This window comes from Camellia sinensis, unplaced genomic scaffold, assembly GCF_055761805.1.
Source record: "Camellia sinensis isolate YWXY unplaced genomic scaffold, ASM5576180v1 Unanchor6, whole genome shotgun sequence".
NCBI classification, from domain to species: Eukaryota; Viridiplantae; Streptophyta; class Magnoliopsida; order Ericales; family Theaceae; genus Camellia; species Camellia sinensis.
The window spans coordinates 11,768,301-11,840,389 of NW_028129474.1; the positions used below are offsets into that span (position 1 = coordinate 11,768,301).

The following is a 72,089-nucleotide window of genomic DNA, read 5'->3' on the forward strand; positions in this document are numbered from 1 at the left end:
TTCTTCTTCTTCTTCTTCTTCTTCTTCTCTCTCTCTCTCTCTCTCTCTCTCTCTCTCTATATATATATATATATATATACAAATTAGAGACATTGTTATCTGCTTGATCAGATCACTATCAATACAACCTATCCTTTTACTACAGATCTGTTCAATAACAAATCTATCCAGATCTGAGCCATTACAAATATGTTCAATGCTATTACGGATTTGTTTCTCATCATCAACAAATCAACAACTAAAAAAAAAATCATCATCAACAACAGATCAACAACAACTAAAAAAATCATCATTAATAGATTATAAAAAAATAAAAAAGAACTTTTATTTTTTCTTTTGCAGTGATCTGGGATCCAATCTTCGAAGGCGGCAATGAAGGCGGCAAATTGAAGTCGGATCTTAGCTAGGGCTTCAAATCAGAGTCAGATCCAAACTAAGACTAGAGTGAGAGAGAGAGAGAGAGAGAGAGAGAGCCTAAGAACCGTATTTAGAAGGTTCAAAGCCGATACGATCTCGCTCTGTTCTTTAGTTACAATCAAGATTCTCACATTTTTTATATATTTATCTACAATCTGTTCAAAAATACATATATGTTAGGGATTGAATGCAAGAATCACAAAACAAAATGATTTCATCGTCATCTAGGTATTTGAAATACCCTTCTGTTGCTAAGCCACCAAGAATTCTCATATCGGAGCTTCACTGTACTTGACGGCGGCGATTGACGCTTCAATATTCATACTTCAGATTTGTGCTTTTGGTTATAAATCGAGAGAAGAGAGAGAGCTGAGGAGAGAGAAAAAGAGAGATTCTGATGAGAGAAAGTGAGATTTGAGATACACCGTGTCTGTCTTGGTGCTCATCCGATGACGACGGAGTGGTACATTGTGAATGATGACGTGTCTACCGCCGTGCTCATCTAAAACCACCAACGACGATGCCATCGCTACGACAAACAGTGAAAGGGAGAAAGAGAGTAAATGGGAGAGAGAGAGAAAAAAAAAAAAAAAAAGTCTCTCGACGCCGCCCTGTCTCCTCTAACCGTGAAGTCTCTGCCGGAGCTAGAGAAGAGAGAAATGGAGACGATAAGATGCTGCGACGAAGGACGGCGGTGCTGCGACGAATTGCGAAGTTTGAGAGAGAGAGAGAGAGAGAGATATCTGAGAGGCTAATCACAGAGAGATTGAGGTTATTAGAAAATGAATTGGAAATAAACGGGTGCCTCTATTTACACACCACATTTGGTCTTAAGGCACACCACTACTTAGTTCACACATTTAATAATTTGAAAAAACATAATTTTTCTCAGCATACACCACATCATTTCATTTTTGCCCTTAGTCCCACATCACTTAATACACACCATAAATTCAAAAAAAAAAACTAACTATTAGATACTTACTGTGACAACCCTCACCACTGATTAGTGCTAATCTATGAGTAAGCATGTTAACTGACTGATTGACTGAAATTCTGAACTGATTGATTTAGTGTATTAGTTTAAATGCATTTCTATCTGTTGACTGTTAAATGATCTGTTCATGTTTTATGTTTTAGAAGGCCTTATCGGCGGCCGAATCTAAAATTGATTAATGCTTTGTGTTAATTAGAATTAATATGATTTTATGGTTTTTTTAATTGAAATGTGATTTGGTATGATTAAATTGGATTAAATAAGCTAAATTATATTAGTTGGACTTATTTACTCTTTTGCCACCTAGTGAGCCACTTCACCAAATGTTGTTTGAAGCTTAGTCTTGCTTCATTCTTCACTTCCTCTAATAGACCAACGTGAGAGAGAGCTTGAGAGTTGGAGACATTGAATTCATCTAGAATTCTTGCTTGAAATTAGAAGACTTGAAGAGAGATTGCATGTTTGAGCTTCCATATTTGAAATTGAAGACCTAAGGTTCATCCTTTGGTTTATGAATTTAAGTTGTGACTTGCATGGTCCATGCTAATTTTGAAGTCTAAAGCCAAGATATGGCTTAAATTGTTGAATTGAAGCTTGAATCATGCATGCATGTGCATATCTTGAAATTTAGAGCTATTTTCATGGAAATTATTGCATGCATGTCCATATTATTGTTATAATCCATGAATTCACCATGTTTTTGGAAGTATTAGCTCATTTGATCTTGATTTTGAAGCTTTAAGTTCATATAAGCTCATGCATGTTACATTTGAGTCTTGTTCTTGAAGTTTATTTGAAAATGGTGTTTAATTGAACTACCTTTAGGCTTTGATTTCTCAAATTGATCTTTGAAACATGTATACTATGAGTTTACAAGTGTTTTCCAGAAAATTAGCCCAAAAGGATCGATTTTGGTACATTTAAAGTTGATTTTGAGCTTGAAGGTTCAATCTAGAATTTCCAGAATTTGGACTCACGCTCGAGCGAGGAACTCCACGCTCGAGCGTACAACCTGAGGTCATGCAGCCCGCCCGAGCGGGGAAAGTGACGCTCGAGCGGGAAATGCGTGTATCCAGTACTTTGCATGTATTTACAGTCCGCTCGAGCAAGGGAATGCACGCTCGAGCGAGGACTTGTGTCTTATGCTCGAGCGGGGATCGAGCGTCCGTCGAGCGTGAATTGCATGCATCCAATACTTTTGCATGATTTTACAGTCCGCTCGAGCGAGGGAAACCACGCTCGAGCGGAGCCCTTTTGTCTGCATGTCCGCTCGAGCGGGGAAACCTACGCTCGAGCGGGACCCCTGTTTCAACAAAATTTTGAAAAGTGTTTAAAAGTGCATCTTTACATCCTCATTCCGTCCTAGGCATTCCTAGGCCTAGTTTAAGGCATCTTAATGAGGATATTGATATAGAACCACACCGAGGCAAATTAGGGATTAAGTTATTACTTCCCAACTGTGTAGCTTAGTGTGTGTTCGTTCTGTAACTGCGTAGGGTTGGCATCCGAAGACGCTCTAGCTTATCTGTAGCCCAGAACTCTGTGAGTAACAATGTTGTAAAGATATGTTCAATCATGAATATTTTCTGAATGAACAACTGTACTGCTTTCTAAAATGATATTTCTTACTGAATGAATGTTTGTCCTATTTGTGAACTGTGTTCGTGGCATCCATAGCAATTCACTATTACTGTACTGTACTGCTACTGTCACAGAGATCTCTGTCGATTCCCATATTTGGAACCACTACTGTTTACTGATATGATGGCCATCAACTGGCTGTTCGGTCTGTTAAGACCTACTGTACTGTTTTGCTATTAGATGTACCATATATGACTATTATAGTTTCTGAATGACTGTTATGGCATGAAATATGAGCCACAAACTGAATGACTGATATACTGATAAATGACTGTTTTCAATACTGAAAGGACATTCATTCTTAACCTCTTTACTCATATGTTATTCACTGAGCTTTAGCTCACTGTTTATATATATGTAGGTGTCCAGGCACCGGATCGGAGCTAGGGGCGTGGGGTTTAAACTCCCTTTTTGTCAAGCCAACCAATGTGCCTCACTGCGAAGTTCCAAGTGCTGCCAAGCTAAGGCTGCTTCAGGGTGTTTTAGATCCCCCCTTTTTTTTGTCTCTGTTTTGTGTAGATTGCATAGACTGTTACTGTACTGTTATGGTAGGGATTTGGTCCCTAACCTGAATACCTGTATATGATGTATGTATGTATATACTGTTATGGTTTGAATGTGTATATGTTTAAAAAGTCTTTTTTGCATACAGACTGTCACAGCTCATTGGACATCTTTTATTACCGTTTTGGCTTCCGCCAGCCCCTGTACTCTGTATTACTGTTTTACTGTTAAGTAGGCCTTCGGTAATCTCAGATTACTGGCCGGTTACGGTGCTAAACCCATAGAGGCGGGTTTGGGTCGTGACACTCACCACTGGCAGCAGCAGCCATCGCCGATAACCACCATCAACGCCAACCATTTCACCGCTCTTCTCCCTCACTACCGCTAACCTTCAACCACCGCTGCAACTTTCTTCTCCAGCCACCGATGACTTCCACCACTGCGAACAACCCTACTTTCCCTTCGCGCACTACTAACAACCTCGCCTCCACCGTCGCCGTCGCCATCGCAATTAACCCTGTCGCCTAGATCTGTCATCCCGATCCATCTCTGCCTCCATCATAAGCTAGGGTTTTGAGACATGGCGATGCAGTGGACGCTAGGGTTTTGAGACGAGGGGAGGGGAGTTGGACGCTAAGGTCATTATTGTAATAAAAAATAACCAATTAATGGTGTGCCTTGAAATCAAATATGGTGTGTAAATAGAGGCACTCGAAATAAATGGGTTGGTTTAGAATAGAGTAAATTACAAACACCCCTGAGGTTTATTTAAATTACGAATTATCCTTTGTAGTTCTAGAAATTACAATATACTCCCTAAGGTTTCTAATTTCATAACAAATAAGTCATTTTATTAATAAATCATTAAGTTAATTAACAGTTTTTAATGATGTTAAAATTTTATTTCAATTAATAATTCAAATAATTTTATTATCGTATAAGAGAACAGTTAAAAATTTTATTTTTCAGTTAATTCTATTAAATAAAAAATTCTGAGAGTGAGGTAATTATAATTCTTCAAATCATAGGGGACAATTCGTATTTTAAGCAAACCTCAGGGGGTGTATTTGTAATTTACCCCTTAGAATATATATATATATATATATATATGTATGAGTATTTTGGTCCTTTTATCTAAGTATGTTTTTATGAACAAAAAAAATATTTGGTAGCTCGAATTTGTGTGGCCCGTATGGTTTGAATGTATCAAAACGACGTTGTTTAGAGACATTCGAGACATTCGAGCCATTCGAGCCATAAAAATTCGAGCTACCAAGCATTGTTGAAAAAAAAAAAAATTAGGTAGCGTTTGGTAACATTTACATTTACAAAAATTTTATAAACTGGTTTTTGTTTATTTTTAGAAAAACATAAACTACAAACGCATTTGGTTTGAACAAAATGTTTGAAAAAATTTTAAAGTATAAACTAAAAAATATGTTTGTTCAGGCCTAAAATATTTATATTTATTTTTTATTATTTATGACAATGAGATCATACACATTATAATTTTAAAAAAAAAAAATAATTGAAAAAAAATTAATTAGGAAAAAATTATTTGAAAAAAAAATTAATTGAAAAAAAAAATTGTTTGTCAAATTTTTAAATTTTTGTTTAAAAACTACGTTTTTTTCTCAAATTTATAAACTGAGACAACCATTTATAAAGCAAAAAATTATCAAACAAGTTTTTATGACAGTTTTTTTAAAATTTTGTAAATATAAACTGAAAACTAAAAACGAAATGGTTACCAAATAGGCCCTTAATGTATAAATCTCTCTTTCTTTCTTTTTTTGTTATAGGAAAATTCTCTCACTCTCTCGCAGGTCTAAGGCAGTGCTGCTTGTAAAGATCACCAAGGTATTGTGTCACACTTAAGTCAGATCTAAGGCAGCGCTGCTTCTAAAGATCATCAAGGTATCGTGTTATACTTAAGTCAGGATTTGCACAACGGGAAGCATTGAACCCACACCAAGTGTTATGGTAACAATAACTCAAGGCTAACCTCCTAACCAATTACACTACGCCCAGGAGATTGGCCTAAGAAATTTCAAACTTGAGACCTGGGGTCTTAATCCCCAGGCTTTTACCAAGTGTGTTATTGCCTTGGATTATGTATAAGTCTTTAGTTAAAGAAAATTTAAATTTAAATTTTTTGTCCCAACGCCCTATATTATTATTATTTTATTTGGATTATAAATATGTTTTTCAAAAACATGTTTTTGAAACCCATTTTATCTTATATGCGGAGTAAACCAAAAAGTAACCTAATGAAACTAGATATCTTGACAGGACTACTTATCCCCATCGAAAAATGTACGGGGAGGAAATATTCTTATTTCTCCGTATTTCTTTGTGCCCAAGCTCCACTTCACTTCGAACATCGTCGATTAACCTGAGAACAAAGTAATGGTGAGCTACCCGACGAGTGTGCTGCTGGAAAATCTCTCCAACGATCGAGTTAGCACACTTGGAGACAAAAAGAGAGGAAAACAAAAAGTAGGTAGCTCAAAGTGTAAGAGATTTCAGACTTGTGTATGGGGGCGCTGCGCCATTTATATAGTTTCCGCGCGCACCACCCTACTCGTCCTTTCCTGGACACATAGATATACTGCCCTCTTGTCTTCCTCCACATGTAGGCACAAATACTGCCAAACACTAATGGCAAAACTGCCTAATGGTATTAACGCGTATAGACGGTGGAATCTCCATCTCACCCTCCAATTGGGCCACGTAGCAACTTCCGCCAAGCTATCTTTAACTTGGATTTGTGTCCATCTTTAGAACCATGCCCTCTGGCTGGTCCTGGAAGACACAACTGTGGATTGCTTTAACCGAGCTTGTCGACCTGGGTCGGTCTTCTGCTCGGCTTCGCCAAGTCCACGAGTGAACCCATCTAATTTTTAATTCTTGGTTAGACTAGGCTAGCACTTCGATCAGGCAAGCAACTTTAATCTGACCGCATTGACATCACGATCTAGTACGAGGTCTCGCCTCACCCGGGCTAGAATATCGGCCCAAGGCCAAAACTTCCTCAGCCAAAGCCCAAACTTGCTTGGGCCACCAAGCCGGCGTAAATTCCCCTCTCAATTGCCCCTTAATTCCGTTCACGCTAGCGTGACTAGGATTACCTCCGAAATCAATGGAACAGGATCAACATCATTAAAACCATCACCACCTCTGCGTACATCAATCTCAGACAACCTCTTCGTTCATGAATAACTGAACCACTTTTCCCAAAACCTCCTAACAACAAATCTCTTCGCCTCTCCGGTAAGCCCACAAACATAGTCCGTGTCAGAATCGAAATAGCCTTGGTTGGAGCACAATGCCAAACATCAACATTATTATTAGTATATTTTTTAGATAACACAACAATAGATGGGGTTCATCTGCGAATCTTCTGGCATCTCACTCGTAGAATACTTCAAATGCCCCTTTCATTTTACAATACGTAATCCCTCTTTTAATGTTCAAATCTTCAATTTGATACTTCACCATCCATGGCACTTGTTTGTCGTTAATGGAACAATAACCATTCCTATAATAAACTAATTTGAGAAAATAAATTAGGCAAAGCAAGTTTAATATAATTGAAATCACTTGCTGAAACACCCTGTAAATCAAAGTATAAAACATGCAGTGGATAAAATGTTTAGATCATACCTTTAGATGATAGAACCTCGTGGATAAATCACGTGCTTCCAGAGTCTGATAAACCAACCCAGCAGTGAAGTGATATTACAGATTGAATATCACCTACACAAATCACAGTGCAAATGACTTGATCGTTGTTTTTGGGAGAGAGTCAGTATATGGGTAAAAACAGATCATACGTTGTTTCTCTCTTAATCACCCATAACCCATATTCCAGATATATAATATGTTATTATTAGCTATCCATATCAGTTAATGGAGATAATATCTGTATCCTGAGTGGTTATCCTAAATAGGTTTGAATTCAATTTCAAAACCTATTTGGATAAGGTTCAAATTCAAATTCAATTGGTCATGCCACATGGGCGCCCATTACTAACATCTCCCACTCGCACATGAGTTGGCATGACACTGCCACATCTCTATCTCAATCTCCCCAAAAATGAACAATCTCATACTAGCCAATGTACCGTGCGACCGCTGAGAACACCTGCATGTGGGAACTCTATACTAGAAACTCAATATGAGTCAGCATAGAGACATCAACGCAAAAAGAACAGAAATAGTGTCTCATGTACCCAGACCCATCTAGCTACATCAGTCCAAAAACATCTCTAATCCCTCAAAGAGCATGTTTGACTCTCCTAGGTCCTGCATTATATTCACACCCAATCAGCATCCTATAAAGAGCGATGTGAGTTGTCGACAGTAAATATAGAGCAGAGATGTAGAACTAGATGATCTTCCCTTCACCCTCATATCATTCAATTTGAAATTGACCGCTTTCCCAGTAATGTCCCTTAAAGCCGAATCATACATGACCGCAGGCAACATACCAAAGTAGCTGAATATCAACTCCTCATCTTATGACATAGTCAAAGGTCCCAAAAGGCACAAAGTGAAGTCATTTAGGGAAAAATGACTTTTAGGACTCACACGGTGAAGAAGCAGGGATCCATTCTTTCACCTAGCTAACGGGTCGATAAGCACATGCAGTATGAATGCATGTTATAGTGGAGTTACTCTTCCAAAGAGTGATGTTAAACTCACACACCATACAGATCTTAGTCTAGTCGCTCTTAAGCGCACGAGTCGCTTCCTAGCGTCTAACTCGAATTCTCTATTTGCTCGCCTCTCAGGCATCAAATGAGATCTCGCATCTGGCTATCCATAACAGACATATCATGGAAAAGTGGGTACTCTCATATCCATGGTCGGTCTCTAACAAGACCTCATCTTGGCTCCAACCAAGGCGACATAGCTAGTGGATAATTTTAGCTTCTAGTCTCATCCTTACTCGCTACCTAGCGCTAAGGGCGATTGCTCGTGTGAGTGAGCCAATCTTGCCTGCTAACATCAATTTAATTATTTTGTGTATGCTAATTCATAGACCATTACTAAAAGTAGTAAACATAAATGTGTAATAGAAACAAGTATGAATACTAATGGCATAAATATCCCCAAAAAATGAGTTCAACTGAATACACATAAAAAATATCACCACCTACGTAGTCCTAAAGCCCTAACATGAGTAAGATAAACATCTCTAGCAATGGGCTTAGTCAAAGGGTCCGCAACCATGCGACTCGTAGGGATGTGCTCCAGGATCACTTCTTTCTGCGCCAAAATGTGTCTGATAAAGTTGAACCTCACATCAATGTGTTTGGTTCTGCCATGGTATTTAGGATCCTTAGCGTAAGCGAGTGCAGCCATGCTGTCACAATGGATAGTCACAGGGTCTGAAGTGTGTGTGACAACATCCAAATGCTGAAGGAATCTCCTCAACCACACGGCTTCCTGAACGGCAGATGAACAAGCCACAAACTCAGCCTCCATAGTCGATAAGGCGATACAGGATTGCTTCTTACTACTCCAAGAAATAGCACCATCTCTAAGCATGAAAGCATATCCTGAAGTAGACTTACGCTCATCTAGGTCTCCTCCCCAGTCAGCATCACAATAACCAACTAGATGTAGATCTGAACTCTGGTAGCAAAGTGTGTAATCTGCAGTCCCTCTAAGATATCGTAATATCCTCTTAACTGCTTTCCAATGAGCTGGTCCTGGGTTGGATTGGTAACGACTCACCAATCCGACTACATAACAAATGTCAGGACGTGTACACATCATAGCATACATCAAGCTTCCAACAGCATTTGCATAGGGAACACGGGCCATCTTTTCATTTTCTTCTTGAGTCTTAGGACCCATATCAAGGCTTAGGCTCTCGCCTTTTGCAACAGGAGTGTCAATTGGTTTGCAGCTCTGCATCTGGAACCGCTCTAGAATAGTCTTAATGTAAGTCTCTTGAGACAAACCAAGAAGTCTCCTAGAGCGATCCCTAAGGATCTTAACACCGAGCACATAGCTCGCCTCACCCATGTCCTTCATTTCAAATGTAAAGAACAACCACATTTTAGTGGCGACAATCATCTCCTTGTCATTTCCAGCCAATAATATGTCATCTACATATAATGACAATATCAGAAAAATGTCCTTGGACCGCTTAACGTACACACAGTGATCTTCATCAATCATCATAAACCCATTAGAAACAATGGCTCGATGAAATCTCAGATTCCACTGTCTGGATGATTGCTTTAAGCCATAAATAGATCGTTGAAGCTTGCAAACTTTGCGCTCCTGACCTACTGCCACAAAGCCTTCTGGTTGATCCATATAGATCTCTTCATCCAATTCTCCATTGAGACATGCAGTTTTAACGTCCATCTGATATAGCTCTAAGTCCAACTGAGCTACTATGGCCAGGATTAGGCGAATAGAGGCAAACCTTACAACTGGTGAAAAAGTTTCCTCATAGTCCACACCCTCTCATTGGGTGTAACCTTTCACCACTAGGTGAGCCTTATACCTTTCTATGGAACCCTCCACCTTGCGCTTGATTTTGAGAACCCATTTGTTCCCAATAGTCTTGCGCCCTAGCGGCAAATCAACCAAGTCCCAGACATGATTTTTCTTCATAGACTCTATTTCTTCATCCATTGCAGTACTCCATTCTTTACTAGCAGGGGATGAGAGAGCCTCTTTGAGATTCTTAGGCTCCATCTCATCACTCGGAGCAATCATGAATGCTTCCCCTTCAATCTCAAAACGACGACGGGGTATAGCTCCACGTTTGCTTCTACGTAGTTGAGAATCCTAAGAATCCTCATCCATTGGATCTAATCCATGGGTAGGTAGATCGCTCCCACTGTCCCTAGGAGCTTGAGGAATTATTTCCTCATTCTCTACTAAGCTACTAGGTGCGCCTTCAAGTAGATCCTCCATCTCGTAGAATTCTACTTCTCTAGTTACCTCACCTCTGCTAGGGAAATCCTCCTCTAGGAAATCCACATCTCGCGACTCAATTTCAGTCACACTTCCATCCGGATGCTCCCCAACAAACACATAGCCCTTAGAATGCTCACTATAGTGAATGAAGATACACTTCTTTCCTCTAGGGCCCAACTTCCCAAACTTATGAGAAGCGTTGTGTATGTAAGCTGCCGAACCCCAAGGCCGCAAATTGCCCAAATCAGGCTTTTTGCCAGTCCACATCTCATATGGGGTGGAAGGAACTGATTTGGAGGGCACACGGTTAAGGACGTAGGCAGCAGTCAACAAAGCATCTCCCCAATAAGAAATTGGAAGATTAGCTTGCGCCATCATTGATCTAACCATGTCAAGCAATGTGCGATTCCTTCTCTCCGCTACACCATTTTGTTGCGGAGTCCTAGGAATTGTCAATTGCCTGATAACTCCTTTTTCCTCACAGAGCACTTTAAATTGCTCAGATAGATACTCACGTCCTCGGTCAGTCCTTAGAGCCTTAATGCTCTTTTCTAATTGATTCTCAACCTCATTAACATACCGTCTAAAGCAATCCAATGCTTCTGACTTGTGAGAAATCGGATAGATATGACCAAAACGCGTGCAATCATCTATAAATGTATGAAATAAGGGGCTCCATGCCTTGCCCTCACATTCATTGGTCCACATATATCAAAATGAATAAGTTGCAATGGGATAGATGCCCTTATGGCTTTCCCAAATGGTTTCCTTGTTGTCTTTCCAGCAAGACAGTGCTCACAAGTAGGCAAAGTGACTCTAGCGAGTGGGCCTAAAAGACCTTCTCTAGCGAATCTAGTCATCCTGTCTTGCCCTATGTGACCTAATCTAGCATGCCATCTCATAGAATCATTATCACAAAAAGATGCAATATTAGAAATAGAGCCATTGGCATTTTTATTAAGACTAGAATCATCCACATCCAAAACTAAAAAACCATCTGAAAGATAACCAAACCATAAAAAATTGTTCCCAAATAAATGCTAACACCATTATTCTCAAAACAAAAGCTAAAACCAAGGCTCATCATGCTAATAACTGAAACTAAGTTTCGCCGAATATCCGGAGCATAAAGAACATCATGAAGATACAAGGTGCGCCCTCGTCGCATTTCCAACTTGAATGTGCCAATGCCAAGCACCTCCACACTGGACTCGTTCCCCATGTAAACTTTTCTGCTCCCAGCAGGTACTCGGCGATACTCAACGAACCCTACTCTGTCCCTCGCGATGTGGTCTGTTGCTCCGGAGTCTACAACCCAAAAATGAGGAGAATGAGCAATTAATGCTTGATTAGACACAAAGCATTGAATGCGAGAAATTAAGTAAGGGAGTACCTTCTTCTGCTCAGGGCAATCCCGAGCGAAGTGTCCTTCTTTGTTACAGTTAAAGCATGTCAATTTAGCCTTTGCCTTCTTACCACCTCTCTTGCCCCTACGCTTGAAATTTCTAGCGCCATTGGGCTTAAGCGCAGCCGCTGCTTGCTTCTTAGGGGCACCTTTTGCTTTTCCACGTTTGAACTGAGAAGTCCTACGTGAGCTTGACTCAACCACCATAGCAGAACCATCAGACTTTGCCGCCTCAAGGCGCTCAACCTCTAGCTCCAAATGACACGATATGTCTTCGAATGTTTTCACACTCTTATTATGTATCATATTCTGCTTCATCTGATCCCAAGAATTTAGCAGAGAGCGTATCACAGCCTGTACTTGCTGCTCTTGAGTCAAATTATGCTCGGCAGCCGCAAGCTCACGTATCATGGCTGACATGACTCTCAAATGCTATTTCATCGAGTGATGCGCCCTTTTCTGATATGAGTCAAACTTCATAGTCAGCCCACGTAGCTTTGCCAAAGAGGTAATATCAAACTTTTGCTTGAGAGCTTCCCATATCTCAAATGCAGTCGGGCAATGCTCAAACTCACTAATCAAGTCGTTGTGCATGCTGCTCAACATAGTAAAGCGCGCACACCGATCTTTGTTACGCCAAGTCTGAAAGGCTTCAAGATCACGACGATGTTGAGCTGTATTGCCCTGCTCTGGCTCAACCATCACTTGTTCAAGTGTGGTCAACACTTCTTACTCATTGAGGAGGTATTGGATCTTACGGCGCCATATATCATAATTGTCGCCATCCAATTTCTCTCCCTTAGTTAAGTCTGCCACCACTGTCTTAGCAGCCATTTCTACATACAGAGTAAATAAATGCGCAGGGGATATTAATGATAGCAACACAAAACAAAATATTTTGCAGCAAAAAGAATCTAAATTAAATAATGATAATTTTACACATGTCTCAAGATCGAAAATTTGCTATGCTCGTAATCATCTCTTGCGCCTTTAGTGATAATTATCAAAATTTAATTTCATTCCATGCGCAAAAAACAATCAAACAATCTCCCACTACTTATGGCATATACAAAGCATGATAAATTCCATACAATAGCATCTCAATGTAAATTTACAAACAACTCATGCTATATTTATTTAATGATGGAATTCAAATAAATAAATAATCATGCTTCTTTCATTGCAACATATTAAAAATCCAAAAAATATGTTGTATTCAATATTCAGATTATGCCATAATTAAAGTGTACATCATTTTTGAAATTTTCTGGAATTTTAAATAACTAATAAACACACATAAAATTAGAAATAAAAAATCTAGAAACTGATAAACAGAAACAATATTCAGATTATGCCATAATTAAAATGTACATCATTCTGAAATATTCTGAAATTTTTCTGAAATATTCTGGAATTTTAAATGACTAATAAATACACATAAAATTAGAAATAAAAAAATCCAGAAACTGATAAAATGAGACAATATTACCAGTAAATAATAAAACCTTTCAGAAGTCTACAATAAATATTTCAACCCCAGAAAATTATTTATGCAATACCAGAAGCATTTTAAAGCATAAAACATGAATTATTAACACAGAAAAAATATTTTATATTTTCTGAAAATTTTCAAAATTTTACAGAATGTAGAAAAATTAATTCTGAGTCTAACAGTACAAGCCACACATAAAACAAATATGTAATGAATTAATTATGATCATTTAACGCGATTCAGAATTAAAAACAAAACAAACAGTGCCTAATACATCAGCAGCCAAGCCAGCCGAGCCGGCGGAGGAAAACGGCGCGGCTCAGCACGCGGCTCGGGGCGCGGCTCAGCCTGCGGCTCAGAGCACGGCGCGCATGCGTGGCGCGGAGGGCGCGCGCGTGGACAGCGCCGCTGACGCACGCGTGAGGGCGCGTACAGGCGCGTCGGCAGGGCATCTGGCGCGTAGGAGCGCGTGGAAATGGCTCACGGCGTCAGGTGGCGCGTGCAGACCACATGCCGCCTTCCAGGGTGTTTTCTGGTCCGATTTTTGTACTGCCGGACTCCTTTTTTCAGAAAAAAACATTTATGGTATGAAAAAAGATATTAATGAACATAAAAAAATATATTTATGCTCTTAATCTGATAAAAGTAGATTTTTTTCTCCTTTACAAATATTCATGTATATAATGTATACATATACATATAAAAATATACACATGATTAAAGGAAACACGAAAATATCCATTAACTACGCTCTGATACCAATGTAAATCAAAGTATAAAACATGCAGCGGATAAAATGTTTAGATCATACCTTTAGATGATAGAACTTCGTGGATAAATCACGTGCTTCCAGAGTCTGATAAACCAACCCAGCAGTGAAGTGATATTACAGATTGAATATCAGCCACACAAATCACAGTGCAAATGACTTGATCGTTGTTTTTGGGAGAAAGTCAATATATGGGTAAAAATAGATCATACGTTGTTTCTCTCTTAATCACGCATAACCCATATTCCAGATATATAATATGTTATTATTATCTATCCATATCAGTTAATGGAGATAATATATGTATCCTGAGTGGTTATCCTAAATAGGTTTGAATTCAATTTCAAAACCTATTTGGATAAGGTTCAAATTCAAATGGTCATGCCACATGGGCGCCCATTACTAACACACCCTCTATAACATCAGTTTTTATATCGTCCACCTCCATCGACTTGAACATTACAAATAAAAATACATAAAAATACAAATTTCAACAATTTTAAAGTACATTTGACTCCTGAACGTAATTTTGCATTCTTTTCCACTAACAGTTACAGCCACTAAATATATCGCACCGTTCTGAATACTTCCAACATTTCCCAACAGCGTATCTTTGTAGTCCGTCCAAACATCAACTGGAAAGAACCGATCCCCAACCTCTATTCCATGACGAACATACTCTTTGTCCTTGCCACTGGCGAGCTTGAATCTCATTTTCTTTAACATCCGAAACCTATCAGAGATCAAAAGCTAAGGTGTCTGGACATAAGGGTTAGTAGAGGTAGCAGAATTTGTAGAAGTGCTGGAATGAAAGAATTAGAGTGTTTTATTAAAAATTGAAGGAGTAGGAAGTAGCCAGTATCGGACCTTCATTGCTTATCGGAGGTCAAGGACACCGACAGTAAATAGATATAAATGTTGTTACCGTGGTCGTGCGCCTTTTAGGACGGCATATGTTTGCAGATAGTACGTGCAAAATATTTCTCGATATATTAAAAAGACTAAGAGGGGGGTAAGGACAAAAATTCCCCATTCAATATTAACAATTTAGGTAATTTGTTGTTGCATAAGAGAATAGTTAAAAATTTTATCTTTTATGTTAATTAAAAATTCCAATAAAAAAAATATTTATAATTTTTATGGACAATTACCCCCCCCCCAACCCAAACACACAAAAAAAACAAGGATACAGGACTTGTTTCAAAATATATCCTAAGTTTTTTTTTCATTTTGTCAATTTAAATTCCAATATTTTGATTTACTTTTAATTTATACCATTTGCTTATTTTTGTTAAGTAAAATTGACAAGAAAAAATATTTTAGTTATTAAATTCAATGTAAGTATACATAAAATGTCTAAAAAATTATTTTTCATTGAGTTTAACGATTAAAATATCATTTTTTTCTGTTGATTTTACGTATGAAAATGAGAAAATAATTTAGATTGAAAATAAAGAAAAAATCTAGGATTTAAATTGATTAAATTAAAAACACAAAATTTAATTTGATAAAAGGATAAACCCGAAGATTATTTTTTTTTGTGATTTTCCCTAATTTTGCATGAAAATTATGTATAAATTTTTTTAAATGAAAGATTTATAATGAATCATATTATTATGTATAAAAAATATATATAATTTTTTTATGAAAAATGCTTAAGACTCCGTGGGGGTTACTGGGGGTCGTGCGTGTAGACCCATGATTGGCCCCAAAAAAAAAATTTTTTTTTTTTTTTGTTTCAGCTAGTGGCAGCGCGCCACGTCACTGGAAGTCGACCCCCACTGGGGGTCTAAAGCAAAACCCTTTTTTTATTTGTATAATACTATTATTTTTTAAATTATAGGGATATAATTTATATTTTAAATAAATATTAGGTGTATTTATATTTACTCTTTTTGTTTTTTTTTTAATTGTGCCCTAGGCATTTGCAAGCGTGATCCTTCTCTATTTATAGATAGGAAATATTATACAAAATTATCAAATATTTTATCAAATTTTTTACATAACACATATATAATTTGTGCGAATCCTACGCTAATATAATTCATTTGTGTCCTTATAGATATTTCTCTGCGTATTCCCTCCCTATCTGAATTCCCATACCCGCTGCATCTTTTTTTTAATAATATTTCTCTCTCTTGTTGGTTGCTTGAAGATCGATGGATATAGAAACAGATTTTCTGACTTACCTATCATCATTGCCGGATACATCTGATGATTATATTGATAATGATGATGATGACGACGACGATGATTATAGTCTTTTTAAATTGTTCGGGTATGACGAAGAACTAATGTGTATTCCTCCACCTGCACCACGGTCTGATACACATGATGGTGATGATTATGATGATGACCGTGATATGACCGATGATGAACGCCGGGTCTATTCGGATCAAGTTTCGAAGAGCCACGTAAGTAAAAAATTACGTTTACATCCCTAGCGGTTCATTATTTTTTTCGGTTCTGATTTGTAGTTCAAATTTTTCGTGGTTTGAGTGATTCGAAATCCCAAAACGACGTCTTTTTAGAATGTTTTTTGATTCTCTTACTGGTTACGGAGCATTTTCCTATTTTTTTTCATCAAATTTGAATAAAAATAGTTGATTTTTTTAATTTGATATGATTTGCTCCAACGATGCACCAAAATGAAAGGATCGACCAGTAAGGTAAGAATTTATTTTTTCAACCTATTTGAACCTACCTATTTGAACGGGAACCGGTCGACTGGGTCAATTGACTGGACATCCAGTTGGTTGACCGATTGGCCCATCCCAACGTTATAGCACAGTAAAATACTAAAATCGCGAGCTTGTTTTCAATTTGATAAAAATTTTGTCCTGTTCTCATTTTGATATCAATTTGATAAAACCATTACCGACACAAACATTGATTTTTTTATCAAATTTTAAATCTAATGCTGGATTTGATCCACCGTTAAAAATGGCCTAATATCTCTATGTTCCCTGTTTGCATCAAAAGTACTAGTACTTCTTTTTGCTTGCTTGCTTGCTTATTTATATTTATGTATTCGTTTTTGTGTTTTTTTCTTGTTTGTTATTTTAGGGGTTTGATGTAGCCTGCATACCTGGCGTCAATGAGTTCCATCAAATTCATCCAATGGACATAAACCAAAACTCCAAAAATTACGAATCGTATTCGCAGCTTGCAGTTGACGAATACAACCGTCGCTTCAAGGTTTTTTTTTTTAATATGTTTTTGCTGAAACATTACATTACAGTCATTTAATTGATTATTTTATTTCAAGTTCTCTATATATAATATAATAGCAGTAAGTATTATTCATCAGGACAGGACAACAACATAAATTATGATTGTGATTTTGATTTTGATTTTGATTTTGATTTGTTTGTAGGACGTAAAAAGAGAGTTGGAGTTTGTGAAGGTTTTGATGGCAATGGCTCAGCCTTCCAGGGGATTCAAGTTTTATATGACCTTCAATGCCAAGGATCTTGCCGATGGAGGCAATATTAAGACATATCAAGCTCTGGTACTAATGGGGCTAGATTGTGAGCTGTCAGTATTATCTTTTAGGCTCAAACCTTCTCAGGATGAACAAGAAGGAGGTAAGCCAGATGCATTTTCTTCTTCCCAATTGCTTCCACCCCTTAAACTGTGCTGACTGAGATAACAAATAACTCCTTAGTTAGTTAGTTAGTTTGTTAGTTAGTTAGTAAGTTCATTTGATTAGGAATTATAAAATATGCCGGTGATTGTTGAATCATCGTTTTTCTTTAGCTTGCACAATATTGGCTGCTATTTCATTTACTGTATTTATTTGTTTAGATGTTTGTTTGAAAGCTTAGTATCGAACCTCCATTTGTTTTGGCAAATTTTTTTTCTACATTTTATGACGTTTCATATGACAGAAAATACAAAATTCAACAAAAAAATGTTTTCAATTTTTTAAATGTCGGAAACATTTTTCACACTTGTATCTTGCCAATCCCACTACCATCGTCACTACCCCTACACAACACTAGGCCACCACCACCGCCACCACCGCCACCATCTCCTTAGCACTCAACACCTATGCATTCGGCAGCTCCACCTTAATTGCTCTCTTGAAGTACTCATCAGCTATCTTTCAAAACGAAACAAAATAAAATCAGTGACGAACAGCAACCCAACTTCAACTGATGAAATTAATTTAATCCTTTGTTCATCGTTCCGTCTTCTAAAATAAAATCATTTGTTTGTTTAATCATTTGTTAAACAAACAAAACATTTTTTACAGAAAATATTTTTCAGGAAACATTTTCAGCAAAAACTTCTTTTTTTTTTAGGAAAATATTTTTCTTAAAAACAAATGGAGTGTATTTGATTGTCTATAGATATTTATCTAATTTTGAGTTTTATTTCTTCTTCTTTCAAGAAGGTTTAGGCAGTCGTGATAAAGAATGGTTCTGGAAAGATCAGCTTTGCCACGGTTAGCATGTTTGTTTCATGATATGAAAGCTTGATTTCAATTATTGAACTGATAATAATGTTTGTTATTATATTTTGACTATTACTTTCTATACTGTTGGTTTAATGATGTATGAGAATCAAATCAATTGTTAAAAGTACATGTGAGGATACCTTTTATAAATGTACTTGATGATGCGTGTTGGAGCATGAATGAAATCAACAATCAATGAAACATAGTTTGAAGAACGAAGAAATAAGAACAGAGCTTCAGATCTGAAGAAAATTAAATGAGAGGGAGTGAGGGAGGGAGGGCCTTGGTTATTTTGTTAAGGGAATGCTTAAATTGAGGATCATTCAAGTAAGTGCACAAGTTTCTAGGCCTTTTGGCAGTCATTTCTATTGCATGTTGTCTCAATTGAGGTCATTTACTGCACATCAAAAGCAAGCTACTTAATAACGTTGCCTTGCATTATTAGTCTTAACTTAAGGCACTACACGTGGTGCCTTGCCGCACCTGTATACCTTTATTTGTATGTGTGTCTGAGATGTTTGGACACATTCTAGCAATAACTAATTCCTCCTCTTTTTGTGGGTCAAAACTTGTCTTCTTTGTTTCTGCCTTCGCTAATTTAGGAGGAGCCAAATCCTAGTTTTGAACATTCTGATACTATTGTAAATAAATGGTAGAATTGTTTTTGATTATTAAGTTATACGCCCAGTGGGTGTTAAACTCACAACCTTACCTGTATATCTTCAATGGGAGGAGATGCTATTTGAGATAGGACACTTTGGTTAGGGACAATTGGTTTGCTTCAATAAATAACTAAATAAAAGGATAATGACTGAAAATTTGATTTGTACAATGTTTGTGAGAAAAATAATATGTTTCTTATGATAATTGGAGAGGACCCCAGCTAGCTCTAGATGTAAAAGGCTATTATAAACTTTAGCCCATTGTTGCCAACACATAGCTTCAACTAGAAAATAGATTTTGATCCTCCTCTATGAGTTGCCTTTGCTTTGCTCATATTCATAAGAAGGCCTAATTTGAAACAATGGATTCAATTGGAATTGCATTTTTTTTTTTTTTTTTGGGCATCAACATTGGTACTTTAAATCTGTATTTATTTTGAAAATGGATTTGCTAAAAATGAAGTTATGCAGTCGCTACTGTGGAGATAACATTCAAACTTAAGTTGAAAACCAATTAATGCTTCAGCCATCACATTAGTGGCCACTGCTTCAAATTGAGATTCAAAATGTCCACCATAGCTCCAAATTGTCTTCACTATCCAACACACTTCTTATCATCTCAAGAGAAGTTTGTTGGGATAAACTTGATTTGTTAAAATTGGTTGGTCATCGGTGGGAGAAGGAAAAAGGATAGGGAGGGCTTGGGAAAATAGGGGAGATCAATTTGGGTCTCAGGCCCTGCACATTTGAGTTTCATCGTGCAGTTTGCCGACTTTGATGGAAGAATATCACAGCAAATTCATTAAGGAATTAAGTGAGATCAATTTGGGTCTCAAGCCCTTCACATTTGAGTTTTGTTGTGTAATCTGCTAACTTTGATGGAATAATCTGACAACCCGTGGGTGAGTTTCTTTATTTTATTTTATTTTATTTTATTTTGGGGGGTTTTATTCGTACATTAATAACCATTTTTCTGTTATTTTTCAGGTGGTTGTGTTGGAGTTTGAGAAGGTTGCATGCATATGAATTTTAAGAAGAGTTTAAGAAGGTTGTTGGGAGTAAACAATTTGGGACTGATTTGCTTGCGCGCTTAATCATTATTATGTGGATGTGGATGTGGATGTGGATATCTACTACTGTCTTATGGAATTATGCTATTGGCTTTGCCAATTTTATTTTGTGCATCTTTTTTTATTATCCTCCTTTAGGTAGACAACTGAATTTCATTAAAATGAAATTAATGGCCTTCTGTTTTCTGTAACCAAGTGCTTTTGCCTCCTTAAGTTTGCTTTAATTTATTGTCATAGGGAGTGTATATATTTATTTTGTTAAGGGTGCAAAAGCACCAAAAACAAAAATTAAATTCATCTAAAATAATATATTACTCACTTTCAATGGCGAAGTTAGGAAATTGAATTAGAAGTGGCACTATTAATTATAATTTTTTATTTTAAAAAAATCACGATGAACATTAAGATAATAATAATTTTATGAGCTAAATTTAAGCATAAAAAATTACATATTCATTATTAATAGGAACAAATTAAAATTCTAAAATAGTGTAGAATAGCTCGATGGTGATGTAAGTTTGTAATTCTAACACAAAATTATGGATCAAAATTCTTAATTTTAGAAAATAAAAACATATCGTTTATAGCACAAATTATTATAAAATATATTTAATTTTTATTTGATAGAAAGATATTAAAGAGATGACATTGCTTATAAATGATGTGTTTCGAATGAAAATTATTAAACAGTTTTAGAATACTATATAACATTGCCTACGTGATGCTCAAAGCATGAGAAATCACAAATCACACTAAGCAGTCTGTCAATTGCTTCAAAATAATAAGTTCATTATATCCAATTTATAAGATTTTTCGCTATACTATTGGGTTAAACTATTACATAAATAATACCAGATAGTATTATCAAAGTATCAAATAATTACTTGTTGTGAACAATACAATAAATCCTTAACAAAAAAACAAGTTAAGAAAAAAATATATACATTTTGTATATGACAACAAGACACAAAAAAAAAAAAAAATTCTCAAAACTGAGGGGGGCACGTGACCCCCTTGTCCTTCCTTTCTTCCGCCCCTGCTCACTTTGTATAAAATCCATGAAATCATTTAGTAATATTTAAATGAGTAATGCTAGGAATTTCAGAAGTTTTACCAAATTTTGTTACCAAACACTCACAAAGGCAGGGAGTCTACACGTGTGAGTCTCATACACTTGTAAGTATTTGGTATACAATTTGGTAAAACTTTTAGAATGTCTAATATTTTTTTATTTAAACACACATCACTTGTTCTTGAAATTAAATTCTAAAAAGTATAGTAGATACATCATCTAGATAAGGATTTGGGATGAGCGGAGAATGGCAATTAGTAAGGTGGAGCTATAGAGGCTAAGAATTGCTATGGGCGGTGGAAAGGAAGCCGAAATCAGGCGTTGCGACAAACATGCAACGATTTGTTGTGTGCGATTGTACAAGAAACAGAAGAACAAGGGTGTGGCGTCACTTATTGACCGATTGTCTGAGGAGAACAAAATAAGAAATGAGAAATGGTACGCTTTAATAATTGGATTTTACATATGTTAAGTAAATATATAAATAATTAAAATTAATACATTTCAATGTAAATAGACGAATGGTAACAAAAAAAAGTAGTTTTATTTTAAAATTATAGGATTTAATTTGAAATATTAAAAATTTAGGAATTAATTTTTATAAGGCTCAAATTTTATTTATGCATTTATTTATTTATATTTTTTGAAATTTTCTAATAAAACAAAAAAGAGATAAAAAGTAGGCTATCGAAAGTAAAAGTTGGGCCGAAATACGCAAATGAATATGGATGCCACCAAAGTGGGCTTTAAACCTAAACTAAACGCGTTGATGAAGAACGAAGTCAGTTTTAGGGAGTTTTTCTGGGTTGGGTGGCAGATGGAGAAGAAAGGATTTAGGACGGCGTGATTTTGGTTTGTCGAGTCAGTCGCAGAGAAATATTAATGGAAAGTAGTCGGTGCAAGTTCTGGCTCCCCAAGAAGAACAGATTCTGTGCAAACGTTCCTCTCACCAATACCTTGTATGTATGATAAAGCTCTCTCCTTCTTTCTTTCTTTCTTTCTTTCTTCTTTGGTTCAATCACTGATGATGATGATGATGACGACGACGATGATCCTTGATTTGTAAACTTACGGCTTAGGTTCTGCGGTAACCACACCTCAAGATCTGATTCCCAGTGGATTGCGTGCCCAATCGACCCTTCTCAGTAATCTCTTCTTCACCCCCTTTTTCCTTTTTCTTTTTTTTTTCCTTTCAATTTTCTTATCTTGCTGCTGCTACTACCCATAATGTCCATTCCATATCACTAATTTTTTTTTTTTCTTCTTTCTTTCTTTTTAACTCCAATTATCTGTTTTGCTAGCACTGTTCTTGAAGAAAATCTCCAAGGACATCTTAGAAGATGCCCATTACTGAAACATGTTCAGTCCTTGTCTACCCAACCTTTCTACCAAATGGGCACCAATGCTGGCACAGACGAAGAAGAAGAAGAAGAAGAAGAAAAGGAGGAGATATTATTCAGACCCATGGGGGTCAAAGATTGTACCCCTTTGAATGACCTTTCTTCTTCTTCTTCTGGGCCATTGGGGGGTATCATCACTTCCGAAATGAAGAGGAATGCTGTATATACTATGACTGCTACTCAACTCTCCGAAATAATCAGTAAAATTCAGTCTGTTCATGCATCCATATGTAGAGATATTCAACACTCGTACAAGATACCGAAAGCTTGTTCTGTATGGATTAATCAACAAGTTGATGGGTATGCAAACACACACACCCATTCAAAAATAAATATATTTGTTCGTACTGGGATTGCTTGTTGGTAAAAAGGAATTGTTATACGTGCAGGAAATTACCATTTCAGGAGAAACACGTTATGCAACAGGCATCGATTCTTGGCAACCTTGAAGAAATTGGGGTGTTAAGGAATTCCGGTGGGGACATATTAAGGGATCATTACTTATGTGATGAGTCGTTTGGTGATGACACTACTGTCCCTGCAGTGGTTGAGTTTGGAGCCGGGAGGGGTTACTTGACACAATTGCTCGCAGACTGTTATGGAATCAAGAAAGTCTTTCTGGTTGAGAGAAAGTCATACAAGCTTAAGGTTAGTTGATTTGATTGAACTAAAAGGTTTACTTACTCATTGATTTGCTGAACTCAACTTCACTTGTATACACTTTTAGTAAGTTAAAACATGAGGCTGAGTATTGGAGCACTTGATTGATGCAAGTTTTAAGCTTCACTTAGATTGATCGAAACCTTATTTGCTTTTTGTTGTCATGAAAATTCACTTCAAGGCCGATCGAAGTTTGCGGCAGAAAGAGAGGTTGATATTAGAACGTTTGAGAATTGACAGTAAGGCTCTTCATAATCCTGTTGTTATGGAATTTTTTTTGCTTCTAAATTGATCTTTTTCATGACCATTAATTTTTTATGATCTATTTTCAATAAATTGAATGAGGACAGATGGTTGATCAAGTATAATGAATATTTTTTTCAGTTTTTCTACGGTATCAAATTAATTAAGAATGCACTGTGCATGGATGCTCCTGATAGATAATGTGATATGCAAAATAAATAAGGGCAAACTTGACTTTACACACCTGTGATTTAGGCCATGTGCAGTTTATCCCCTAATATTTGGAAATGACCACATAACCCTCACATGGTTTGTGGACTAAAATGCACTATTAATTCTCCATTAAAGATGACAGAATGTAAGAGTCACATGCCCCTGGAGAGAGTAGATCAATTTTAAAGATGAAAATATCCTCTCTATATCTTCGAATTTACATAAAATGCCATTTTCTCCATTTTTCTATTGGTTCTCTCTCTACACCTTTCTCTTCTTCTTTTCAGCTTCCTCTTCTCTCTTTTAACAGAACTTGCAACAATGGCAATGGCTAATGAACGAGAGAAGGAGACCCAAACAATTGGGAGTAAGAAGAAAGGTAATCAAACCCACCAATCATAAACAAAAATTGAACAAAGAAATCAAACCCACCACCATAAAATTAAATATCTAAACAGACCAAAAATCTCCCATTTTTATGAGAACCAAAGATCTAAATAGACCCAAAAGAAGGGGGGGTGGGAGGGGGGGGAACGGATGGAAAGTTATAATCTTTAGTATACATATACAAATACCAATTCACTGTTTGTATACACACGCACACACACACACGTGTTGCACTCATTTTGGCTCAACAAATCCCATCCTTACCATAAATATATATATATGTATATATATATATGCATATATGTCTTTTCTCCATTATTTTTTCTAAGTGTTTGATTGATTAAAATTATATATATATATATATATACATCTTCATTATATATCTAGTAGTTTGGAAGAAAAAAAGAAAAATAAAATCTTCTCTAATTTAGTGAAAGATTGGTTGGGTGTCAATTAAAGTCGTAGAGTACACGTGACAGCGGGCGATGGTGAGCAAGTGGTGATGGAGATGGCCAGAAGGAGTGGTTGGGTAAGAGAGGTGGATAATATGTGTGTGTGTGTATATGCACCTATCTAGGAATGGCAACGGGGCGGGGCCGGGGATCACCCTCCCCGTCCCCGATCCCCGATGGCAGAATTTCTCCCGTCTCCGGCCTCGATCCCTGACGGGGAATGCACTACCGCCCCCACCCCCGCCCCCACCCCTGCCCCTAACGGGGATCGGGTTTTCCCGACCCCGAAAATCCCCGGCCAAAAAAATATCAACAGAAAACGAGTTATTTGAGCTCAAATACAACATCAACAGCATCAAAAAAAACATCAACAACATCTGAGCTCAAAAATTATAAAAAAAAAAAAAAAAAAAAAAAAAAAAAAAAAAAAAACAGCTCTAGAAAACGATCTTCATCATCAACATCTTCATCTTTATCTCCATCATATTCCAGATCTGAAGAACAAAAGCAAAAAACAAGAGGGGGAGAGAGAGAGAAGGAGATCCGTGAGAGAGAGAGAGAGAGAGAGAAGGAGATCTGAGAGAGAGAGAGAGGGAGATACCGTGAGAGGGAGATGAGGAGGAGCCGGCGGTGAGGGAGCTTCGGTTGTCTGTGTGAGAGTGAGAGAGAGAGAGGTAGGCCCACAACACGCATATATATTTATATATATGAACACAGAGACAGGCCAGCTATATTCACACATAACACATATTTATATATATATATGAACACACACACAGCACAGCACTCACTTATATTTATATATATATAAACAAACACGCATCACTCACTTATATTTATATATATATACATATAAACAAGGTCGGGGGGCTGAACGGGGCGGGGACGGGGCCGGGGTTAGAAAATATATCCCCGGCCCGAATATCATCGAGGATTTATTTTTAAATATCATCCCCGGCCCGTCGGGGGTATTTTTCGGAGAAAAACCGTTCAATTCAGGGTCGGGGGATCGGGTCCCCGTCGAGCCGGGTTCAAATTGCCATCTCTACACCTATCTAGGTTCAATTCAGAAAATGAAGAACATAAGGATATAAATGTCATTTCACATGTTCTGTTAACAAATGTTAGTGTTTACTTTGGTCTACAAACCCAATGGAGGTTATGTGGTCATTTTCAAATGACAAGGGGGTTATCCATCATTCACAAACCACATGGAGGTTACGTGGTCATTTTCAAATGACAAGCTGGTTATCCACACTTGGGCCAAACCATAAGGGGGTAAAGTGAAGTTTGCCCAATAAATAAATCCACTAGCTTTATCATGCTTCTATGGCATGGATACACACTTTATGAGGTGAAAACGTGCATTGCTTCCTGATGCAAGACTGCCTATGACAAAGCACTTGCCTCTTCATTAACGTGCATGGCACACGAGTTTGCACAACTGCACACTGAAATTTTGAACGGTAGATGTTACATTCAAGCAATAAAATTGTGAAATTATGGGGCCACTTTTGTCTTTTGCAGTGGGTTTGTCTGTACCATTTACTTGCTAGTTTCTAAGCTGAGGAGTGCCTCAAGGATGTACCATTTACTCATTCACCAACCTAAACTAGAGCTTGAGCAATGGAATAAAAAGAAGCCTTCATCAGGTTTTTCAGTGAAACTTTAACAAAGGCCAGTAGTTGTTGGATTTTTTTGTTTTTTGTAAGAACTCATGAATAGTAAGGTAGCTAGAGAGCTTTGGAGTATGTTCTTCACTGTTCTGGGGTTCAGCAGATTACACTGTCTTCAATTCTTGAGTAACGAGTTACCTGGGTGTTGGCACCAAGGATGTGCTAGGACGAAAGTGCCGGCTAGTTTAGTTTGTTTTGCCTCTTTGGCTTAAGTGGAGCAATAGGAGGGTATGCTTGATGAGGTGAAATGACTGACTATTTCCTGAAGAAGATTATGTTGAAGTCTTCCAATTATTTATGTTAGGGAAGTTTTCTGATTCTTTGTTTTCTTTTGTAGATCTTATTGGAGATTCAGATTTTCTAGGAGCATATTTTTTGTTAGCCCCTATATACTCTGCATATACATGCGTTGCTATCATTGTTGGCACCCTTGCTGACTACCTTTGCTTATCAGAAAAAACAAAAACAAAAAAGTAAGACGATAAAGGAATAAGCATTTTCAAATTGGTTGATATTTGGGATTTTATTGGACACAAAAAGGGTTTCCTAGTTTGATGTTCTGAATTTGATTGAAAAAAAGATGACAAATGTGCTAAAGTAATGGTTACAAATATGAAATTTAATGAACTTCAAAAGCACACCTAGTTTGATTTTCGGAATTTGATTGAAAAATAGATTGCAAATGTGATAGTAAGTAATGATTACAAATATGAAAAATAATGAACTCTTGTGTGTGTGGACACATACATAGAAAATGACTTTCTGTCCTAGGCTTGCGCTAGTTCTGAAATTCTGAGCCAGTGTAGGTTCGCTTGCCATTTGCATCCTCTTGGATTCTACTGCATCGTTGACCTTTACCCTTGGTTTTGGTTGACAAAGAAGCCAAACTTGAGCGACATTCATATAGGCTTATGTACATTGAATGTTTGGCTTTGACTATTCAATATCAAGACACTAAAAGGATGTTACTAAGAGAATATGCATTATTTAAATGTAATGTTCTATAAATGGTAGTGAGGAGTGATGAGGATTTGAGCAAGCTTTTGGAAGCCATTACTACTAATTGAGGGTTTTGTCTGATGTCCACTACTCTCCTGTCAAGATAAATGGGGAAATGGTACGATAAAATTGCTTGATATTATACCTTTTTATGTGGTAGGATAACATCCACCATAATTTATTGTAGTGTTCATTAGTGCTAGTGAGGAATGATGAGGTTTTGAGCAAGCTTTTGGTTTTGCTTGATATTCAGCACTATCCTTTCAGAAATATGGGAAAATGAGATGATAGTATTGGTTCTTGTTAAATGAGATTGTCCCCACCCCCAACCCATCTCTTCGTTTTCTTCCCTTTTATGCTAAATGTTCGTAGGTTTGATTAAGGAGTTTGTTGTGTCAAAATACTATTAACGTCAATGAATATGGAACTTTGGCATAACATGTAGGATTTTCAATTTTGCATTTACTATGAGTTTCTACTTTCTAGTTAGAAAATTTGATTTCATTTGCTTTTAATGTCATTTTTTTTAATCTAATTAAAAACATGCCATAATTGTGACATTATAGATGAAGTATCTCAATTTTTATCACTTAGAAAATATGAAGAAGAAGAACTCCGAAAATATGAGGAAGAAGGAATATATTTCTGTTATATTCAAAACTTCTTATCTTACAAGACCAAATGACACTCCTTATATAGGAGATATTACAAACATCATCATAACCCATTATATGCCACTTACATATTATATATTACCACTATCTACCACTATCTTATTATATACATGCCACTATCTGCCACCAACACCACTATCATATTCTATACATGCCACTATCTACAACCAACACCACTATCATATTCTATACATACCACTATCTACCACCAACACCACTATCATATTCTATACATGCCACTATCATATTATATGCATGAACACAATTTCCAGCACTCCCCCTCAAGCTGGTTTGAAGATATCTTCCATAGCCAGCTTGCTAGTCAGCTTATCAAATTGCTTCTTGTGTAGTCCCTTCGTTAGCACATCAGCTAATTGTTCACCTGTTGGAAGGTAGGTCATACAGATTATGCCAGCATTGATTTTCTCCTTGATGAAATGTTTATCCACTTCTATATGTTTTGTGCGATCATGTAGAACTGGATTATGAGCTATAGATATAGCTGCTTTGTTGTCACAATAGACCTTCATAGGTGTCGGGTGAGAAAGCTTTAATTCTTCAAGAATTCTTTTAATCCACATTACTTCACAGATTCCATGGGCAACAGCTCTGAACTCTGCTTCTGCACTACTTCTAGCTACCACATTCTGTTTTTTACTCCGCCATGTAACTAGGTTCCCACCTACAAAGGAGCAGTATCCGGATGTTGATCTCCTGTCTGTAACACTTCCTGCCCAGTCTGCATCTGTGTATACTTCAACTTGAAGATGTCCATGTTTCTTGAATAGTAAGCCTCTCCCTGGAGTTCCTTTCAAATATCTTAAGATCTTATAAACGGCCTCAAAGTGCTCTGCCCCTGGTGAGTGCATGAACTGACTTACCATGCTGACTGCAAAGGCAATATCAGGCCGCGTATGAGACAAGTAAATCAATTTCCCTACAAGTCGCTGATATTGTTCTCTCTCTTTGACTTCTTCAGCCTTAGCAGCTTGTAACTTCAAGTTAGGCTCGATCGGAGTCTCCGCCATCTTACAACCAAGCATACCTGTTTCTCCAAGGAGATCAAGAACATATTTTCTCTGATTAACGAATATACCTTCCTTGGATCTTGCAAATTCCATTCCGAGGAAATACTTGAGGGCTCCCAGATCCTTAATGTGAAATTCTTTGGCGAGTTTCTCGTTGAGGGCTGCTAACTCTGCTTCATCATTACCAGTTAAAATGATGTCATCAACATAAACAATCAAAATTGCAATTTTACTGTTTTTTGAATGTTTATAAAATATTGTGTGATCTGCTTGACTCTGCGAGAAGCCACAACTGATAACTGCCTTCCCAAAGCGTTCAAACCACGCTCTTGGTGATTGTTTGAGTCCGTATAATGACTTGTTCAATCTGCATACTCTGTCACTTCCAAGTCTCTGCTCAAATCCCGGCGGTAGGCTCATGTACACCTCCTCTTCAAGATCACCATTGAGAAATGCATTTTTAATGTCAAGTTGATGTAGAGGCCAATCTGAATTTACTGCAAGAGATAACAGTACTCTGATGGAATTTATTTTAGCAACAGGAGCAAACGTCTCCTGATAGTCGATCCCATAAGTTTGAGTGAAGCCTTTAGCTACCAGTCTCGCCTTGTATCTCTCAACGCTTCCATCTGCGTTACATTTTATCGTAAACACCCATTTACACCCAACTGTTTTCTTGTCTTTGGGTAGATCAACTATCTCCCAAGTACCACTTCTCCTTAAAGCATTCATCTCCTCCATGACTGCTAATTTCCAATTCGGATCATCCAATGCTTCCTGTATATTCCTTGGAACAAACAAGTGTGAAATCCTAGATGTGAAAGCTCTATGGTTTTTAGACAGTCTTTGATAGGAGAGGTAATTTGCAATAGGATGTTTAATGCAATTTCGGACACCTTTCCTAATTGCTATAGGTACATCAAGGTCGGAAATAGAAGGAATAGGATTACCTAAAATTTCGATGCCAGAACTCGGGTGGACATTCGGGTCATTAGGATGGACATTCGGGTCATTATTCCTCAGATGAAATCGCTTCCTAGTATAAACCTGAAGCTCAGGATTTAGATCATTTTGTAGTACTTCTCCCCCTAAACAAGAATCTTCTTGACTAGGCACCATAGAACTTGGTTCTCCTAAGTGATCATTATCAGACAGATGTGGTTTTTGTGTAGGATAAATGACATTGGGGAGCGGGATAGAAATATCCCAAAAACGGTCTTCTACTCCACTTGTCTCCCCCTGAAGAGAAGTGTTGGGGAAATAGGATTTTGTTTCCACAAATGACACATCCATACTCACATGAAATTTCTTGTTTTGAGGATCGAAGCACTTATACCCCTTTTTGTTTGAGGAATAACCCAAAAAAACACATTTTATAGCACGGGGGTCAAGTTTTGAACGAAATTGACTGGGAACATGAACATAGGCAGTACATCCAAAAACTTTGGCGGGTAAATCAGAAAACAACCTCGTGTCAGGAAAAAAAGTTTTGAGACAATCAAAAGGTGTTTTGTATGTTAACACCTTTGTAGGCATCCTGTTTATCAAATACGAGGCTGTTAAAATTGCTTCACCCCATAAATATTTAGGAACATGCATGTAAAACATTATAGCACGTGCTACTTCAAGTAGATGTTTATTTTTTCGTTCTGCAATGCCATTTTGTTGAGGGGTATCCCGACATGTAGATTGATGAAAAATCCCCTTTTTTTCCAAAAACTCACCCAACTGCTCATTGAAATATTCTGTTCCATTATCAGAATGTAAAATACCAATTTTGGTTTGAAATTGGTTTTCAATCATATTGTAAAAATTTGTGAATAAATTTTTCACGTCAGATTTTTTATTCATCAAATAAATCCAACATAAGCGGGTATGGTCATCAATAAATGTAACAAACCATCTTTTACCAGAAAGAGTAGTGATTTTAGAAGGGCCCCAAACATCACTATGAATCAAATAAAAAGGTTTTGAAGCCTGGTAAGGTTTTGGCAAATAAGTAGAGCGATGAAATTTTGCAAAAATGCAACTTTCACAATGAAAAGAAGAACAATCAATCCCTTTAAATAATTCTGGAAATAAATGTTTCAGATAAAGAAAACTAGGATGTCCTAGCCTATAGTGCCATAGCATTATTTTTTCTCGAACAGAGATTGAACTGGTACTATTAAAGCTCTGAGCTTTTTTATTACTAACAGGTACTTCATCAAAGTAGTAAAGACCTTCAAGCATCCTAGCACGCCCAATCATCATCCCCGAGTTCTGGTCCTGAAATTCACAATGGGATTCAAAAAATGTAACACGACAATTAGAATCCTTAGATAGTTTACTGACAGACAAAATGTTACAGGCTAAGTTGGGGACGTGAAGAACAGCATTGAGATTAATTTTCTCAGTTAGTTTAATAAATCCTTTTCCTGCAATAGGTGAAAAACTACCATCGGCTATTCTGATTTTGTCATGACCAGAACAAGGGAAATAGGTACTAAATAAATGGGAAAAACTAGTCATGTGATCGGAGGCACCGGAATCTATGATCCACGGAGAGAAGTTTAGGCAAGAGAAGGCTTTAGGATTTCTACCTGTTTGTGCCAACAAAACACTAGGAGTACCGGTTGAGGAGTTGGATTTTATCAGCTTTAAGAGTTGATCAATCTGCTCTTTGTTGAAGGGACCTGAATCGGCTTCATTAGCGGTAGGAAAGCCACGATTCTTCTCTCCTTGTTTGCTGCTTTTCCAGTTGACAGGTTTGCCATGAATCTTCCAACACGTTTCGCGTGTATGGCGAGGCTTGTTGCAAAAATCACACCAGACCCGTGGCTTATCATCAAACCTGCGCTGGTAATTTGCAGCCTTGTTGGCCGCAGCATCGCTAATTAAAGCAGAAATTTCAATTGATTCACCATTACCTTTTTTCTTAAGCATGACGCTCCTTCGGCTCTCTTCCCTTCTGACTTCGGCAAATACTTCGCCAATGGATGGGAGAGGAGGTCTGCCAATAATTCTTCCTCGCACTTCATCGAACTCAATGTTGAGGCCGGCAAGAAACTTGTAAATACGGCTGTCTTCCACAGTTTTCTTGTGGTGGTTGCAGTCGTCAACTGATTTCCATTCGTATGTGTTGAAGATGTCAAGATCCTGCCACAACCTTTTCAACGAATTGAAATATTTGGTGACGGAATCATCTCCTTGACGAATCTCTCCCAACTTCAAAGTTAATTCGAAAACTTGAGATTGATTTCCTAGGTCAGAATACATCTGACTAACATTATCCCACAATTCTTGTGCAGTAGTATAGCACATGTAATTAGAGCTTATATCCTCCTCCATGGAATTGACCAACCATGTCATAACCATGGAGTTTTCAGCGTCCCAATTGTCGAACAGCGGATCATTAACCGCAGGAGCCTTCTTGTCACCAGTGATGTAACCGATCTTTCCTTGCCCACGGATATACATCCGGACAGATTGTGACCAGCGGAGAAAATTATCACCATTTAGGCGGATGGTGGTGATTTGGACAGAGTGAGAGTTGGACGTTTTCACCGGAATGGCAGCGGCAGGGGTTGAAGTGGTTCCGGACGTGACTTCCGACATGGCTATGACGGTTTTAGGGCTGCTGTGTTTTTTGTTGCTCTGATACCAACTTAGAAAATATGAAGAAGAAGAACTCCGAAAATATGAGGAAGAAGGAATATATTTCTGTTATATTCAAAACTTCTTATCTTACAAGACCAAATGACACTCCTTATATAGGAGATATTACAAACATCATCATAACCCATTATATGCCACTTACATATTATATATTACCACTATCTACCACTATCTTATTATATACATGCCACTATCTGCCACCAACACCACTATCATATTCTATACATGCCACTATCTACAACCAACACCACTATCATATTCTATACATACCACTATCTACCACCAACACCACTATCATATTCTATACATACCACTATCTACCACCAACACCACTATCATATTCTATACATGCCACTATCATATTATATGCATGAACACAATTTCCAGCATTATCTTTTCATCTAGCATGTTAAAAAAAATGTGTTGTAGCTTTTGGTGACACCATCACAAAAAATACATTGTAGCTTAAAAAATGTGAGTTGCCCATACTTGTCTTTGAGAGCATAATCCTAATTAAGCATTTGAGAATGCAATGCACACCCAATCAGTGGATTGGAAAGAAGAAAGGAGAATTGAAAATTTCTCATATTCAAGAAAATTACCTTGGGTATAGTTTTTGGTACCATCTCTCAACTTCACAAGTATTCCAAAGTGATTGAAGTTGTTTTCATGTAGGACGAGTTAAGTTATCTAGACACTTCATTCGACAAAAGTATGGAGAAAAGGCCAAACCACTTTGAAATTCAGCTTTCTCCTGTAGTACTATATTTGGAGGTTAAACAAGTCTAAGGGATCTAAGGCCTAGACAAATACCCACACCTAACATGCCTCCCCGTTTGTATACCATATATTAGAATTTAGAATCACTGCTTAAGTTACACATCATAGTTCATTAATGTTCTTGCTTGATGAAAGGATCCTTTACCTTAGTATAATGCGAGGCTGCTGGCAAATTTTCGTACTTTTCATTATTCTCTTACAGTGAATCATTTAACTTTTGCAGTTGAGGATTTGAACTTGAATGCTGTTGAGTCTTTGCAAGGAATACGTTATTTGGGAATTGGTAAACACCTCTGTGGCCCCGCAACAGGTAATCAAAATTTTGGTTCAGTTAACTAGTGCTTAAAACCTTGACTTTTGATGTTCAATGTAATTGTTCTAGTTGATCTAAATTAATCAGCAGTGCACGACGCAACTATATGAATACATCAGTTGTCCAACAAAAGTGCAACTTTGTTGCAGATATGACTCTAAGATGTTGCCTTGCGGAACAACAACGTACTCGAGGTGATGATGCACAGTGCAGTGAAGGCTGTCACCTGGGAGGCCTAGCTATAGCAACATGTTGCCATCACCTTTGCCAGTGGAAGCATTACATAAGTAATCTCTTCATCTAGTTTCCTTGGCCCTAGCAAATACATATAATATTTATTTGGTGCAAGTTGTAAAATATTATTTTTTTCTCTACTTGACTGTTTCACTTGGCCTAATTCTCTGCAGACAAGAAATATTTAACGAATCTGGGGATAAGCAAGGAAGATTTCCATGCTATTACATGGTTTACTAGCTGGGCAGTAGATGCAGATCATAGTTCAGATCTTTCTGGTGGTGTTAATTGTGCATCAGATATACAAATCGTTGGGATGGAAGATTGTGGGAAGGAAGCGTTTGGAGGAGTAGAAGACGTTTTAAGGGATATGAAAGCTGTGGAGAGGGCTGTGCTTGGCTTTAGGTGCAAAGATATCATTGATATGGGGAGGTTGATGTGGTTGAAGGAACATGAGGAGCTAGAAGAATCTAAGCTTGTCAAGTATGTCCCATCTCATATCTCTCCTGAAAACCATTTGCTCGTTGCCAAAGGGAGATGACATGAACCCCACCTGTGCATGATTTGCATGGTGGCTGGAAGATATCTTGTTACTATGGACTTTGCCCTGCCTATTTGTTGAGAGAAGCAGATGATATTGAGATCATATATGGTTTATGGAACTTTTTTATTTATTATTAATATTTCTAGTTTTCTACTGCTGGTCTCTTTATTGCAATTCCTTTTTTAAAAAATATTATATAAATTTAGAAAAAAAAATTATAAATTTTCTTACCAACCTACATTATGTAATAAAAAATAAAATTTACTTCAATAATGTGATAGATCAAAAGATTTAAGTCTGATTTCATAGGCAAGGGCATAGTTAAGGCACTATTTGACATAAATTAAATATGTGTATTTATTTGGCTCACGTTATCTTTCTATATTTTTTTATATATATCTTTTCGTAAAAAGTCAAAAAATATATTTATTTAGATTATTTTAAAAAATAATAATAATAATTAATGACAATTATAATGGATATTAAGATGCAGAGTTCTACCATTTGACCTATGTTCCCCTTTTTTGATTTACTAATTGCACATATTTAGAATAATGATGCATAAATAAGACTTTTGTACATAAATTTTATATTAGATGTGATTTTTTTGCAATTTTATTGTTTCTTAATAAAAATACTTGTTATTGTTCTTATAATTTTATAAATGGGATTTTTATTGATAAGTCCAATTTAGAAGTGTTTTAACCCAAGAAGTTCATGAAGGAATTTTTTAACCCATTTAATCCCATGTATGTATAGTTTTATTTTATAAAGTCCATTTTCTTGATTTACACTATTTTCTTAGACACTTATGCCCTTATATTTAATTTTGATACCCTTATAAATATTTTTTCAACGATTAGCAATTTAATGATGTGAACATTCATATTTTAAAATTCACATTTGTAGGAATGTAAATTGGCCTGTGGGCTGCCCGAAACCCGCCCGCGAGCCAAGGCGGGCCTGGCCCGTTGACAATGTGAATATTCACATTGACATGTTAAAATTCACATTAATAAGAGTGCAAAATTGGCACCCGTCCCGTGGCGGCGTGAAACCCTCCAGCGGCCCAGGGCGGATCCGATCTTGCCCGTTGACAATGTGAATATTCACATTGACATATTAACATTCACATTGATAAGAGTATAAAATTGGGCCACGGCACATGGGCGGCCAAAAGCCCGCCCGCAGCCCGGGGCGGGCCCGACCCGGCCCGTTGACAGTGTCAATATTCACATTGACATGTTAATAGTCACATTGATAGGAGTGTAAAATTAGCCTGCGCCTCGTAGCTGCCCGAAACCCGCCTACGGCCCGTGGGCGGGCCCGGCCCGGCCCGGCCCGGCCCGGCCTGTTGACAATGTGAATGTTCACATTGACATGTTAACATTCACATTGATAAGAGTATAAAACTAGACAACAGCCCAGGGCGGGCCCAACTCGGCCCGACCCGTTGACAATGTGAATATTCACATTGACATGTTAACATTCACATTGATAAGAGTGTAAAATTGGCCCGCGGCCCGTGGGCGGCCCGAAACCCGACCACAGCCCGAGGCGGGCTTGGCCCGACCCGTGACAATGTGAATATTCACATTGACATGTTAACATGCACATTGATAGGAGTGTAAAATTAGCCCGCCCCCGTGGTTGCTTGAAACCCGTCCACGGCCCGTGGGCTGCCCAGGGCAGGCTCGGCCCGGCCTGTTGACAATGTGGATATTCACATTGACATGTTAACATTCACATTGATAAAAGTGTACAATTAGCCTGTGACCCGTGGGCAGCCTGAAGCCCGACCTCGGGCCAGGGCAGGCCCGGCCCATTGGCAATGTGAATATTCACATTGACATGTTAACATTCACATTGACAGGAGTGTAAAATTGACCCGCAGCCCGTGGGCGGCCCGAAGCCCGATCGTAGCCCTAGGTGGGCTTGGCCCGACCCGTGACAATGTGAATATTCACATTGACATGTTAACATTAACATTGAGGGTGTGTTTGATTGGACGGACTGGAAAAGGGGGGATTAGAATCCATCGGACTTGAGTCTTGGGACTGTGAATCCCCCGGACTATTTGGTCGGATTGGATATATATCCTGTGTTTGTTTTTTCATGAGATTAGATGTCTGGATAGGACTATTTTCAGTGAATCCAACGTTTGGTTGGACGGACTGGATAGGATAAATGAACAAAAGACTATTTTACCCTTTTTCAATTGTTTACTAAGTAATAGCAATATTAAACATATCTTTAATATTTTAATTATTTTTAGTAAACATTAAACATACTAATGGTTAAATTTTGTTTAAAGATATTTAAACATACTAATATTGATAAAAAATTGACTGGTACAGATTATTTTTATTTAAACAAATAAAAATTTATTGTTGAAATTAAACATACTAATGGTTAAATGTTTAAATTTTTATTTAAACAATTAACATTGAAATTATTTTGATGTACAGATTATGTTTAAACAATTAACAATTAAATAAATGTTGATGTACAGATTATGTTTAAATAATTAACAAATGTTGATGTAATTAACAATTAACAAATGTAGATGTAATCAAATGTTGACGTATTAAAACATAATTTAATAGATGTTAAATAAATATACATGTTGATGTACAGATGTTGAAATAATTTAATAAACATGTTGATGTACAAATGTTTAAATGTTTAAATAAAACATAATTTAAATAAATGAAATTATTTATTGTTGAAATTAAATATTTAATTGTTTAAATAAAACATCTATTAAAACATCTATTAAATTTAAATTATGAAATTAAATAAAACATAAACAAAATTTTAAAATAAAACATCAATAAAATATCTATAAAAAATTATTTTAAAAAATTAAATAAATAAAACATTAATAAAAAGTTAAATAAAATTATTTTATTTTTAAATTGAGACATTTAAATTTTATTAAATTTTATTAAATATAATACATAATTAAATAATAGAGGGTCAAAATTGTCATTTTCGCATCTAATCCAAACAGTGATTAGTCCCCCCAAAACAATCGCACCCCCCCAGGACAGGATAGTCCCCCATATGGGGGACATGGAGTCCGGCCGGACATAGAGTCCGCCGGATTAAAAAAAATCAAACGACGGATAAGGAGGGAGGCCGGACATGGAGTCCAAATAGTGGATAGTCCCCCCCCCTTATCCCCCCAATCAAACATACCCTAATAGGAGTGTAAAACTTGTCCGCTGCCCGAAGCTCGCCCACGGCCCGGGGTAGGCCCGGACCCAAACCCGGGCCACCCCGGGCCATCCACGGGCTTCGGGCCGCCCATGGGACGCGAGTCAATTTTACACTCTTATCAATGTGAATGTTAACATGTCAATGTAAATATTCACATTGTCAACAGGCCGGGCCGGGCCCGCCTCGGGCCGCCCACGGGCCGTGGGCGTGTTTCGGGCAGCCACAGGGCACAGGCTAATGTTACACTCTTATCAATGTGAATGTTAACATGTCAATGTGAATATTCACGTTGTCAAAGGGCCGGGCCCGCGTCGGCCCGGGGCCGGGCTTCGGGCTGCCCACGGGTCACAGGCTAATTTTACACTCTTATCAATGTTTATGTTAATATGTCAATGTGAATATTCACATTGTCAACGAGTCGGGCCGGGCCCGCCCTGGGCAGCGGGCGGGCTTCGGGCCGCCCACTTGCCACGGGCCAATTTTACACTCCTATCAATGTGAATGTTAATATGTCAATGCGAATATTCACATTGTCAACGGGCCGGATCGGGCTCGCCCCGGGCCGCCCATGGGACGCGAGTCAATTTTACACTCTTATCAATGTGAATGTTAATATGTCAATGTGAATATTCACATTGTCAACAGGCCGGGTCGGGCCCGCCCCGGGCCGCCCACGAGCCGTAGGCTAGTTTCGGGCAGCCACGGGGCGCGGACTAATTTTATACTCTTATTAATGTGAATGTTAACATGTCAATGTGAATATTTGCATTATCAACGGGTCGGGCCGGGCCCGCCCAGGGCAGCCCACGAGCTGCAGGCGGGTTTCGGGTCGGCCACAGGCCGCGGGCTAATTTTACACTCCTATCAATGTGAATGTTAACATGTCAATGTAAATATTCACATTGTTAACAGGCCGGGCCCGCCCCAACCCGGGCCCGGCCCCGGGCTTCGGGCTGCTCACGGGTCATGGGCCAATTTTACACTCTTGTCAATGTTAAAGTTAATGTTAATATGTCAATGTGAATATTCATATTGTAAACGGGCCGGCCCGGGCCCGCCCCAGGCGACGGGCTGGTTTCGGGCCGCCCACGGGCCGCAGGCCAATTTTACACTCCTATCAATGTGAATGTTAACTTGTCAATGTGAATATTCATATTATCAACGGGGCGGGTCGGGCCTATTTTTTTGGTTTGTGGGCCGGCCCAGCCCGACTCGAATTTTTTCGGGCACCCACGAGGATCGACATGAGCCGGGCCCCTACACATTGACGATATAAACATTTATATTGATGGTGTGAACATTCACATTAAGGGTATTTTGGTAATTATGTCACCCATAGGACTTATTGAAATATAAGAAAATAATGTGAACTAAATGGAACATAAGTAGATGAAAAGGGTATTTTGGTCTTCTTATCTCAAATTGGACCTAATGGAATAGTCAAAAAGAATATGGGTTGGATGGAATAAAGCTCTTAGAAAATGGATTTATCAAAAAAACTCCCATTACAAATATTATTGAAACATTATTATTATAAAAAATTGTATAAACTGTGCTTGTAAATTATTTCTGATCATTTAATTAATTAATTTTTTCGTGATAGTCACACAATCCAAACAAGAGGGGGTATAGTGGGTAAAATATTGTGGTCGTGTGACAAACAAATTTGAATCATCTATTTATACATGGTTGAGTTCTTTTTAAGTTCAAATATGAAATTAGAAGACTTTGAATAGCTATATGCAGGGAATTTTATACAATAATGGTTTAAATTATCAAAATGAAATTTATGATAACTTGACAGATCTCTTAAGTTGACTTCAAGTTTACTCATTACACCTGTTTTTAAGGCGTGAAAGAAATTCACGTATGTAACGGCCGTTTCAGTATTGTGTAATGGCCGTAGCGATACCGTAACGGCTCATTACACACTATTTCAATATTCTGAATAGTTTTATTTTCACAAAAATATATATATATATATATGTCTTACAAAAAAAAAAAAAGAATACTTAAGTGATCAAAGCTAAAAGAAAAAACTTTATATGAATTTTTTTGGTTTATAATTTATTTTTTAATTTTTATTTCATTACATTAGCATAGGGCTGGATATAGGGTTATCCGAACCGCACAATCCGCTCAACTCGAACCGATCCGCATACAAATTGGCGGTTTCGCAGATACAATGCGGATGGATACGGTTTGGATTATGGTATGATTGTGAATTGCGGACAGGTTGCGGGTTTAACCCACACCCGCAACAACCCATCCGCACTTCGACCTTTTTTTTATTTTTTAAACCTGGACCGTTATTATTTTATTATTGCATTTTGGATGAATGTAAAAGTTAAGGAAGAATTACTTTTAAGTAAGTTTAGGATTTTGAATGATTTTATTTTAATTGTATTGTTGGGTAGTAGATAGTGAATGAGATTTATGATCTAGTTTATGATTTTGAAAGACGTGCTTGTGTTTGTTCATGATTTGATTTAAAAATTTAAGATTTTGAATGATTTGTTTGTGTTAGAAATTAATTTTGTTATGTTTTTAATTTTATAAGTTTTAATTCATTAATTATTAATATTTGAGCATTTTAGAAAATGGAAAAAAAAAAGGTCCAAAATAAATATTTACAAAATGGAAAGAAAAAAGGCTCCAAAATAAATTTTTAAAGAAAAAAGTCCAATCCGCAAATTGTCCGCACATCCGCAAACCCTATCTGTACAAACCGCAACCCGCACTGCGGGCTATTGTGGGTTGAATTTTTTCCAAACCGTATACATGCGAGCGGGTCCAAACTAGGGGTGCAACTCAGGCAGGTTCGATCGGGTTAGAAGGTTGTCCAAGCCTAGCCCAAGTTGTGCTAAGACTTGCCTAAGACCGCCCAAGCCCGAATTGTAACCCAGGGTTGTCTGCCCAAGCCCGACCCGAGTTGGCCGAGTTGTAGAGGAATTTCAATTTTTTTTTTTTTTTGTAACCACATTATTAAATTATTAAATTTTGATTTTATTTATAATTTTTTTTTAAATAGAAAATCATTAATACCATCAAAACAAATAATTTATATAATGTAAGAGATATGCCACTATAGTAGTCCTTACAATTTATGAGTGAAAATAAAAAGAAAAAAATTAAGATTTTATGTTATTTATATATATAATATATATTCAATATGATTTAATAATATAAATTACTTTAATATCATATAATGACTAAAAATTTATATGTATATTTAATATTTTTATATATCTATATATGTATAATTCAGATTTCGGATTGTTCGGGTTGTTTGACGTTTTTGCCTAAACCCTCCCAAATTTAATTTGGGTTTCTGAATTTTTGCCCAAACCCGTACCGAATTTGAAAATATTTTGTTCAAACCCTAAAAAAATTCGGGATGGGCTCGGATTGCTCGAGTTGAGCCCGCCCAAATTGCACCCCTAGTTCAAATCGATCTGCAAACCGTCCAAAACTGAACCGCGACCACCCCTAATTAGCATTTATAATTTATTTTTTAATTTTTAGTTAGTTCAGATATTAGTCAAAAATAATTTTATAGACATTTAAAATCAATTATTCTTAAGATCATTAACTATTGAAATAAAATATAAAAAGTTAATTTTATAATGATTTAAAAATATAAAATGTATTAAATTATATTTAAAAATTAATAAAAATTAATTAAAATTTATTTTAAATCTTAATAAATATAATTTTGAAAAAAAATTATACGTGTCAATAAAAAAAATTTCAAATTATATAAAAAAAATTTAAATTTACGATTTTAATCATCGCAACCATTACACTATATCTTTTGCACCCTGCAGCAACCATTACACTATGGCTTATTTTGGCAACATAGTTTTTAGTCACTTTTTTTGGTTAGTAACAAAAGCCAAAAGTTGGTTTTTTTGGCTTTTTTTTCATTTGGAAAGTTGGTTTTTAGCCAACGGTGAAATTATAATTTTACCCCTCATAGGTCAAAATATGTTACATAGGTGAAGTTGTAAATATTTTAAATAAATAGGGGTAGTTTAGTCATTTTATTATGATTTGACATCATAAACAAATATTAATCAAAAAAGTCAAAAGTCACTTTTTACCAACTTTTCAAAGCATTTGTCTAAAAAAATTAAAATTTTAATTAAAAACCAAAAAATCACTTTTTACTGTCTTCCAAAAATACGCCTATATCTTTCGCACCCTGCAACTACCACCATGCTACTGCAATCACTTTTTACGACCTTAACCTTAACTGTCTTAAATTTGGATTTGAACTTAAAATGAACCTAACTCTATCCAAATAATGAATAATCCAAATGTGAACGGAATAATGTTTGAAACAAAGAAAATGGATTGGTACGGAATTTTTAAAATTAAAAAGATAACAAAAATATATCGTTGTAAGATTGCCCAAAATGTGTAGGGCCTCGTACAGAGATAATGATGACTGACTGTTTGAAAAATAAAAAGAAAAAGGGCAAATTACATATACACCCCTCGAGGTTTGATTAAATTACAGATACCCCTGAGGTTTCAGAAATTACATCCCGCCCCCTGAGGTTTGTATTTTCATAACAATTTGCCCCCTGAGGTTTATATTTCATAACAAATTACCCCATAATTTCTTATGCAAATATAGCATTCAGGGAGGAATTCGTAATTTCTCAAACCTCAGGGACATCTGTAATTTAGCCAAACCTCGAGGGGTGTATATGTAATTTGCCCAAAAAAAATATTATTTATTATAAATTTTAAATTTTTTAGATATGAGATTCATAAAATTGCGACTTCACATTATATTGAGATATTTAGGTCAAATTTGACATGCTTAAGAAAATTTAAAAAATCAAAAAATCTTGAAAAAAGTCAAAAAATTTATACTATTTACTTCTTTTGGCGATAAATCTGTGAATTAAAAAAAAAAAATCAAAAACAAAAACAAAAACAAAACAATGCTGCATTCAAAATACGCAACCACACATCCCAACAAATTAATTCAAGTGGCACAATTTTAGCCGCACATGTCATATAAAAAAAGAAAAATTGAAAAGTGACAGATTAGGCTCTGCGCTGTACTGTTGTGCATTGTTAACGAGGGCAATTTCATAATTTTATAATTTTATATAATATTTTAATATATATTTTTTAATAAAAAGTCAAAAAATTAATCCAAACATCCATATTTTTTTCTCTACATTTTAGTTCAAAAGACAAAAAGAACATTTATTTAAGACACCCCAAACAACTCCTTAATTATTTATTTATGCTGTATTTAATTAGAAAAATTTTTAAAAAAAAGATAGCCGTAATAAGAATAAAATATAAATATATTTTATATAATTTCATACTTTTTTTTCTTTTTTATTTTTAAATTTCTACACAAATCTCTCATAAATTCAACATAAATAAAAAATTTAATATTTCTAACATTATCTAAATAAAAAATTACACACAAGATAATGATACATGAATAAAGTTGCTCATTCTTGTTGTACAAGTTGGTTGACGTCATGTCATACGCATACGCATGGGAATTCAAATCCAAATCGTCCTCCTCGATTGCTTTTATTAATACATATACACCCCTCCAGGTTTAGTTAAATTACAGATACTCCTGAGGTTTCGGAAATTACATCCCGCTCCCTGAGGTTTGTATTTTCATAACAATTTACCCCCTGAGGTTTATATTTCATAACAAATTACCCCCTAATTTCTTATGCAAATATAGCATTCAGGGGGGAATTCGTAATTTCTCAAACCTCAGGGGTATCTGTAATTTTGTCAAACCTGGAGGGGTGTATATGTAATTTGCCCTTTTATTAATGAAGAGTGATTCATTTCACTAATTTTTTTATCATTAATAATTTTAATGAGTTTTAAAAAAAAAAAAAAACAAATTCAAGCCAAAATATTACATTATTTTAGTAAGGGCTATTGTATCACATTATTAGTGATACTCTAAAAGTCCTAATTTAACAATTTAATGCTCTGAAACATTATTCTTTATTTACCGGGCCGAGTGTCGCCGATTCTTTTTTCATTGCAAGACCAAACCCAACCCCACGAGGAGATCATTACCCGTAATCTCACTCACTCACTGCTCTTACACTTAATGGATCCCCCCAAAGGAACAATCGTCTTCTCCACCGTTGGCAGATCACAGTACGGATTTGATGTTTTCTCCGTCTCTATTCTCGACCACCACCGCCCCCCGGTCCAGCAACAAGAACACCGCCTCACCGATGGAGTCTCTGTTAATTTTAATGGTCAGTTCCTTGACGAAGACCAAACCCTCGTCTACGTCTCTGAGAGAACCGGATCTTCTCGAGTCTATTTAACCACTAAGTCTAAGTCTAAGTCTATGTCGGACCAGCAGCTACCCTCCCCACCTCAAAGCCTATTCCTCGACCGTCCTATTGTATCTGTATCAAACAAACGCCTCTATTTCGTCTCAGCTCACGAACCTCCCGCTGACGACAAACTCTTCAAAAGCTGGTCTGCTCTCTATTCAACCGGTCTCCATGACGAAATTGACAATAAGGAAATCCTCCGCCTCACCCCTTATGGCTCAGTTGACTATAGTCCCGCCATCTCTCCCTCCGGCAAGTTCATCGCCGTCGCATCCTACGGCTCTCGCCCCTGGGCTTGCCACGACTTTCATGACCTCCACACCGATATTGTCGTCTTCAGAGAATCTGACCCCACTAAGCGCACGGTTGTATGCGAACACGGTGGCTGGCCCACTTGGTCCGGCGACTCCACCATTTACTTCCACCGCCAAGCTGATGACGGATGGTGGAGCATTTTCAGACTCGATTTGCCCCTTGATGATTGTGACCTCTCCTCCGCCATGCCATTGCCAACCGCCCCTACCCGAGTCACCCCGCCGGGACTTCACTCCTTCACTCCGGCAGCTATGCATGACGGTAACCGAATCGCCTTAGCCACTCGACGGCGTGATAAGAATTTCCGTCACATTGAGATTTTCGACTTGCACTCACAGAAATTTCACCCGGTAACAGAGTTACTAAACCCTAACCTCCACCATTACAATCCGTTTGTCTCGCCGGATTCTGGGTTTCTTGGTTATCACCGATTCCGAGGTGGTGGTGGTGGTGGTGGCGACTCAATAATTCCATGCCTCAGTTACATAATGTCTCCCGTAAAAAGACTCCGAATGTTGAGGCTCAATGGGAATTTCCCTTCCTTCTCTCCCGACGGTGATTTGATTGCATTCAATCCCGACTTTGATTCGAATTCCGGCTTAAAAATCGTTAAATCAGACGGTTCAAAAAGATGGACATTGTTCCAAGGCCGAACAGCGTTCTGCAACTCCTGGAGCACAACGGAGAAGAATGTGATTTTCACATCACTGGGACCGATCTTCGAATCAGTGAAAGCGACGGTCCAGATAGCACGGATCTCATTCGATCTAGCAAGCCTTGACGATAACCATCACGAAGCTGTCCCTGTCCCAGTCGATATAAAGATTCTCACTAGAGAAGATACAGGTAATAACGCGTTCCCGTCGTGCTCGCCGGACGGAAAGTTTGTGGTGTTCAGGTCAGGCCGTTCCGGGCATAAGAACCTGTACATAGTTGACGCCGTTAATGGGGAATTTGAGGAGGGCGGCATACGTCAATTGACGGAGGGGCCAGGGATTGATACGATGCCCAGCTGGTCACCGGACGGCAAACTGATAGCGTTTTCGTCGAATAAACACAACCCATACAGAGTAGACACGTTCAGCATATACGTCATCCATCCAGACGGCACGGGTCTCCGGAGAATCCACGTGGCGAGCGAGGTGGACAAGGAGAGGATCAACCACGTGTGCTTCAGTGCGGATGGGGACTGGCTTCTGTTCACGGCTAACTTAGGGGGAGTGACGGCGGAGCCGGTGTCGCTGCCCAACCAGTTCCAGCCCTACGGCGACCTGTACGCGGTGAGGTTGGACGGGAGTGGGTTGCGGAGGCTGACGTGTAATGGATACGAGAATGGCACGCCAGCATGGCACCCCAGGGCTGAACCGGATATCGATACCGACATCGATATGGGGCGTCTCACTCTGGGCTTGGGTTGTCAGGTTGGGGATGAGTTGAAGGGTCAATTCGAAGAACCCCTCTGGATCCATTGTGATTTCTAATTTCTCAAATTCCCCACCTACTGCTTTTTGGGTTAAATTATTGGGGATAAATTATATTGGAAAAATAAATCAACCCACTTCTTTTCTTCTTCTTTTTGAAATAAATATATTTCATATTTTGTTAATCCTTATTGATAAGAATTAATTTGAGTTATGTTTTCATGTTTACAAAGGTCAAGTTTGACATATATTAAGCTTCTATTTGGGAAGTGGGTTAGTTTTTTGGTTTTTTGACTTTTTTGACTTTTTTGACTATATGAGTCTGGGCTCAAAAGCTTAGTTTGGGAAGGGCTTTTGGCTTTTTAGTTTTTTTGATTTTTTTGTGAGAGAAGAGTGTAATGATTATGGGATTGGATGAGATGTTTTGTCTGTTGTGGCTCATGAGCCTATTCTGCCTTTTATGACTCATTGAGCCAAAAAAACCCAATGAGCCATTGCCAAACTAACCCTAAATAATATAAAAAGTTAAAAAGTTACTATCCTATTTAAGTCATATCATCTTATTTAAATCACATCACCTCTCTAACACATCACATTAATCTAACCCAAACCCAACCTATATAAGGCAATAAGTCAAAAAATGTATTTTTTTAGAATATCTCAAACCAACCCTAAATAATTACATATCTATCTATATATTATACTAGCATATCACTTGTATTATGTACGTAATAAAATAATATATTATTTAGTACTCGTTTGGTTTCTCTCTTGGGGTTAAAAAATCACAAAATGACAAAAAAAAGTAAAAAAATCACAAAAAGACAAAAAAATTTGTTATTTCAAAGCCAAAAAGTAAAAAAATCCAAACTAGAAAACCAAACAACCAAAAAGTTCCTAGGCTAAAATAGTCAAAAAAAAAATCAAAAAATCAACTAAAAAAATCATTACCAAACGACTTCTTATTATAAATACGATAATTATTTTATCGCATTTAAATGTAATTATCATATTTTTAATAAATAATTTATTATTTTATTATGTGCATAGCACGAGTAATATGTTAGTTTTGGCTATATAAATAGGAATATAAGATTCACTTTATTTAAGTGGAACAATTCACTGTTTTCTTCTTTGCTCGATGCATGATTATAAAATAAAAGTTAAATGGAAGCTAGTCAATTAAGATTTTCTAAATTATTTAAAAGTTAACAATTGTTTTGGCGGGAAGTTTATTTCGAATCAAGAAATCTTAACCGTTTAATATTTAATTAGTTCAATCTTTAATTTATTTCGAATCAAACAAATTTAACCAATATATTTTGATAAAATCGCAAAAATTATAATTGAACTAGCAAATCAGTCAAATCGAAAACGGTTCATCCTATCGGCTAGGTCAAAGGACCAACCAACTTATACAAAAATTAATTAATTAAAATTTTAAAATTTTATTTTAATTTGAAAATTTAAATTGTCTTGAACTGAAACATACACAACATTACAATATTAAGAGGTACTTACATGTAGGTCCTAATAAGTAGACTTATTGTCTAATAGGACCTATGGAAAAAATTTATCACAAAAAATGTCACTAATTATAAGTTTTAATGACAATTTATAAAAATCATGACAAAAAAAGTTATTAATTGTCAATTTTTAGTGACGTATGTAAAAAATTGTCACAAAAAAATTATTTTTAGCGACAATTTTATCAAGACTTATTTTCAATAGAACTTGATGGAAATTAAGTCTAACTATTATGACCTATTGGTAGTTTACCCTTAAATGGGAGCATAAGGGATTTCTAATCCACAAGACTCGTGGGAGTTCTAAGTTTTCAATCTAAATTTTATAATTTTTTGATTTTTAAAGTTAAAAAATATTCTATTGGCTAACTCTTATTCAAGTAAAAGTAAATAAATAAAAATTAATATACATTTATTTATGACTTTCAAATGGAAAGTATATTCATTATGAAAAAAATAAAAAAGTATATTAATCCATTTCAAATTTTTAATTTGAAGGTCACTAAATATGGAAAGCAATCAATAAATTTAAATTTAAAATTGACACAACATAAATTTAAAATTATAATAATCTATCCCATGGTTTATAAGTTTTAAATACAAATTTAAAATTATCATAATTAGCTCAGAATTTTTGTATTTAAGAGCAATAAGAGTGACATTGAGATTATTTATATATCTTACAAAAGGATACTTTTAAGAAGAGATATTATGAGAGTTTCAAAATGGGAATTTTTTTTTTAAGGTCCCTATTATTAAGATTTTATAACATAAAGGACATTTAATATTTTAATAATGTCTAAGGTCTGTCAAATTGATCCAGAGAAAATTCAACTTCACAGAGAAAATCTCACCAAAATTTCTCTGACCTTCCCTAGACTTTCCACTCTCCAGAGAAAATTTGGAAATTTCTCTGGCTTTTCCTTCTTTCCAAAGAAATTTTCTTTCACTGGCCTTCAAAGAAATTTCCCATTCTCTAGAAAAATTTTGGAAATTTCTCTAGCTTTCCCTTCTCTTCAGAGAAATTTTTCTTCTCTGGCCTTTAGAGAAATTTCCAACTCTCTATAGAAATTTGAAATTTCTCTAGCCTTTTCTTCTCTTTAAAGAAATTTCCCTTTTGCTAAACCCAGAGAAATTCACTCAAACTAGAGAAATTCCCCCTTACAATCTTTTTTGGTTGAAAATCATAAATCTTAGACAAATTGTGATCCATGATTCATACATTGGCTGGGGTGTTACAAGATCTGTCAACAGTACATTGGGAAATTTAAAGAAACAAAAGCAGAAATTATAGCTGCAGAAATTATAAAACACAACATGCCCCCTGTCTATATCACTTCTCAAATCAATACATACACACATATATATACACACACAAACATAATATACGTATACACGTATATGTAGTGACAGAGAGAAATTGATCGATTGTCGCGCGAAAAACCTAATACTTGTGACCTGGGATCGCTTTCGTGACGATCAACCTCCCCAAATCTCTGAACTTGCTAACGAAGCCGATGATGACGGATCTGGCTAGGGCTTTCAAGTCCATTGACGCCGACGACTCTGTTCGGGTCATCATACTGTCAGGTCTAGGCCGATCTTTCTGCTCCGGCGTTGACTTGACTTCCGCTGAGGACATCTCTCATCTCTCATAAATACAGGACCAAAATGAATCACTCAGTGGGTGTGGCAATGAGTGAGAATGAGAGTGGAGGTAACGGTTCATGGTTGATCGAATCAGAGAGAGAGAGAGATTGATGAATAGAGGTTAGGTCAGTGAATCAGAGAGAGGAAAGAAGAAATTATTGGTTAAAAAGAGAAAGCGAGAGAGTGAATTTTCTCTAGGATATATAGGTATAGTGTCAAGGGACTTTAGACATTACAAAAAAATATTATGGATATCTTCTATTACAAAAATGGGAGAGGGGCCTTAAACTAATTTTTCCTTTCAAAATCTACTTACTATTATAATTGAAAAATGTTATTAAAGCTTAAAGTTGCAATTCTTTTCTTTCTTTTTTTATTTTGTTTAATTTTTATTAATATGTGTCACAATACGATTAGTTTATAAATTAAATTTATATTCTTAAAATAAAATTTTAAATTTAGATTTTTCCTTAAATTATGTTACCAGAATAAGATCAATATTCGCTTCTTAATTTATGCATCTTTTATTAAATTATAAAATTAAAATTCTTTTTTAAATTATGTTACTACAATTAGAATGTGATCGATATTTACATGTGTCATATGATGTGCCATAATATTATTGGTCTAAATATAATATGTTATTAAATACACGTAGTTAAATTATTAATTACTTTTTATTTATTTTTTGTTATTTTTGGTTATAAAATTTATAAAAAAATAAATAAATTATGTGCTTCTAAACTACAAGGACTTAAACAATAAATTTTTTTAATACAAATATTTTTTTTTTAACAAAATATAAAAATATTAAGAAAATGAATGACTTTTTTAACAATTGCCAAACATATAATGGATTCTATTAATTTTTTTTTAATATCATTTGTCAATTAAATAAATTAAAATAAAAATAAATTTTTTTGACTTAAATAGTTAAGAAGTGACTTTTGCTAAAATCAAATAGAAATAACAAAAGAAAATTTCTATTAAAAGTGACTGTTGATGAAACTTTTTTTTATAATAAAAAAATGGCAATTATATGTGATAATTTATTGATCCAGCAATTAATGCTATAGACCAACACTTTCACCTACAATGATGTGACAAGAGAGTTGGGTCCTATGTCATTGAGTATGGATTTGGGATGGCTGCTGTGCGGGGGTGCACAACAACTACTGTTGTGCAGCCAAATGGGTCCATTTCGATATCCAGTTTGATAATCCGAACCGTTCACATTTTAGAATACATAAAGCAGAACATACCTGCAAAAAATTAAGTTAATCGGATATCGTTTACCCTTTCATCCACTCACATTTCTATTCATTTTAATACTTTAAATCACAATTGTTATTTATTTTTATAGATACAAATATGAGTGGATGAAAGAGTAAACGATATTTGATTAACTTGGTTTTTTGCAAATGTGTTTTACTTGATGTATTCTAAAATGTGAACGATTCAGATTATCGAAATGGACCCCAAAATAGGTCCATTTAGCTGCACAACAATGGTTGTTGTGCACCCCCGCACAACAGCCACCCCAAATCCCATTGAGTATATAGCAAATCAAGAATTGACACACATGATACAGTATCACTGTGGATAAAACTGTGGGTGTTTTTTTGTGGGTCTCAAATATTTTTCTTATTATTCATATAGACTTTTTTAACACTTGTAAAATATGGTGGATTCTGTTAATTTTTTTTTTTTTTAAATCTCAGTTGTCAATTAAACAAACTAAAATAAAAAATAATTTTTTTGGGGCTCAAATTGCTAAAAAGTGAGTTTTCCTAAGGGAGCTTTTTTGATAAATCATTTTTCTAAGAGTTTTATTCCATTCAACCCATATTCTTTTTTACTATTCCATTAGGTCCTATTTTAGGTAAAAAGACCAAAATACCATTTTCATCTACTTATGTTCCATTTAGTCCACATTATTTTCTTATGTTTTAATAAGTCCTATGGGTGACATAATTACCAAAATACCCCTAATGTGAATGTTCACATCGTCAATGTGAATGTTCCTATTTGAGGTAAGAAGACCAAAATACCCTTTCATCTACTTATGTTCCATTTAGTCCATATTATTTTCTTACGTTTCAATAAGTTCTATGGGTGACATAATTACCAAAATACCCCTAATATAAATGTTCACATCCTATGGGTGACATAATTACCAAAATACCCCTAATGTGAATGTTCACATCGTCAATGTGAATGTTCACACCGTCAATGTGAATGTTCCTATTTAAGGTAAGAAGACCAAAATATCATTTTCATCTACTTATGTTCCATTTAGTCCACATTATTTTCTTATGTTTCAATAAGTCCTATGGGTGACATAATTACCAAAATACCCCTAATGTGAATGTTCACATCCTATGGGTGACATAATTACGAAAATACCTCTAATGTGAATGTTCACATCGTTAATGTGAATGTTCACACCGTCAATGTGAATGTTCCTATTTGAGGTAAGAAGACCAAAATACCCTTTTCATCTACTTATGTTCCATTTAGTCCATATTATTTTCTTATGTTTCAATAAGTCCTATGGGTGACGTAATTACCAAAATACCCCTAATGTGAATTTTCACATCCTGTGGGTGACATAATTACCAAAATACCCCTAATGTGAATGTTCACATCATCAATGTGAATGTTCACACCGTCAATGTGAATGTTCCTATTTGAGGTAAGAAGACTAAAATACCATTTTCATCTACTTATGTTCCATTTAGTCTACATTATTTTCTTATGTTTCAATAAGTCCTATAGGTGACATAATTACCAAAATACCCCTAATGTGAATTTTCACATCCTATGGGTGACATAATTACCAAAATACCTCTAATGTAAATGTTCACATCGTCAATGTAAATGTTCACACTGTCAATGTGAATGTTCACACCGTCAATGTGAATGTTCCTATTTGAGGTAAGAAGACCAAAATACCATTTTCATCTACTTATGTTCCATTTAGTCCACATTATTTTCTTATGTTTCAATAAGTCCTATGGGTGACATAATTACCAAAATACCCCTAATATGAATGTTCACATCCTATGGGTGACATAATTACCAAAATACCCCTAATGTGAATATTCACATTGTCAATGTGAATGTTCACACCGTCAATGTGTAGGGGCTCGGCCCAACCCGGGCCGGGGCCAACCCATGTAAAGTCTCGTGGGTGCTTGCCAAAATCCGAGCCGGGCTAGACCGGCCCACGAGCCAAAAAATTAGGCCTAGGCTCTAGCCCTATGTGACGCCCCAAATTTTTTTTGAAACGTCATAAGATTTAAATAACGATAACTTGCTAGATAAAGTTTTAACTACTGATTAGGAACTTTTAAGTTCTTACATAGTCAAACTCCAACAACAAAATAAAACTACAAGTTCACACACAACGTCACAACATAGTTAAATCCTAATACAAGGGATAACATGATTTTATTTTGATAAAATCTTGACTCTAAGTCAACCAAAGTTCGATATTGGCAGCAGCTCCAATTTCAGCCTCAGTCTCTTCTTCGACATAATTTGGCATGAAACGTCAGGGCAACAAAATATATGCCATGAGTTTTGCAACACAGTAAGAAAACGTAACCAACCTACCATTCTTTTTAAGAGAAAAATAATAAGATTCTAAACATGAGATAACAATATAATTGTACACATAAATTACAACCATTAGAATAATTTCAGTAATTTTAATAAATTAAGTGACACTCGAAATCTCACCAAAGAGATTTAACTTACCAACCACTAAGTATGGCAACGGTTAATTTGAAACCCTCCCTTGGTCAAATATTTAAGTGTTACCAACCGTAACTACTAGGGATGCCCACGTCCGGAGTTAAATACCCAAGTAGTGGCATCCGTGGTCTGCCCCAAGGAAACGGTCTGTCAGGGGTAAGTAACCTCCCTGTGTGCCACCTGCACATCCACCCTTATTCCAAAACCGAATACCGAAAAGGGTTCAAATAAGTCCCGTGCCATCTTAGAGTTTCGCAACACAATTTACGTGAGAATTCTCAAAACCAGGGCTCACCCTGAACAACCGGTATTGACCGTCAACCCTTAATTTCGTACACTCTTTAAAACCAATACTCACCCTAAACAACTGGTATTAACCGTCAATTGTTAACTTTATACATACCGTTACTCATTTAGATTAATTCATAGATCAAACCCATAATCTAAAAATTTATCATGAAACTAGACTTCTCAAGTCTCATCTTTTAGTTAGAACTTACCATATTTGGCTTAGTATAGGATTTTGAATAAATTTTCAAATACATAGTAAAATCTGTCTCACAGTTTCAGATTTAGTTAAAAATTTGTATAAATTCGTAGGAAGCTCAAAATTTGTTGCCAAACATTTCTGGATAAACTAGACATCATTATCAACATCTTTGTAGAAGAAATCATCTTGAAATTTTGAGAATAAGATTATCTAAAAATTCGGGTAAATATGCTGGCAGATTCAAAACAGATTATTCTCAACACAGTTTCAGATTTAGTTAAAAATTTGTATAAATTCGTAGAAAGCTCAAAAATTGTTTTCAAAAATTTCTAGATAAACTAGACATCATTATCAACAATTTTTTAGAAGAAATCATTTCGAAATTTTGAGTATAAAATTATCTAAAAATTCAGGCAAACATGCTGGCAGATTCAAAATAGATTATCTTCAACACAATTTCAGATTTTTGTTAAAGATTTGTATAAATTCGTAGGAAGCTCAAAAATTGTTACCAAAATTCCTGGATAAACTAGACATCATTATCAACAACTTTGTAGAAGAAATCATCTTGAAATTTTGAGTATAAAATTATCTAAAAATTCGGGTAACATGCTGGCAGATTCAAAACAGATTATTTTCAACACAGTTTAGACAATGTATCATATGTATACAATCTGAAAATTTCAATTATGTAAAAAAAATGAGAGGATTGAGAGGGTTTTCTTACTTAGTTGTAGGGTTGAAATGGAATAATAAAATGGTAGGAAAAATATGCAACCTCAACCTCCTTCTCTTCTTCCACAAGAATTCCCTCTATTTTGATGTATATGGTTTATGCTTAGCCCAGAAAATATGAACTTTCTGTGCATGCTACTAGGTGCATTATATAGACTCTCTCCGTGGCTAGCTCTCTCTCTCTCTCCCTCTCTCTCACACATTCTTTTCATTAATAAAACCATTCCCTTTCTCCAAGTTCTAAGAATTAGGCTTTCTCTAATTTCTTTGCTCACTTTCTCCAAATTCTATGGCTTTCCCTAAATCCTAAGAAAGATAATGGTTTATGGCTCCCATATCACCATGCAAACAGCCACGAATTTTTTTTTTTTAATTATTTTTTTTATAACAATAATTATTGAACATCCATAACATTTTTATTCTTAATAAGGTCTTTGTTAGTGATAAAATTGGGTTAATTTAAAACTATTTTTTTTGTACTATAATATATTTTAGGTAGATTCTGAATACAATTAATTAATTAATTAATTTATTTTCTTTTAAGAATAATTTAAATATGGGTTTTCACAATCTACCCTCCTAAAAAAAAATTTCGTCCTCGAAATTAATTCGTACCTTTAGACTCGAAAAGTTGAGGGTAATTGATACGTATCATATCTTCTCGCTCCCACGTTGACTCTTCCGTCCCACAATGTCTCCAGAAAACTCGAACCAATGGTATAGTTTTACCTCGTAATTTCTTCTCGCGACGATCTAAAATCTTGACAGGCTTTTCTTCAAATGTCACGTCTTCATCAAGATTAATTTCCTCTCAATTGACGATGTGAGAAGGGTGTGGCTCGTATTTCCGTAGCATAGAGACGTGGAAAACATTATGTACTCCAGCCAGTTGAGGCGGTAGAGCCAAACGGTACGCCACTTCTCCTATTTTGTCCAAAATTTCAAAAGGCCCTATGAAGCGAGGTGACAACTTTCCCTTCTTTCCGAAACGAACAACTCCTTGGCGAGGCTGTATTTTCAGAAACACATGATCTCCAACTTTAAATGCTAAAGGTCTTCTCCTTTGATCTGCATAGCTTTTCTGCCTACTCTGAGCGGTCTCAAGCCTTTGCCTAATTAGTTTCACCTTCTCGGTAGTTTCTTGAACTAACTATGGCCCTAAAAGAGGTGCTTCTCCGACTTCTGTCCAACATATTGGTGATCGACAAGGCCGTCCGTACAAAGCTTCATACGGTGCCATACCAATACTTGCTTGAAAACTGTTATTGCAAGAAAATTCGACTAGTGGTAAATATTTCTCCCAACTACCTTTAAAGTCCATCACACAAGCTCGAAGCATGTCTTCTAAAGTCTGAATTGTTCTTTCTAATTGACCGTCAGTTTGAGGGTGAAAAGCTGTACTAAAACATAACTCTGTACCCAAGGCCTTTTGCAGACTTTGCCAGAACTGTGACGTAAAACGAGAATCACGATCTGACACTATTGAGACTGGTACTCCATGCAATCTAATGATTTCTCGAATAAATAATCGGCTTAAAGATTCGAGTGTGCCTGCTGGTCCTATTGGTAGGAAATGTGCCGTCTTAGTTAATCGATCAACCACTACCCAAATGGCATCATGGCCTTGCGGCGACCGGGGTAATCCTGTTACAAAATCCATTGTTATATGTTCACATTTCCACTTGGGTATTGGTAAAGGTTGGAGTTTCCCTGCCGGCCTTTGATGTTCTGCCTTCACTTGCAGACACATCAAGCACTTAGATACGAATTAAGCAACGTCCTTCTTCATTCCACTCCACCAATACTGTCGCTTAAGATCTTGGTACATCTTGTTTCCTTCCGGATGGACCGCAAAAATTGAATGGTGAAATTCTTTAAGTACTTCGTCTCTTAATTGTTTGATGTTTGGCACAAAAATTCTACCTAAATACCTTAGACTACCATCTTGATGGAGCGTCCAACCCGGTGAAGATTCCCTGGACACTAATCGGGCCTTGATGGAGTCAATCTCCTAATCAAATCTTTGGGCTTCCAACACTTTGGTAAGAAGCTGGGGTGTTGTAACTATTGTAAACAACCTACCCTTCCCATTCTGAGTCTCTGGTTGTAACTTAAACCCATTCACAGTGCTTACCATTTCCTATTCTTTAATTGATATGTTGGCTACAATCTCCTTTGTCTTTCAACTTAGTGCATCTGCTACAACATTAGCCCTTCCGGGATGATAAGACAAGGTAAATTGGTAATCTTCAAGGTACTCCACCCAGCGTCTCTGCCTCATGTTCAAATCTCTTTGTGTGAACAAGTACTTCAAGCTTTTGTGATCGGTAAATATCTCAAATTTTTCGCCATAAAGGTAATGTCGCCAAGTCTTAAGTGCATAGACCACAGCTGCCAACTCCAGATCATGAGTAGGATAATTTTTTTCATGTTTCTTCAATTGTCTTGATCCGTAAGCCACTACGTTCCCGTTTTGCATTAACACACTACCTAACCCTTCTTTAGAGGCATCACAGTAAACAGTGTACCCAACGTCGCATTCGAGTATGATTAATATGGGAGCGCTTGTCAGTCTCTTTTTGAGTTCTTGAAATGACTGCTCACACGCTTCGTTCCATTCAAACTTTACTCCTTTTTGCGTTAGGCGTGTCATCGGCTTGGCTAATTTGGAGAAATCCTGAATGAATCTCCTATAATAACCTGCTAATCCCAATAAATTACGAATCTCAAACGTATTCTTAAGTTGTTTACACCCCATTACTGCTTCTACTTTAGCAGGATCCACTGATATCCCTGATTCAGATACAACATGACCTAAGAACTTTACTTCCTTCAGCCAAAATTCACATTTGCTAGCTTTAGCATACAATTGGTTTTCTCTTAGAATTTGCAAAACGGTTCTCAGATGTTGCTCGTGGTCTTCCTCTGATCGTGAGTATATCAAAATATCGTCAATGAATACTACCACAAATTGGTCCAAATAGGGGGTAAAAATTTTGTTCATTAAACTCATGAATACCCCAGGCGCATTCGTTAAATCAAATGGCATTACCACAAACTCAAAGTGGCCATAACGGGGTTCGAAACGTAGTTTTGGGTATATCTTCTCCTCTGACACGAAGTTGGTGATATCCCGACCTAAGGTCAATTTTGGAAAAACATTTTGAACCTCTTAATTGATCGAACAAGTCATCAATTCTGGGTAAAGGATATCGATTTTTAATGGTGGCTCGATTTAGTTGTCGATAATCGATGCACAATCTTAAGGTTCCATCCTTCTTCTTCGCGAATAATGCTGGCGCTCCCCAAGGAGACGTACTTGGTCTGATGAACTTTTTATTCAACAGTTCTTGCAACTGCTCCTTCAATTCTCGAAGTTCAGCTGGCGCCATACGATGTGGTGCTATTGAAATCAGCGAAGTCCCAAGTTGAAGCTCAATCGTGAAATCTACATCTCGTTTTGGGGGTAATCCCGGTAATTCATCAGGGAAAACGTCAACGTATTTGCACACCACATGGGGTAATCCTGGATCCTCTCGATTTTCGTCTTCCAAAATTAGGCTCGCCAACCATCCGGTTAGTTGATCATGCCATCGCGACTTGCGACACGTTAGAGTTAGAGAATCTTGTCTATCCCCTTTAAATTGAACTTTCGTGTCGTTAAGGGAGGATGCTGTCACTGTCTTACAGTAACAATCAATAATGGCTTGATGAACTGACAACCAGTCCATTCCTAGGATGACGTCAAAATCAGACATATCCATAACTCTTAGATCACAGATCAAATGTGAACTGGAGATTTCTAGCTCGCAAGATTTACATACTAGATTTACTCGGGTTTAACCTCCTAAGGGCGAAGTGACACTCATAGCTATCCCTAGCGTCTCTAGCTTTAGACCCAAACTTGTCACACATGCAGTGGATATAAAAGAATGCGAAGCTCCAGAATCAAACAATACTTTAACCCAAGAATTCATAAGGATTAACATACCTTAAATTACTGATGGGTTATCAACATCTTCTTCTTCTTGGAGAGCATACATTCTCCCTATTGCCTGTTGGTTAGTCTCTCCTGGTTTCTTCCCATTTCCAGCTCCTTGTGGTTGTGTTCTTGGTCGGCCTGCATTCCTAGAGGCTTGTGGCTGCCCCTTGTTGGTTTGAGTATTTTGAGTAGGCTTAGAACCTTGCCCAGGTTAGCATTTGTTGTACTGTTGTGTCCCTCGCTGATCCATAAAATACTCCCCACCTTGAGGACACTCACTTCGACGATGCCCCTGCTGACCACATCTGAAACATTTTTCTTTCCACTCATTTGCAAAGTTTCCCCCTTGCTGGTTTCCTCAATTCTGCGTTTGTTGCTGCTGCACCCCTCCAGCATAAGGTGCTGGTGCTGGTGCATGATGGTTTCTGGTGTTGCGGATTGGACCTCCTCCGCGTGGTTGGTTGTTATTCCTTGATCGTTGATTTCGAGTGCGCTCGGAATCTGCTAACTCTCGTTCCACAATTAAAGCTCGATCCATCATTTGAGCATAGGTAGAGAGTTGCACTGCGATCAATCTTCTTCTAATGTCTGCGTCCAACCCCCATTCAAATCGCCTAACCTTATCCTCTTCATTTGCTACTATGGCTGAAGCATACCGTGAGAGAGCTTCAAAACGGTTCGCATATTGAGCGACTGACATTTTTCCTTGTTTCAGTTGGAGGAACTCTTGAATCATTTATTGCCTTAGCGAGTTAGGAAAATACTTTTCCATGAACAGATCTTCGAACTGTCTCCAAGTTAATGTCTCTACTTGTCGAGTACTCTTGATCATTTCCCACCAATGATCTGCTTCCCCTTCCATTTGAAATGCCGCCATGGTCACTCTATCTTGTTCATTTCGGATGTCGGAAGTATCTAGCAACTTCTTAATTTGTCTTAACCAAGCTTCAGCTTCATGGGGGTTTGGTCCACCAAGGAATTTGTGGGGACGTAACTTTTCAAATTTTGCTATCATTTCCGATTTGTTTCGATCTTGGTTTCAGGGTGGTATATTGCCTACCTTATCAGCAATCGCGCGTATAATTCGAGCGACATCGCCATCAGACACTCCATCACCATTACCGTTGTTATTGTTTCTTATTCGTCCAGCCATTCTGGATGATGGGATTTTTTTTTTTTAGTAATTCGTGATTTGTTCATTTATTTATTATCATTATTATTATTACATTTATGTGCAAGGATAGTTTTTTAAAAAAAAACTTCATTAACTGGATTAGATAAGCTACAATTGGTAGAATACAAATAAAACAAGGAAAAGATTGAATAACATACTATGGGCAAAAGATAGCCCCTACAATCCAAGTTAACTCCTACACTCACAATTCTAAACTAGGCAATTTTTACATATGAGCATACAAAACAATCGGTTAGCTTAGTTTATAGTCCCCTTAAGACCCCTTAAAATAGCCAAGGAAAGTCTCTCCACACCAGGGCTTCCGGCTCCCATGTGGCTTGGAAAAGTCCCATGAATCGCCACAGCACCCTCACGAAGATAGCAGTTTCGCACACACGATGCCCTAGTAGCAGCACCAGCTCCTCCCGGTAGATCCTCCAGTCCCTGAAGTCCACTGACCCATCTCTCCTCACAATTCTGCTTGGGTCGGGCATGATATATTGAAGGCTCCAAAAGTCAAAAAGGTCGCCCACCCTTTCAGTGAAACCATCCGGAAAGGGGCCTAGTTGATATACCCAGGGAGTCTCTTGTCTTAGAATCTGGACAGGTCCGATATAGGTACCCACCCAACTCTCAGTTTTCCAAGCACAACCTTCTAGGGGATAAAGTCTGACATATACAAAAGAGCCAATCTGCAACCCGTTTCGCACATCCCAACCCTCAAACGTGGCTCTTATATCTCCAGTGTTCTCCTCGGTATTGCCTTCCATAGACTCATCTTCAGTGTCTGACTCAATCACAATAACCTCCGGGGGCTTGTATATTGGCACAACTTCTTCAACTTCTTCAGACTCAAGTTCAGGCTCAAGTTCAGGACCAGGTTCAGGGTCAAGCTCAGGCTCAGATTCATAGTCTTCTATAGGCATCTCCACTTCTTCACTTGGGTCAGATTCTATGTCATAGTTTTCCACCAAATTTTTCTCGTTAGAGTTAATGTCTGATGACCCTGGCATCCTACAAATAAAAAGGTTCTAACTTAGTCACCGAGAATTATGGTTGGTAACTTAAGGTTTTCTTAATTGTAAAAATAATAAACTACTACCCATGGCCCAAAGGTTCAAACCTAGGCTCTGATACCAAGCTATGACGCCCCAAATTTTTTTTGAAACGTCATAAGATTTAAATAACGATAACTTGCTAGATAAATTTTTAACTACTGATTAGGAACTTTTAAGTTCTTACATAGTCAAAGTCTAGCAACAAAATAAAACTACAAGTTCACACACAACGTCACAACATAGTTAAATCCTAATACAAGGGATAACAGGATTTTATTTTGATAAAATCTTGACTCTAAGTCAGCCAAGGTTCGATATTGGCAGCAGCTCCAATTTTAGCCTCAGTCTCTTCTTCGACATAATCTGGCATGAAACGCCAGGGCAACAAAATATATGCCATGAGTTTTGCAACACAGTAAGAAAACGTAACCAACCTACCATTTTTTTTAAGAGAAAAATAATAAGATTCTAAACATGAGATAACAATATAATTGTACACATAAATTACAACCATTAGAATAATTTCAGTAATTTTAATAAATTAAGTGACACTCAAAATCTCACAAAAGAGATTTAACTTACCAACCACTAAGCATGGCAACGGTTAATTTGAAACCCTCCCTTGGTCAAATATTTAAGTATTACCAACCGTAACTACTAGGGATGCCCACGTCCGGAGTTAAATACCCAAGTAGTGGCATCCGTGGTCTACCCCAAGGAAATGGTCTACCAGGGGTAAGTAACCTCCCTGTGAGCCACCTGCACATCCACCCTTATTCCAAAACCGAATACCGAAAAGGGTTCAAATAAGTCCCGTGCCATCTTAGAGTTTCGCAACACAATTTACGTGAGAATTCTCAAAACCAGGGCTCACCCTGAACAACCGGTATTGACCGTCAACCCTTAATTTCGTACACTCTTTAAAACCAATACTCACCCTAAACAACTGGTATTAACCGTCAATTATTAACTTTATATATACCGTTATTCATTTAGATTAATTCATAGATCAAACCCATAATCTAAAAATTTATCATGAAACTAGATTTCTCAAGTCTCATCTTTTAGTTAGAAATTACCATACTTGGCTTAGTATAGGATTTTGAATAAATTTTCAAATACATAGTAAAATTTGTCTCATAGTTTCAGATTTAGTTAAAAATTTGTATAAATTCGTAGGAAGCTCAAAATTTGTGCCAAAAATTTCTGGATAAACTAGACATCATTATCAACATCTTTGTAGAAGAAATCATCTCGAAATTTTGAGTATAAGATTATCTAAAAATTCGGGTAAACATGCTGGCAGATTCAAAACAGATTATTCTCAACACAGTTTCAGATTTAGTTAAAAATTTATATAAATTCGTAGAAAGCTCAAAAATTGTTTCCAAAAATTTCTAGATAAACTAGACATCATTATCAACAACTTTGTAGAAGAAATCATCTCGAAATTTTGAGTATAAAATTATCTAAAAATTCAGGCAAACATGCTGGCAGATTCAAAATAGATTATCTTCAACACAATTTCAGATTTTTGTTAAAAATTTGTATAAATTCGTAGGAAGCTCAAAAATTGTTACCAAAATTCCTGGATGAACTAGACATCATTATCAACAACTTTGTAGAAGAAATCATCTTAAAATTTTGAGTATAAAATTATCTAAAAATTCGGGTAACATGCTGGCAGATTCAAAACAGATTATTTTCAACACAGTTTAGACAATGTATCATATGTATACAATCTGAAAATTTCAATTATGTAAAAAAAATGAGAGGATTGAGAGGGTTTTCATACTTAGTTGTAGAGTTGAAATGGAATAATAAAATGGTAGGAAAAATATGCAACCTCAACCTCCTTCTCTTCTTCCACAAGAATTCCCTCTATTTTGATGTATATGGTTTATGCTTAGCCCAGAAAAATATGAACTTTCTGTGCATGCTACTAGATGCATTATGTAGACTCTCTCCGTGGCTAGCTCTCTCTCTCTCCCTCTCTCTCACACATTCTTTTCATTAATAAAACCATTCCCTTTCTCCAAGTTCTAAGAATTAGGCTTTCTCTAATTTTTTTGCTCACTTTCTCCAAATTCTATGGCTTTCTCTAAATCCTAAGAAAGATAATGGTTTATGGTTCCCATATCACCATGTAAACAACCACGAATTTTTTTTTTTATTTTATTATTTTTCTTATAACAATAATTATTGAACATCCATAACATTTTTATTCTTAATAAGGTCTTTGTTAGTGATAGAATTGGGTTAATTTAAAACTATTTTTTTTGTACTATAATATATTTTAGGTAGATTCTGAATACAATTAATTAATTTATTTATTTATTTTCTTTTAAGAATAATTTAAATATGGGTTTTCATACCCTAGCACAAAGGTATTCAGGCTTTGGGTGCCCCCGTGGGTCGAGCCAAGGGGCTTGGGCCTAGACTTGGGCTTGGGTGAGCCTCGCCATTTTTTTAAATTCTTTTTAATTTTTTCTCCCAAAATTTTATTATTTTCAACAAAAAAGACACCGGGCCTCTAGCGGGCCAGGCCTCGAGCCGAGCCTTAAATGGGCCTTATGCGGGCTGAGCTTCAAAGTGATGGCCCAGGTCCTAGCCCAAGTTCTCAGGTTGGGCTCGAGCCCGGGCCCAAACGAGCTTGCCCGAGGCCGCGGGAGGGCTTCGGGTGGCCCACGGGCCGCGGGCCAATTTTACACTCCTATCAATGTGAATATTAACATGTCAATGTGAATATTCACATTGTCAACAGGTCAAACCCGCTCCGGGCCGCGGTCCAATTTTACACTCCTATCAATGTTAATGTTAACATGTTAGTGTGAATATTCCAGGCCGGGCCCACGGGCGGGTTTCGGGCCGCCTACGGGCCGCGGGTCAATTTTACACTTCTATCAACGTAAATGCTAATATGTTAATGTGAATATTCACATTGTCAACGGGCCAGGCCGAACAGCCCACGGACCGCGGGCCAATTTTACACTTCTATCAATGTGAATGTTAACATGTCAATGTGAATATTCACATTGTCAACGGATCGGGCCCGCGCCCGGCCCAGGGGGAGCTTCGGACCGCCCACGGACCACGGGACAATTTTGCATTCTTACAAATGTGAATGTTAAAATATGAATATTTACAGCCTGCCCCGCCCCGAGCAACGGGCGGGCTTCAGGCCGCCCACGGGCCGCAGGCCAATTTTACGTTCCTATCAATGTGAATGTTAACATGTCAATGTGAATATTCACACTGTAAACAGGCCAGGCCCGCGGGCGGGTTTCGGGCCGCCCACGGGCGGTGGACCAATTTTACACTCCTATCAATGCGAATATTAACATGTCAATGTGAATATTAACATGTCAATGTAAATATTCATATTGTAAACAGGGCGGGCCGGGCCCGCGAGCGGGTTTCGGGCCACCTACGGGCCGCGGGTCAATTTTACACTCGTATCAACGTGAATGTTAATATGTTAATGTGAATATTCACATTGTTAACGGGTCGGGCCGCGGGCTGGTTTTGGGCCGCTTGCTAATTTTACACTTCTATCAATGTGAATGTTAATATGTCAATGTGAATATTCACATTGTCAACGGATCGGGCCCGTCCCGGCCCGGGGGCGATCTTCGGACCGCCCACGGGATACGAGCCAATTTTACATTGTTACCAATGTGAATGTTAAAATATGAATATTTACAACATAAAATTACTAACCGTTCAAAAAATATTTGTAAGGGTATCAAAATTAAATATAAGGGCATAAGAGTCTAAAAAAAGAGTGTAAATCAAGAAAAAAGACTTTATTGAATAAAACTATACATACATGAGACTAAATGGGTTAATAAATTTCTTCATGAATTTTTTGGGTTAAAACATTTCTAAATGGGATTTATCAATAAAAATCCCTTTTCCTAAAACAATTAGAAATAAATGTTATTTTTCTAATAAAAGTGATTGTTTGTGAAATATCTTTTTATATTTTTAGAAAATGAGGGTCATAGGTGATAATTTATTGGTCATCTATAATTATTTTCAGATCAAATGAGAATACTATTCTAATTTTCTTCTTACTTTTTTTTTATACAGATACTTTTATTTTGTAGAAATTTAATTTAATTATATTTAAATATTTTATTGTAATTTTTAAATTAAAAATAATTTTTGAAAAATCATATTTAAATTATTTTATACCATTATAAACTATAATTTTTTTAATATCAATTTATTCGGTAATCCCTTTCTAAAAGGCGTATTTGCTTTTTTGCATTAATATTAAATTTTTAATTAATCTTATTTATTATTAAAAAAATAAATTAGCAAATAATTTTATATATTTATATATATAATTTTGTTTCAATTGCTCAGGTCATTTGGTGTCACTGTCCAAGTCCATTCAAATTTATTTGAATTTTTGAATTTTACATAAGTTTTCACTGAATTCAAAAATTATGTTGCACAATTTTTAAAAATTTATAGACTTGACTTGAGTTGCTTGGATTCAATTAGCCCAAATTTACAACTTTAGCAAGAGAGTTGAAAGTTTACATTATTGAAGTTGTGACAAATTAAAAACTGATACATAAATTGTGATAAAATTGTAAAACTTAAATTGTAAGTTTCAATATTTTTTTATTTTGATAATATACATTCAAAAATCTAACTATTTATATTATTTCATATAAACATATTTTATTAATTTTTTCATATCCCGTACATAGTAAGGTTTTCATTAGTGTATATATATCTATTAATAAAATGATTTGAGTTACTTGTGAGAAGCTATACCCTGATCAAATTTAATTTAGATTGATAATTTTGTCATTCATATTGAAGAGATCTTTGATGTCTTAACCAATGGTAATTCGAAATCAGTTATAAAATAAAAACAAAATGAGGAAAGTTAAGAACATTCACTTACACTTATATTTATTTGGAAGTGTAAGTGAATTTGTTCCTAGAATAGTGTTTTTTTGGGGGGGGGGGGAAGTAGTCCCTAGCATAATTGAAATCAAGTTTAAAATTCATTCCAATTTCAAAATTTTTTTTTTTTGGGGGTAATGATCCAATTTGAATACTTGCAAACATAAGTTTTGTATGAATTCACATAGTAAATATTGTGATTGGTTATGGTTCTTTTATTTTAAATAAAAATGTCATTATTAAAAGGTTTAAATTAATTTTTTTTGTTGAAAGATCCGATTCAGTTTGTTAAAAGGTTCATGTTTATTTAAAATTAAATTTTATTAATATCTCAAATTCAAATAATTATTAAAAAGGTGTAATTTATTTAGTGATTTTATAATAATATAAAAATAATAGTTTATATATGTTAAGTTGCCGAGTTCCACATTTTAATGTGTTTAGAAATCACATGTATACTTTTACTGTACAAATCCTCTCAAACTTGGTAGGATTGCAAGCAAGTAATCATTTACAGTATTTAAGTTTGACTTTAAAATTTAAGGAAAAAATATAAATAAATTCTTAAAATTTACTTAAAATATGATTTGTCTTATGGAATTTCTGAAATTACAAATACCCAGTGTTATAATTATTTATTTAACAAAATTAATAAAAAATAATAAAATTTCTAACTACTTTTCTATACAAGAATAAAGTTATTTGAATCGTTAATCAAAATATATTTGTGGAATAATTAAAAATTGTTAATTGATTTGATGGTTTATTAATAAAATAAGTCATTTGTTATGTGATTATAAACTACATAGGATAATCCGTATTTTAAGGCAGAAGATATAATTATAATATACCCAAAATTTAATGATAGCTGACAAACAAATTGTTTAAGTTTGGGTAAGAACTTAACGAGTTTTAAAATATGTATTTGAATCTAACTTATTTACTTAACAAGATAATGTCAAACAGTCATGCTTCCGACCCCCAGTGGGGTGACTCCCACTGACAACCCCCAGTGACGTGTCAACCTATCATTGACTAAAAACCAAAAAAAAAAAAAAAAAAAAAGTTTTTTCGTCCAATCACAGCCGACCATCAGCACCCCACCAGGGTCCGAAGCTTTATTCAATGTCAAACGAATTTTAATGAATTAAACACAATCAAACTGGAGTAACTTAATTAAGGCAATGCAATACGAATTATTTAATTAATAAGATCACAAATACAAAAATAATCACATAAAATAATAAAATAATATTAATCATACATATTACATGGTGACCGTCACTCATTATAGAAGATACATATATATTTTTTTATTTATATTAATTCACCTATATTTTATATGAATTGGTTCTATACCAACAATAATAATAATAGTAAGTGTGTTTAGTTTTAATTTTCTGAATTTAGTTTTTTAAAAATTAAGTTTTTTCATTTTTAATGATTTTTTATTTTTAGTGAATATTTTTAAAATTTTAAACAATTATTTATTTTTTTTTTTTTGATGCATCTTACTTAGATGTATCTAAATAATAAAATATTTATGAAAAATATTTCAAAAAATTAATAAATACACAAAAATACAAAAAATATATTGAATTTTGTTTTTTTTTAAATATATTTTTGATATTTAGTGAATTTTTTAAAGATTTTTTTCACAAATATTATACTTTTTAACTGTATTTATGTCAGATGTGTCTAAAAATTAAAAGAATTGCTTAAAATATTTAAAAATTCATTGAAAATAAAATAAAATACGAAAAAAAAGTAAGGCTGTGTTTGGTAGGACTTTCAAAACTTAATTCCACATTTACATTCGAATAACAGGTTTGGTAAGAGTTTTCAAATCATGATTCAATTTCAAAACATATTTTGAAAACATGCTCGGTAAGAATTTTAAGTTTTGAATTTTGGGTGCACTCAGTCATTCGCCCGTTTGACAGGCTGGTTGACCGGAACAATATATAGATATATATATTTTTTGCAATAGCCAATCGCCACCTGTTATTTGGAAAAAAAAATTATATTTGTTTTTGACATTTTTTAAATATAAAATTTATTTTTTTAGACAAAAATGATAAATTATTTTTTTGAATTGAATTTTAAAAAGAGTTTGGTTATGAATTTTGAACAGAGTTTTGAGTTGTGTGTTTGATTATAAGTTATAAGTTTTTTAATTAAGTTTTGAAAACTAGTTTTAAAATTCATAACCAAACAAATTTTCTTATTTAATATGTCATTTCAAAAACTTCAAAACTTATAATCAAACAAATTTTCTCTTTTTAAATTATAATTTAAAAACTCACAAACTTAAAATACAATCAGTGTGTATGATTTGAATTTTCTGAATTAAGTTTTTGAAAACTGAGTTTTTTGTTTTTCGTATTTTTTTTATTTTTAGTGAATGTTTTTAAAATTTTAAGCATTTTTCTTACTTTTTTAAATGCACCTTATTTAGATGTATCTAAAAAGTAAAAAATTTGTAAAAAAATTAACAAATACATAAAAATATGAAAATATACTAATTTTTTGTATTTTTTTTGTATTTTTGATATTTATTGAATTTTTAAAATATTTTTTTACAAAAATTATACTTTTTATGTGTATTTATGTTAAGTGTGTCTAAAAATTAAAAAAAAATGCCTAAAATATTAAAAAATTCAATAAAAATAAAAAAATACGAAAAACAAGAAAATAGAAGAATTTTCTAAAAGCTTTTCAAAAAAACGAAACTAAACAATTTTATTCTCAAATTATAATTTTAAAATTTTACTAAATATTATTTAAAATTTTTTTAAAATTAAAATCAAACAAGCCGAATAATAGTAGAAAAATTGTGAAGCCAATTTTGTATAGTCCCATCCAAAAAAATTGTGGTTTCGTGGTCGACAAGGGAGGAAGGGACTGCCCTTTTTCCCATATGAGCAATCAAAAATGACCGACCTTCATAGAGCCTGACTCACCAAACCCAACCAAACTCCTTGCTTAATAATAGAATAATTTTGGGAAAAAGGCTAATCGGAAGGAAGAGGAAGTTTCCGAATCCAATCGTTCGCTAATATCTCTCTCTCTCTCTCTCTCTCTCTCTCTCTCTCTCTCAGAAATTCATATACATCTATCATCTATTCCCCCACCCAACCCCAGCCTGGTGTCCGTTCGTAAAACCTAATCAATATTTTCTTCTTCTTTTTTATTTATTTATTATTATTTATTTATAATAATCGTGTATTTGTGTAGCCGTGTAAAAACCCTAGATCGTGTCTCCGTCTCCTTCAACCTTGGGTCTGATTTTGATTCGATTGGTCTTTTGATCGTTTGGATTAGATAGAGAACAGACACAGACACAAACACAGACAGAGAGAGAGAGAGAGAGAGAGAGAGAATGGACGATAGCTGTGCGGTGTGCGCAGAGACCCTGGAATGGGTAGCCTATGGGGCGTGTGGTCACCGGGAGGTGTGCTCGACCTGCGTCGCTCGACTTCGCTTCATATGCAATGATCGTCGTTGCTGCATCTGCAAGACCGAATCCAACGTCGTCTTCGTCACCAAGGTTCCCCACCCTAGATTCTTTTTCATGATTTTTTTATTATTCACTCTTTCCAATTTATACAACTTACTTCTTTTACAGCCCCTTTTCGAATTTCGGTATTAATAATTGGATTCTTGTGTTTGTTTAGTTTTTTTTCTTTTTCTTTTTTTGTATTGTATGTACGTACTACGGATAGGGATACGGAAATGTTCTTGTATTGTTATTAACCAATGAATTTGGCATGACTACTCTCGACCTTAGAGGTTGGTTACTAATATAATTTTATCATAATATCTATTATGTATTGTATAATTGTATTGTTATTATTCAAATTTACTTGTATTTTTTGAATCTCTTGATGTTAAATCTACAGCTACAAAGAATTAGTAAGATTGTTAGACAGGGCTACCTTAGAATTCAGGACACTTTGGTGGGGGGTTAATTTTAATTGAAAGACCAATTAGATTAGATTAGATTAGACTGAATGACTGGTCACAATGTGCAAGCAATTGAGTTTAGCATGTGATGTTTTGCAGGCCTTAGGAGATTATACAAGGATGATCAGTGATTTTGCAGTGTTACCATCTGAGTTAAGGGAAGGTCGAGTGGGATCATACTGGTACCATGAGGACATGCAAGCATTCTTTGATGATTTGGACCACTACAAGATGATCAAAGCAATGTGCAGGCTTTCCTGCAGTGTTTGTGACAAGATGGATGAACATTCAAATGATGCCTCCAAGAGACGTGGAAGGTTTAGGAACATCGACCAGTTGAAGGGCCATTTGTTCCACCAACATAACCTGCGTATGTGCAGCCTGTGCCTCCAAGGAAGGAAGGTGATGTCTCTATATTTGTATGATCCTTTACAATCTTCTTCTTTCTCGATCTATTTATCACCTTATTTGTTTGTTGGTTGGATTGAGTGTTGCACGCGTCAATTCAAACGTGACATCATTGGGTTCGCCTCAAATTTATCTGTGAATAATCGTCTTTCATAGACGTGTTGCACTTTTAAATTTTAGAGCACTTCCTTTGTCAGGAACACATCAGCTTGAGTTTAAAAGTATATTGCTTTAGGGGCCATGCACAGATGATTCCAAATTATTTATAATGTACTGCAACAGCATATTTTTGTACAGACTACACACACACACCTATTCACATAATGGCACACTGCATGTACAGATGTATTTGCATATGCATACATATGATGGTCAAGCATCAAACTTCAGATTCTTTAAACTATATTGATACGCTGATGTGGTAATTTTCAAAAAAATAAGACATAATAACTCAGTAACTTAAGAGATCTTTGAATGCCTCTCCCACACTCCACCACCACCTCAGTTTTTTCTCTCTCACCTTCCCCAATGAACTTGAATGATTTCTGCCCAAGTCATACCACACCTTGTTCTTCATCTGGCAACGTCACCATTCCATATCAATATAATCTCAAGAGCACTGAATCCAAGGGGGTTCTAACTGAATATAGAGATTGACAAAATCAAAGCACCATATTCAGATTTTACTGTGATTTTGAGACAATTCTCCACATTTGCTATACCTAGATTTTATAATGTCTCAATTCATACAAACCTGTTTGTAGTTCAGCCCTCGACACAACTTACCCTAATAATTCAAAGACCAGGTTACATATGCTGGAGTTGATCATATCAGGAACAAAATATAATTAGAGTATGCAATGTATTGGGGTTATCATTTGGGGGTTTTGACAAGGACGGACTGCAACTGATGGAAGATATTGACAAAGGTTGGAGTCACGAGGCTAACAACGGTAGGAAGTAAAGTAGGGGCTCAATTACCACTAGAAAGGAGAGGAAATTGAAGAGGTTGTAATGCTCAATCAATTACCGTTGTATGAGTGGTATTGATGATTTAGATATTGTGAGCTATTGAAGGGTTTTTTTTTTTCCCCCCCCTTTGATTTTATTCTATTATTGGATCTCAAGTGATTTTCTTCAAATTTGTAATGTTTTTCATGGGTCTCTAAGTGTGATGGACATATTTCCCTCTAAGTGTTTGAAGCATGTTACGTTAGCTATTGTGATCCGTTGAAGGGTTTTTTTCTTTTTTTTCTGTTCACTGTTTGTTTCCTTTGATTTTATCTCATTATTGGAACTTATCAGATAGTGTCATATTTTGCTTATTTTATGTTGTTATTATTAATATTATTTGACATGGTTAACTGACTGGACTAATTTAAAATGGATCAGGTATTTATCTGTGAACAAAAGCTATACACTAGAGCACAACTGAATCAGCATATAAACACTGGTGACTCGGAGGTGGATGGAACAGAGAGTGAAAGAGGTGGCTTCATGGGGCATCCTTTGTGTGAATTCTGTAGAACCCCCTTTTATGGGGATAATGAACTGTACTCGCATATGTCTACTGAACATTATACCTGTCATATATGCCAAAGGTGAGATATGCAGTTTCTTATTAGAACTACATCATCTTTGTTTCCCATTGAAAATAAGTAAAAGCTCACATCATCCTTCCACCGTTCTTTGCAGGCAGCATCCTGGACAGTATGAGTACTATAAGAACTATGATGATTTGGAGGTATGATATTTATCAATATTTTACCTGATTTGAGATCGAAGTTATCTGTATGAATAAATTCAGTTTCCTGTAACAGATCCACTTCCGCCGAGAGCATTTCTTATGTGAAGATGAGGCCTGCCTTGGCAAAAAATTTGTCGTCTTTCAGTCTGAAGCTGAAATAAAGGTGACTTCTCAGAGCCTATTTGATGAGTAGTGTGCAAAAATATGGTTATGAGGATTTCATTCACTTAATAAATTCTCTTTCAATTTCAGAGACATAATGCTATGGAACATGGAGGTCGTATGTCACGTTCTAAGCGAAATGCTGTTCTTCAGGCACGTTTATCATTCTAACTCTAGTGGTCTAGTCCTTGTAAAGACGTTCTATTTCTTTCTTAAAGCCCTTTTTTCATGTTGCTGCCTTTTTTATTTGCCTGGAAGCTGTCATCAATTTCTATCCCATATATTTTTGTATTTGTTGCTAGGCATTAACATGCTGTGCTAACCTTTTTTCTCTTCCATCCAGATACCAACCAGCTTCCGTTATCAACGAAGTAATGAACAAGATAACCGCCGTGGAAGGGGAAGGGGTCGGACATTTCATCGTGATTATTCTGAAGATCAACTTTCTATGGCCATCGAAGCCAGTTATGAGATGGCTAATGCAGATGGAACATTT

The 72,089-nt window shown here is 36.0% G+C and overlaps 5 protein-coding genes and 1 long non-coding RNA gene across 11 annotated transcripts in view; 4 read left to right on the forward strand and 2 right to left on the reverse strand.

Annotated features, from left to right (window-relative positions):
- Positions 1-11,440: 11,440 nt before the first annotated feature.
- LOC145818234 (uncharacterized) lies at positions 11,441-12,157 on the reverse strand. Its single transcript, XR_014359672.1, has 2 exons — positions 11,901-12,157; positions 11,441-11,815 (listed from the first exon to the last, which is right to left on the reverse strand). It is a non-coding gene; the product is annotated as an uncharacterized LOC145818234 (long non-coding RNA).
- Positions 12,158-16,061: 3,904 nt separating this feature from the next.
- On the forward strand, positions 16,062-20,558 carry LOC114262453 (uncharacterized). 3 transcript variants are annotated; one of them, XM_028202811.2, is made up of 5 exons: positions 16,062-16,587; positions 17,240-17,371; positions 17,550-17,760; positions 18,570-18,623; positions 20,285-20,558. In XM_028202811.2, exons 1-5 carry the CDS (start codon positions 16,333-16,335, stop codon positions 20,302-20,304), a joined length of 672 nt encoding a protein of 223 aa, XP_028058612.1. In that variant the 5' UTR covers positions 16,062-16,332; the 3' UTR covers positions 20,305-20,558. The 3 variants fall into 3 exon arrangements, with proteins under 3 accessions (XP_028058612.1, XP_028058613.1, XP_028058614.1); XM_028202812.2 differs by having other exon boundaries at positions 18,573-18,623; XM_028202813.2 differs by lacking the exon at positions 18,570-18,623.
- Positions 20,559-22,125: 1,567 nt separating this feature from the next.
- LOC114262452 (methyltransferase) lies at positions 22,126-34,852 on the forward strand. Of its 4 annotated transcripts, none has more exons than XM_028202809.2 (9): positions 22,126-22,398; positions 22,519-22,584; positions 22,741-23,139; positions 23,229-23,487; positions 23,681-23,738; positions 24,266-24,334; positions 33,832-33,918; positions 34,071-34,208; positions 34,329-34,852. In XM_028202809.2, the coding sequence occupies exons 1-9, from the start codon at positions 22,322-22,324 to the stop codon at positions 34,694-34,696; spliced, it is 1,521 nt and encodes a 506-aa protein (XP_028058610.2). In that variant the 5' UTR covers positions 22,126-22,321; the 3' UTR covers positions 34,697-34,852. The 4 variants fall into 4 exon arrangements, with proteins under 4 accessions (XP_028058610.2, XP_028058611.2, XP_082768990.1 ...); XM_082912864.1 differs by having other exon boundaries at positions 22,142-22,402; XM_028202810.2 differs by lacking the exon at positions 24,266-24,334.
- Positions 34,853-43,322: 8,470 nt separating this feature from the next.
- On the forward strand, positions 43,323-46,195 carry LOC114262451 (uncharacterized). The gene has a single exon (XM_028202808.2). It carries the CDS (start codon positions 44,037-44,039, stop codon positions 46,068-46,070), a length of 2,034 nt encoding a protein of 677 aa, XP_028058609.2. The 5' UTR covers positions 43,323-44,036; the 3' UTR covers positions 46,071-46,195.
- Positions 46,196-54,981: 8,786 nt separating this feature from the next.
- On the reverse strand, positions 54,982-57,934 carry LOC145818258 (uncharacterized). The gene is made up of 3 exons (XM_082912900.1): positions 57,490-57,934; positions 56,557-57,095; positions 54,982-55,179 (listed from the first exon to the last, which is right to left on the reverse strand). The coding sequence occupies exons 1-3, from the start codon at positions 57,932-57,934 to the stop codon at positions 54,982-54,984; spliced, it is 1,182 nt and encodes a 393-aa protein (XP_082769026.1).
- Positions 57,935-68,148: 10,214 nt separating this feature from the next.
- Positions 68,149-72,089, forward strand: part of LOC114262450 (RING/U-box superfamily protein) — a 5,969-nt gene continuing 2,028 nt past the window's right edge. The window contains exons 1-7 of the mRNA XM_082912867.1: positions 68,149-68,860; positions 69,376-69,678; positions 71,077-71,285; positions 71,380-71,428; positions 71,505-71,594; positions 71,684-71,746; positions 71,937-72,089. The exon at positions 71,937-72,089 is cut by the window's right edge and continues 2,028 nt beyond it. Coding sequence (XP_082768993.1) covers positions 68,693-68,860; positions 69,376-69,678; positions 71,077-71,285; positions 71,380-71,428; positions 71,505-71,594; positions 71,684-71,746; positions 71,937-72,089 — 1,035 coding nt within the window. The 5' untranslated portion in view covers positions 68,149-68,692. The remainder of the gene's footprint in view (positions 68,861-69,375; positions 69,679-71,076; positions 71,286-71,379; positions 71,429-71,504; positions 71,595-71,683; positions 71,747-71,936) is intronic.

What these genes read in the sequence shown, in the direction of transcription:
- LOC114262453 (XM_028202811.2), top strand. Translation starts at nt 16,333, where the DNA reads ATGGATATAGAAACAGATTTTCTGACTTACCTATCATCATTGCCGGAT. An exon ending in TCAGGATGAACAAGAAGGAG is followed by an intron (nt 17,761 to 18,569) that starts GTAAGCCAGATG and finishes TCTTCTTTCAAG; the next exon opens with AAGGTTTAGGCAGTCGTGAT. An exon ending in GAAAGATCAGCTTTGCCACG is followed by an intron (nt 18,624 to 20,284) that starts GTTAGCATGTTT and finishes GTTATTTTTCAG; the next exon opens with GTGGTTGTGTTGGAGTTTGA.
- LOC114262452 (XM_028202809.2), top strand. Translation starts at nt 22,322, where the DNA reads ATGGAAAGTAGTCGGTGCAAGTTCTGGCTCCCCAAGAAGAACAGATTC. An exon ending in ATTAATCAACAAGTTGATGG is followed by an intron (nt 23,140 to 23,228) that starts GTATGCAAACAC and finishes TTATACGTGCAG; the next exon opens with GAAATTACCATTTCAGGAGA. An exon ending in AATTGGGAGTAAGAAGAAAG is followed by an intron (nt 24,335 to 33,831) that starts GTAATCAAACCC and finishes TAACTTTTGCAG; the next exon opens with TTGAGGATTTGAACTTGAAT.
- LOC114262451 (XM_028202808.2), top strand. Translation starts at nt 44,037, where the DNA reads ATGGATCCCCCCAAAGGAACAATCGTCTTCTCCACCGTTGGCAGATCA.
- LOC145818258 (XM_082912900.1), bottom strand. Translation starts at nt 57,934, where the DNA reads ATGGATATGTCTGATTTTGACGTCATCCTAGGAATGGACTGGTTGTCA. An exon ending in TAAAAAGTTCATCAGACCAA is followed by an intron (nt 57,096 to 57,489) that starts GTACGTCTCCTT and finishes ACTCACGATCAG; the next exon opens with AGGAAGACCACGAGCAACAT. An exon ending in ATCTGGAGTTGGCAGCTGTG is followed by an intron (nt 55,180 to 56,556) that starts GTCTATGCACTT and finishes CTGAAAATACAG; the next exon opens with CCTCGCCAAGGAGTTGTTCG.